Genomic DNA, 72,089 nt, shown 5'->3' with positions numbered 1-72,089 from the left:
CATGCCCACTATCACACATTGGGTGCCAAACCCAGATTCAAAATGCTAATGGGTTGCTTGAGTTAAGTCACTGACAAATGCTTTGAAATTATTTCCAGGTTTCCCTCACTATATTCGGAGACCCCTGCTCCCAACTATATGGTGTATAACAGAGTTTAAAGTAACAAAGGGTATTTGTATAAACCCTTTAGAGAATGATGCATCCACATTTTATTCATAGTTACTCGAGAAAAGATCCTATTAAAATGTTGAATGCATGGTTTAGCAGGCACACAGTGTCATTACAAAAATCATTTGCCCAGTAGGGCTGTGTTGCTTTATTGACTTAAATCATTCCTACTGAGCACAGTGGAGGTTTAGTGTATGAACTATGAATTCTGCTGCCTATAATCTACAGGAGCATTTCTGTGCAGTAGATACAGTATCTTTAGATTAATAATCTGTCACAATCACTATTAACTTGCAGCATTTCGTTCCGTTCAAGCAATATTCACAGCTTTATGCAATTCATACGGCACGGCCCAGGGATCAGCCAGCTTTGACCAGGCAGTTTTATTACTGGCAGTGCAAGGTGATTGACTGCTGGGACGAGGAAAGAGAAATTGCAAAAGATGACTTTGGAAGACTGATAAATACATCCAGCGACAGAAAAATTATTTACCAATTGAGGAACTTGGTGCAATTGCATGGCAAAATGTTGTGCAACTATTGGTATTCAGATAGTGGAATATACTCGACAGAAGTGCAAATGAGGAGAATTAAAACTTGGACTGAGGAAGGATTTTCCACAAAATAACATTATGTGATAGACAGATACCGTTTGACAGCAACACAGTCTTAAACCCAAAACTGAAGGCTGGTAAACTCATTTAGCAACAGAGCTTTGCACGATGAGTTTAATATGAAGGCACGCTGTGAAGACTTCTAACAACAACATAGGTGATGCAGACTGCAGCATTCACCATGTTGCATTATTAAGCTGGTTAAACCTTTATCTTCAGGGGGAAAAAAGTAAGCTGCTAAAAGGTGAAGCTCCCGATAAAAAGAAATGATTTTGTTGCTGTCAGGTCCTTGTGAAATTTATTTTATTTATGGAGTGCAATTTGAAATGAAAGAGCAACAGTACAGAAAAGTACATTTGATTCACGTTTGTAAATAGTAGCTATTACTAGAACAATTGTCTGAGAACAATTTAAAATGTACAAGGGCCTAAGCTTCACCTCAATTTTAAACGTTCTTCTCTGGAAAGCAGGCGATTCATATCTTTAATAAAAGCAGAAAATGCTGCAAACACTCAGCAGGTCAGGCAGCAACTGCAGAGAGAGATAATAGAAATAATGTGTTAATCTGATACTTTACTTCCAATAAGGTACCAGCTAAATCCTGATTAATAATATTCTTATGTGGAAAACCACACAATGTAAGATAATTGAAACAACCACCCTTACATAGCAACGTACAGTGAGAGTGACAGTCACACCATTATATCACTGGGTGAGTTTATTCACATTGCTTAGCTGATCACTTTTCCTCAAAGCAAAAACCTTCTTCAGAACAGTCTTCCAAATACAATATGTGGTTCAGGGCACCGTGACCTCATGCATGATTGTTTCCTGCCTCTAATGCAGCACTATTAACTGAGCTGGCCAAATCCTGACCATCTTATTGTGGCAGATGGAGAGAGAATTAATATGAAGGAAAAACCTATTTGGACTTTCCCTCACTAATCCACTTGCCTCAAAAGCATCTTCCCGTGACAGAATTGGTACCTCAGTGACCACCATCCAGTACTTGTGGAGACCAAGCTTTGTCTTTACACTGAGGACACCCACCATTATCTTGTGTGGTACTACTACAGTGCTAAATGGGATAGATTCAGAATAGATCAACCAGCTCCAAACCAGGCATATGTGAGGTGCTGTGAGCTATCATTATCAGAAGAATTGTATTCCATCACAATCTGTAATCTCTTTTCCCAGCATACCCCTCATGCTAGCATGACCATCAAACTCAGGGATCAACTTTGTTCAATGAGATGTGTAGAAGAGAATGTCAGGAACAGCATCCCTAAAAGTGAGGTGTCAACCTCCTGAAGCTATAACACAGGGCTATATGCATGCTAAATAGTGGAAACAGCATGCTATTGACAGAGCTAAGTGATTCCATAACAAATAGATCAAATCAAAACTCTACAGTCCTGCCACATCCAGCCCTGAATGGTGCAAAACCACTAATAGGAAGAGGAAGCTCCATGAACATCTCCATCCTCAATGATGGCAGAGCCCAGTCTTGTAATATGCCTTTAAGGGGTAGCAGCAGGCCATCACGAGAAGTGGTGTGTCATGTGATCTAGTCTCAGTTTCACTTTTGCCTGCGAGTGGAACACAGCTCTGCTGCTAATGTCCTCAAGCTTTCTATCGATGTATGTATCTCATGTGCTTAGTTTAAATAAATGAACCTATGCATTTACAGAATCCTGTACGAGTGATTGGTGCCTTTATATCATTATCAAAACATGACACCCAGCATGTGTGTGCGACAGTCAAGGCTGAAATATTTGCAGCCATTTTCAGCCAGAAATGCCAAGTGGATGATCCATCTTGGACTCATTTTGAGGTTCCCACCATAACAGAAACCAGTCTTCGACCACTTTAACTCACTTCTATTCACTTCGCTTCGATTCACTCTGTGACATCTAGAAATAGCTGAAGGCACGGATTACATTAAATGTAATTCCTGTGCATCCCTGTGAATCAGCTACGAATATGGGAAAAAATGATGGTCCAAATTATCTGGTCTCCGGATCAGTGGAGACCGGATGCAGATCCAAAGATGCATGACCAGACCCCATGGAAATCCTAACACACTGACCTCCGTGGGAATTGCCAGGAAAGTTTAAACATCCATTGGGCAAATCCCCTGCTCCCCAGGACCTAACTCTGAATTAGAGTCAAAGACTTTGTACAGTTCTACGGTACTTACCCGACAGATTAAAACCTAGTCTCATACCTGTGTAACTACACAACTGATCCCTAATCACTCAACTGTCCCCCCTGACTTCTCCCATGACACCCTGACTACCTCCTGGCCATGACTACCACCCGTGACCACACTCCCCCCACTACTCCCCTGGCCCCCGACTACCAACCTGGCCCCATGACTTTCCCCGCCCCGATCACATGACTGACCCCCTGATCCCAACTAGCCCCGACTCTCTGAACACCACACAACCTGTTCCAACTACCCCACCTAAGCATGCCTGACTAGCCCCCAACCTGCTACCCCTCCAGACCCAATCCAAGTAACCCCAACCCACCTACCACCTCATCCACCTGCCACCATACTCACCAGCCACCCTACCTGCATCCCACCCTACCCACATGTCACCTCACCCACCTTACACTCTTCCCACCTGCCATCTTAACCATCAACCACCTCACCTATCTGCCACCTCACCCACTTACCACCTCACTCACCCCACCTGCCTACTTACCTGTTTACCTCACCCATCTAACGTATTTACCTCACCCACCTACCACTTCACCTGCCTGCCACCTCACCCACCTGTCACCCTACCCATCAGCCACCTCACCCACTCTATCTACCCACTAACCTTACCCACTTACCCACCGTTACCATTCACGCAATCATCTATTTACTCATTCACCCTTTCATTAACAATCACGCTGGACCTTTACACTTATCTTAAGGCAGCTAGTGCCATATAAAGGGGACATGTCCTGTCTTCCCTCGACTGTACTGCAATCTGATGGAGCTCTCCGAGGGATGGGGCACACTGCGTTTTTAGTAAATCCGGGCTTTGAAGACCTGGCAAAAAATAGGGAGCAGCATCGAGGCTGGAGAAAGTTCCAGCGGAGCAGCAATCTGACAATGATTACTGTTCCCTGGAAAATCAGGGCCATTTATTATACACTCCACTGGGTGAAAGCAAATAACTTCCCATAAAATTTAAGAATTACTGTTATAAAACACATGGGCCAGAATTTTTCCGTCGGTGAGTTGGGGGCGGGGCCCGCTCGCCGATGCGAAAATGATGCGGGATGATGTTGGGAGGAACCCCCGACGTCATCCCTCCCCATTTAAATGTTCAGGAAGGTGGGGGGACAGCGCGATCAGCTGTCTGCCCGCCGACCTGTCAATGGTCAATTGAGGTCATTGACAGGATAATTAAGCCAATTAAAGGCCCTGCCCATCCAACCTTAAGGCTGGCGGGCAGGCCAGGAGCCCCAGTGGGCTTCTGAAAAAACATGAAACCTCATCCACTGGCGGGATGAGGTTTCATGTCTGTTTTTAAAAACCTTAATAAAGTTTTCTGTGATATTTATTAACATGTCCCATCTCTGTGACATTGTCACATGAGGGGGACATGTTAATAATTTTTTTATTTTTCTATTTTTGAAGTTTATAAAATTTTCAGCGCTCTCCCTGAGACAGCACTTAGCCTCAGGGAGATGTGCGCTCTTTCGTGCACTTTGACAGTTGGGGAATCCCTCCCGCCCCCCCCCCCCCCCACACAGGAAGTGCATAGCGCTTCCCGTCGGGCAGCCCACCCACTTAAAATGGCGGCGGGGCCTGTTTCGGCGGTGGCGATCAGCTGCCCGCCCGCCGCTGAGCCGGTGGGGCCCACCCACCCATCAAGGGCAAAATTCTGCCCATGAAGTAAAGTAACATATCAAAAATAGTAAGGTGAATTTCTTCCTGTTTCATTGAACAACCAGATGCTGCCAAAGACACCGAAAGGAGACAGTAGTCACGATATTGGAGAAGAAAATAATATAGATAAAGAGAATGTATTTAAAAGGTTGGCAGTACTCAAGAGTAGAAAAGGGATCCAGTCCGGATGGGATGCACCAGATTTCTGAGAGAATTTAAGAGTGGAAATTGTAGAGACTCTGGCCACACTTTTCCATATCTTATGGAGCAAAGGGACTGGACTATTGAAAATGTTACATCCCTGTTCAAAAAAGGGAGAGGGATAAACATGGCAACAGATCAGTCTAACACTGGGGGTGGGGAAACCCTAAGAAACAACAATCTGGAACAAGATTAATCGGCATTTGGAAAAGATTAGGTTCATAAGTGAAAGCCAGCACCAATTTGTTAAAAGCCTATAGTGTTTTACTAACTTGAATGAGTTATTTGATGAAGTAATGGGATGGTTAATGAAGGTAGTGTGATTGATGTTGAATATATAGACTTACAAAAGAGGTTTGGCAAGTCCTATATAATAAACATATTAGCAAAATTAAAACCCAAAGGATTAAAGGTAGAACATCAGGATGGATCGGAGTTTGGTTAAGGACTGAAAACAGAATAATAATAAAACTGCATCAGGAGTATTTTTTAATGTTAAAGAAAGTATTCTAAAATGCTGTCCAATTGCACTGGTTCATGGACAATTTTATGTTTGTGATTATGTAAATGAATTTGACTGGAAATTTGAACCATTAAATCAATCCTGAAAAGCTGCTCAATTTTGAGTGCACTTTGTGCCCAGATTGCTGATTGTGCACAAAGCAGATTTTTAAAAAGGTAAAACACTTGAAGTATGAGACTATTTTTATTCCAGTAATCAGTTAGTTTATTCATTATAACAGTTTGTCTTGCAGTCCTTTTAGTTTTGTGGTTCAGTAATTTTCCTTTTTATTGGCCCGCTTCGTGTTGCTGAGGTGTTTATACACTTTATTTCAAGTTTTGTTTGTTTCCAGATTCCATGGATTTGACCCAAAGATGCAATTCATGGAGATGTTCTAACTCTGCCAGCAGATCCATCTCCTGCCCAGTTCACATCGGCATCCTTGTTCCTTTTGTGAAACAATCTGTTACTAGAATAATACACAACTTCAAATATTTGGTCAAGAGGCCAATGCCTCGTTTCCTGAGGTGTTCGCTTACGACTGTTAAAAATCTCTCATGACTGGTGTGCTAACCTGCAGCTAACTGCAGATCAATATACAATTGGTGCACAATTGATTGACACTAAGTGCCTACGCACAGCAAAAGAGGACACAAAATTTGACGCCCAAGATTAAGATAAAATAAACTTGATCAGCATTATAAGTGACAGTTGCAGAAATAATGTATGAGTCATCAGCAGGTAAGTTTGAAGTTATGACTGGAAGACTTAAAAGGAGGTGCCGGAACAAATGCAGTTAGAATATAAAATACAAGCTCTAACTCATAGATAATAACTCCTTCAGATATGTGAATATTTCAGTTCCTTCATTTCTTCTATGGAACCCCCCGTCTAAACCCTATCCTTGTCCTACTGAGAAAGCAACTCGCTATCAATTGCTTTTGGTTCTCTTGATGCAACTGGTCTGGTCTGGCCAACTCAATTATGGGGGTATCTCTCTCAGCTGAGATTGGCAACTCATGCTTTGGTGAATTTAATGTGAATTGCACATCATGAAGATTCCAGTGCAACACAGAAGTCCATAAAACTCTGCCTCACTGGACCCTCACCGTTGTCTCAGAGAGGATACTTTATATTCTGCTCAGCTAGAAGCTCCAGCATGTCAACACACATGGCATTCCAATAGTGTGGTGGCAGCTTGGTTTACACCTATACCTCATGCACATTATTTCCTTACAGTGTTCCAAAATCAAAGTTCAGGCAATAGAGGAAAATGGAGGAAGGAATGCCCTGGGTCCCTTATACATCTCTTGGCACCAAATTTCAGAACAGCATTGATAAGGGCCTGGAGCAGATCAACACATTCCCTCACTTAGCATGAATGAGGTGCAGTGCATCTTAATGAGAAAGGCAGGTAATAGTTTTGGAAAAAGGAATCCTAACATCTGGGTTTTTCCTCCCCTGCGCTATTTTCAGTCTGGTATAGTAGTACTCAACCGATCATTTCCTACCGTGAATACAGATGCAAAGCATTTGTTTAATGCCTCTTTCATTTCCTTATTCTCCAATATAATTTCACCTGCCTCTGTCTCTAATGAAACATATGCTTTCACTAATCTCTTCCTATTTACATAAGTATAGAAACTTTGGCAAGAGTCATAAAAACAGGTTGCAAATCTACTTTCATGTTGTCTTTTCACTTTCCTTATCAATGTCTTGGTCCTCTATTGCTGAATTCTAAAATCCTTGCAATCCTTAGGCTTACTACACTTTTAGAATCGTTATAAGCCCTTTCCTTTCATCTGATACTATGTTTAACTTCTCTTGTTAGCTAGAGATGGACCACTTTTCCTGAGGTTTTTATTCCTTAAGGTAAGCTATATTTGTTGCAAAGTATGAATCAATTCTTCAAATGATAGATATTCCTTATCTACCCTAATATATTTTAATGCAGTTGCCCAGTCTACCTTAACGAACTCCCCTGCACCCCCTCATTGCTACAGTTTGTTTTATTCAGATTTAAGAACGTAGTTTCTGATTTAAATACAATACTGTGAATCTCAACATAAAATGCTATCGTATTATTATTTCTCTTTTCTACAGTCCCCTTTACTTCAAGGTTATTAATTAACCCTTTCTCATTGCAGAATGCTTGATCTAAAATAACCGGCTCCCAAGTTGGTTCCTCGAGATACTGATCTAGAAAACCACCTTGTGTACATTCCATGAACTCATCTTCCACACTATTCCTGTAAAATGACAGAAAGATATAGAAAAAAAAACTCCTGGAGGCAGTGAAAATGCAGAACTCAATTTAATTTTTTTTTTCCGCTCTGCTCTATTGTGAAAGGAGCTGTCAATAGATTGTGAAATGTTAGAGATTCTCATGCACCTTAAATTGCAGAAGGCAGTTGGCTATTTTTAACCTGGAAGTAATGAGAATGATGTCACATGATCTTGGGTCATATGAGTCACCATTATTTCTAACCATTAAATAATTAATTATACAGATACGATTCTGAACTTGACTGAAGATGAACATCAATAGTCATTAATTAATGGTGCTATGAAGTACACAGCTCTCTCACCCTATGGTTTGATTAGTTACAACCCTCTGGCACTTTTGAATTCTTTTCCGTCTCCAGTCACTCCATGTCAACAATGTTGCAAATGTAAGATGGAATTGTATACTTTAGAAATAGATGTTATTTAGCTTCGTTAGAGAATGCTTCCCCTTTTCACTGCCTCCTTCTGAAAGTCACACTGGAGACAAATAAAAGTGCAAATATTCATGGGGTTTGAATAGCGTTATGAGTGAACACTTTTCCTATCAACAGATGTTTTACACTCATTTAAAATTGTTATCCTTCGATAACCAAATGATTATTTCAGCATTTTCAGTATACACTTTGAACATAATAATGATATTGCCAGCCAATCGGGCCTTGCCTCATGGGCATCAGACGATGGATGTTTTGATAGCACCAACCAATTGCGTTTAATACATAAATATCTTGTGCTCAGTAATCCGTTCAGAAATATGAAATTTGCCTCTAAAAGTGACAGCTGAAGAGGGGAACAATTAATGGCACAAAGCCAATTCTTATGACTTTGACGATGTCAGATCTGTACGGCAAAATAGAAGTGTAAAGTCAGACAGTCAGGAGCACTTGCAGCAAGGAAATCAACACCTCCACAGAAAATGAGTGAATAATTTCTCATTAATAACTAGAGATACTGCAGCTCTTTTGAGGCAGTCAACCATACCACATAACATTTCCAGTCAGTAATTCCTTTGAATGCACATGACTCCTCTGTAATTTCCTCCCTCCTCTTCTTCAAGAGGGTGCTGGCTGGGGTATGGCTCTATTGCTAACAGTCTCCACACCACCATACAAGCCCTATCTGGCCATTCTTCATTTGTGAGTCTATTCAGTCAGCAGACATATTTGAACATGCTGAGTCATTGAAGCTCAGTTCAATTCCACTCTTTCCTGATGTCCATGTCTATAGTACTGGGCAGCCATTAGGAGTGATAATCCCGTTTAGATTGCCTACTGGCAACAAGGTCAATTATTGAATCTCTACCACCGGGAAATCAACACCTACAAGAGCAAGGAAGCCTTCTGAGTTCTACCGAGCTCCACTTCACACAATCTGTTTATTGAATGGGAGAGAGCCACTGTAAGTTTGCATTGTCTGAACTGCTTCTAACTGACCTGGGGTAGGGTCTTCTGTTCGGCACGCGGGGGCGGGCCCCTCATGCTGACATGTGAAATGACGCGCAGTAACATCGGGCGTGCGTCCCAATGTCACCGCGCGTCATTCCGATCTTCAGTTTGGCGGACATGCACCGGAGTCGGTTGTGCGCCCGCCGAACTATCAAAGGCCTGTTAAGGCCATTAATGAACTAACTAAAGTACTTGTCAGGGCTGCCCATCCAACCTCAAGGTTGGCGGGAAGGCGAAGAGCCCAGGCAGCCTTCACATTTTTCATGGAACCTCATCCACAAACAGGATGAGGTTTCATGAAGGGTTTATTAATTAAATTAAATGCTTTATGAAAATTCATAAGCATGTCCCAGCTCATGACAATGTCACATGAGGAGACATGTCTGAGCAATTTTATTTTTTTATTTTTCCCATCTTTATGACTGAACTTAACCTCCCTGAGGCAGCTCCATGCCTCAGAGAGATTTCTGCGCTCTTTCGCGCCCGCCTGCGCCTGCGCCCGCTCCCGACCAGCCCTCCCGACGGGGAGAAAATTCTCCCCCGATGTCGCCCAAAAATTTTAAAAAGCTCCCAAGTTGTTACAAAATAGAGCTTTGCCCAATGTTAATAATCCCCAGACCCGTCAAGCAAACATGATGCATGAATGCTTACCTTCTTAAAGCATCATCTTCATGATGATTCCACATGCTGCAGCCAATTCTGTTCAATGACTCAGTTTAAATGTGATCAATCGTAACACTATTTTCCACAGAACGCTTAATTCTCTATCAGAAGCTGATTGAATAAGTTTAGGTAAGTATGATCAAATTGAACACTAGCTGGACAAAAGGTGCCTTAAAAAAAGGAATTCCACAACTCTATTAAAATAGAATGTTTATATCAATCTCCATTCCCCCTGTTCTCTTATCTTAACAGCTCCCACAGCAAAACACCTCCCTCCATCAATTAAGATCGACGGCAAGTTCTTGGAAAGTGTGGACAATTTCCCTAACTTGGGAGCTTCCTCTCAATGAAGGTAGACAGAGACAATGAAATTCATCATCACCTCCAATGTGCCAGCTGAGCTGACTGAGGAAACGAATATTTGAGGACCAGGGTTTCAAACCCAAGTTTACTGGGCAGCAGTGATCTCCATGCTCCAATATGTTTCAGAGACTTGGACACTTATAGCAGGCACCTCAAAACACTAGAGAAGTACCACTTCCACAAGTTCCTCCAAATCTGATGGCACGAAAGGCAACAGCAGCATCCTCTTCCAAGCTAATCACGCAAAACCAGCTATGCTGGACGGGTCATGTCACTCGTATGCCGACACAGTTGTCTTAACTATACTTGATTATCCCAGCCTTTGTTCTGGGCACATCATAAAAATTGCTATGCTTGGAGCCCACGAACCCATGCCGCAAATCTTTAAACAGGATCTTACATGAATTACACCACTAATAATTGAGCCATTTGACGTATCATGTTTGTCCTTGCTCTTTCTAAGAACAATCCGCTTAATCCTTTTTCTCATCATCTTTCTTAGACGTTTCTATTTCAAATATTTATTTAATTCTCATTTGAAACCTATTGTGAATTCTGCTTATAAAGCTGCTTCCTGTCAGCTCTGACTTCGTTGGTACTCTCACCTCTAAGCCGCAAGGTTGTGGGTTTTAGTCCCACTCCAGAACTTAACTACAAAAATCAAGGCTGATGCTCCAGTGCATTACTGAGGGACTGCTGCACTGTTGGATATACTGTCTTTACAATAAGATGTTAAGCTGAGGCTCCATCTGCTTTCTTAGATGGACATGAAAGATTCCATGGCATTATTTTGAAGCAAAGCAAGGGTCCTGGCCAACACTTATCCCTCAATCAAAATCACAAAAACAGACTCCCTGATCATTATCACATTGTTGTTTGTGGAATTTTACTGTGCACATATTGGCAGATGCATTTCCTACATTACATCAGTGACAAACTTCAATAGTTCTTCACTGGTTGTTAACCACTTTGAGATATACCGATATACTGTGGTCATGAAAAGCACAATATAAATGCGTTTACCTTTTTTTAAGGCATTTCCCATTCTGACTACCCTATACTAATATATCACCCTAACCTCTGCCCTCTGTCTTTAGTGATGATCTTAATGCTTTTGAGTGACTGACCAGTAAAAATGTGTTTTCTCAATCCACCATACCAAAACCCTTCATGATACTGAAGACAGGCAGCACATCTCTTCTTAAGCTTCTTTGCTCTAATAATAGCTTCCCTATTCCATCAGAATTATTCAAAGTCTTTCAGGCCTTCTATCATCTTAGTAAATCTCTTCTGCGTCCTCTCGATGGCCTTGACGTCATTTCTAAGTAAGGCAACCAAAGTTCAATATACAAACAGTGACTGAAACAATAATTTATATAACATTTAGCATTCTCTGTTTGCTTTGATACTGCTATTTCTAAAATAAAGGATTTTGTATGCATTTTTCCTACAGTTTTATCAACTTGTGATCCAGCTTTTGAAATTTGTATATCTGAACCATCAAGTTTATGAACTCCTCTAAATCCTTTAAACGTTTTACCAGTTACCGTAAATCCAGGTTCAGCAACATTATGTTTACCACTGAGTGAAGGAAGTTATGGGTTCATGTCCGACTTTACAGTCTTTAGCACATAATTTAGGTTGGCTGTCCAGTGCAGCATTAAGGGAGTGTTGAGCTGTAACTAATGGATGAAAGTTAAACTAAGCCTCCAGCTGCCTTCTCAGGTGTATATGTAAGATCCCATGGCACTATTTCAAGGAACAGCTTTCTTCTCCTCAATGTAGCTGAAAATTGGATCATCAAGTCATTTGTTTACTTGTTGCTGGTGAGAGCTTGCTGTACACAAATTGATTGCCTCATTTCCTTACATCAAAAGAGTGGCCAACACTGTTGTTAATATACACAATACATTTAATACATAATGGATGGCAGCATCCTGTTAGTGGTGAATACAACTCATGTTGCTACTGTTTCATGCCACTACTACACAGTAGCAACACCAGTTACTACACAGTAGTAACAGCACTAACAGGATGCTGCTGTCAAACCAAAAAGATGTTCTGCCTATCACGCAAATGAGTAATGTCGTGTATGAATTTTAGTGCCAGTGTGATGCTAGGTATGTACGTCATATATCCCAAAGACTGGCGGATCATATCAAACAGCATGTCCCTTCCACTGTTCACAATGGGCAAGGTGCAGTCTGTACCCAACCAGCTCGTGTTTGCAAAACTCAAAATACTGTGTCCAATATTAGATGTAATTCTACGATTGGACAACATTTGCTAAATAATCCTCAGTGTGCTAAGAATTACACTGACAACCAATTTAAGATTGTCAGTCAGGCTCGTAGTGTGGCGCATTTGTGTGTACTGGAAGCTACATATATTAATACACAGGGCCCTGGTCTTTGCAGACAGAAAGAACATAAACACACATTGCGACTGTTTCAACTAAACAAAATAAGTGACAGCCATTCGCTGGTTCATTCCCCAGGACAAGGTCTGGACCAATAAGAGTCAAGCTGCCTGGTTTAATTTAAAACAATGCTTGGCAGTTAACTGTCAGTCACCATCAATGCATGCATTTTCCATGGCAATACTTCGACTAATCAGAGCCCACTTGCCAACTAATCAGCACTCTCTTCTCATGCAGTATAAATATGTTGTTTCCGCTGACGAAGGTAGTACTGTGGGCAGGCAAGCAACCTGCTTCAGGAAGTGTGTTGCACATTTAAATATTTTAATGTGACTGAGTCCCTCAAAGATTTTTCTCTGATTCTGTTTTAACAGTGGCCGGCTGAGTTTCCCTGGCTGCAGGAAACCAGGCAGCTAAAGGGAGGTGAGAATGCTGCTAGGGACAGGTAAGCATTTTGCTAGCACTGCTTGTGGACCAGGAGAAGCAGGAATGCTTCTCCCTGGGTCTCCAAGATAACCTGTTTCCTAGTCCATGCAATTGGACCACCTCCTATGATCAAACACCACGCCTCGTGATGGGACCCCCTTGCCCTCTCCCGGCCCTATAATCCCAATCAACAATCTCTTTCCCCAATCTCTCTCTGACCTAGCTGAAATCACCCCTCAATCCTCCAAATTATGCTGTACCCATACCCATCTTAACATGAAATTACCTGCTCCTGGGTTGTGGTTTCCTCCAATGCTCCCCACTTGACAGGGAGCCAAGTTTTGGGGCTAGAGCTCCTCTTTCCTCTAGCTGACTTGGATATCTCATTTCAGTATATATTAGAGTAGGGGTAACTGCCAGTCTAAGCATTTGTCTGAAATTGGCAGTATCAAAGTGAATTTGTAAATTCCAGCAGAGGTTTAATATGGCAGTGTTTCGAATCGAGGACATTCATTTGGCTAATGATTGGACGGATTTAATGCACTTCAGGAACACAACATATTCCATGGGCAGAATTTTATGTCCAGCGGGTGGGTGCGTGCCTGACCCGATCGGGCGTAAAATAGCACAGCATGAGGTCAGGCGAGCATCCTGACGCCATCGAGTACTTGCGCGATATTTCGGTCGGCGGGCGCGCACGAGAGTTGGCAGCACACCTGCCAACAATTAAGAGGCCTATTAAGGCCATTAAAGTATTAATTAAGGCAGATTTTTCCCTACCCATCCAACCTTACGGTTGGAGGATGGCCGAATTGGCCAGGCAGCCTTTGCATTTTTGAGGAAACCTCATTCACAGGCGGGATGAGTTTTCCGACATTAATTAGAGAAAAAAAAAATGTTTTGACGTAATTTTTATTATGTTTATGTTCATGCGAGTGAGACCTATGTGGGGACACTTTTTTTTTCAGATTTTCAAAACCTTTATTTTTGATTTTAAAATTCTTCAACTCCCTGAGGCAGTTCTCTGCCTTCAGGGAGCTTTCAGTGCACGCTCCCCCCCCTCCCCCTGCTTCAGCTCGGCCCTACTCCCGCCCCCACCCCAGCAGTGCTTAGCTTCTCAGCGCACCTTTCATGTTGGCTGGCCACTAAAATCACGGTCGGGGGCCAATCGCAGGCGGTGGACCGTCTCCCGGCTACTCTCGGGCTCACCCGCCAAGCCTGCTCGACGACACAAAAAACTTGCCCAATGTCATAGTTGGCATAAGCCACACTCAGAACTTGTATTAACGAATGAAGGCCCATGCACTGATAGCCATTTCGTTTTACTTTCTTTTTGAATGTATTCATTTGAACGAGTATATATGTTATACAGATGCATTGTGGAGGCAACATGCTTAAATAATGATGAGGTATGTGCAATGACCTCATATTAACACATCTTCTAGATGCACTCAACACTTCATTGAATTTACTACGCAGTAGGAGACCAACTGGTCCATCAAGTCTGTGCCTATGGAAAAGAAAATGTGAAGAAAAGAATTCCTCTGTTACACCCAGCACAAGACAAGATAGTCTTTGCATGACTGTACTGATAGTAGGGTTCACTGGAGGAAAGGGTGTCACATGCGGCAGAACAATACAGGAAGGGTGAGCAAGCTGCATGGTGTCAGCTCCACTTTACATGCAATTTGGGTTTGAACGACTGGCCTGCAGAGAGAAAAGAACATCTCCTGTTTCATGATCGATGCAAATTTATTCAGACCTTGTCACTTATCCCAGCACCGGCCCAGAATGAATTAGATCCAAGTATGGAGAAGAAAATATCATGAGTTTCTGCAGTGGAAAATCCCTGTCAGTAAGAAACCCTTTGGGTTTCTCTCTGCAGGCTGGTCTTTCAAACTCAAATTGTATGTAGAGTGGAATTTTTCATTATGCTGGCTGCTCACCCTCCTGGGTGTAAATGTAAGAGTTCCTGTATTGTTCAGTCATATGTGACACTCTTTCATCCTGTGGCCCCTGCTGTCAATATATTCAAAAAGAGATTGACTTAAACGAAACAATTCTAAACTGATGGTTTCCACTGGTTGATTACAAGACAACAACACATTGCAATATGTAAATTTTATGTCACCAGGGGCAATCTTTTTCTTTGCTCTTTCACTTGTCAGTTACAAACAAATATTGGCAGTCTGAAATCACATTTAGAGATCGTACAACCCCTGATGCTTATCTTAGCACAGGAGTTAGCAATTACTTACTATATTTCCTAACTGAATTGAAAGGATAAAGTCATGTCGCTGCAAGCAAGCCATCAGTTGAAGGAAATTGTGGTACAAATATCGTGCAGAGTATGTGTGTGTGAGCGTGGGAGATGAGTCAAGGAAGGGATTCTTGATAGATATACCATAAAATACTGCCTGAGGTGTGGAAAACCCATGCCATCTGTCATGTTGGCCTGGCAGATCATTTGTTTTTACACTGGGGTCCCCACAGTTAAGGTGGTGTTGGAGAGGATCCCATAGGGTCCTCCAGTTTGTTGGTGTTTTCTGTCTGCCATTGGATTTCTCTATTTTTGACTTATTAGCATATAATTTCTGCTGCCGTAGGCTAATAGAACCCTTGATTATGTAGTGAAAGTGTTGCTTCTCTTTGTATAGCTTGTATTTCATTTCTATATTTCCAGGGCAAAATAATTGAAAACACAGAGAAGTTAAGGTAAACTTCACAGGAGCGTTATATAAAGAAAAAATGACACCAAACTTCATAAGGAGATATTAGGACAAGTAAAACATAAGTTTTATAGTGCACCTTAAAAGAGGAGAGCAAGGAAGAGAGGAGAGGACTAGGAATGCAGTTCCACATCTTAGGGCCTAGGTAACTACAGGCATGGCTTCCATGGTAATGCGACTTCGCAACTGAATAGAGCTGTTTTAAATTTTGCATAAGGGGTTCAGTTTTTAACTAAGGCGCTGAATATGTAAAAAATTAATTGATTTTCTGTTATGCACTCAGCCTGTTTATCTCAAGCAAGCAGAATAAAGATCAGTTGTAAAACAGTTCTTAGAGGCATTTTTCATTATTTGCTATTTTCACTGCAACTTTGTGTTTTTCTGGGTTTCCCAGTTCTTGCCTTTTTGGCTAAGTTTATTTTATATGGACTTATTTTGGAATCATGTGCCAGGCCTAGCCTGAACACATGTCTTTCTTTAGCTTCTCTCTGTTTCTCCTCATGCCCTCTCTTGTCCATGCAGCCCATCTCTTGCTCCCTTGAGGCAAGCCCACTAAACTGCTGACCACCCAAATTCCCTTCCTGACTCCCTGCTAGCAGATATTTTAAACTGCTCCCTCTCCTCAGGTACTGTCATCTTCTTTTGCAAAACCACCATCATCAACATCACCTCCTCCCTTCAAAGTGACTTCCCTCATCCAGTCTGTCCTTGCAAACTGCTGCGCCATCTCCAACCTCTCTTTCCTTTCCTGAGCCTTTGAACGTATTGTCACATCTTAAATACAAGTGTATCTTCCTCACAGCTCCAATCAAGTTTCCACTCCCACCTCAGCTCTCAACAAGGGCACAACGTACATCCTCTCTAACTGTGGTGCACTATCGCTCCTCATTCTTGTCAACCTCTCTGCACCCTTTGACATGATTCTTCTCCAACCCATCTGCATTGCCCAGCTCAGTGGGACTGCCTTTGCTTTGTCCGGCACTTACATGTCAAATGATAGCCAGAGTATCTATAGCAATAGGTTTTCTTCCCATTTTTATATTGTTACTATTGTATTCTTTGCATCTTTTAATCAATTTTGTAGGCTTATTGCCAATTTAATAGCCCCCCCACCCCCCACCCCCCCGCCATCCCCCAACTATCCACTGCCTCAAATTAAAATTGGCTATATTCAACCTTGGCACCCAATTTCTTTGACCACGCTTTCGGTAACGTCTCCTAATATCTTTCTCTTTGGCTCTGTTTCTGCCTGATCACACTGCTGTGACAGTTTCTGGCCACTTTCTTTCATTTCATCACAAAATATGGGCACTGTTGTCAAGGCTAACATTTATTACCCTTCTCTAATTGCCAGTAACTGAATGGCTTGCTAGGTCATTTCACAGAGCAGTTAGAGGCTATCCGCATTGCCAAGGGTCTGGGGTCACGTTTAGACCAGGCCAGGTAAGGCCAGCAGACTTCCTTTCCGAAAGGACATTTATGAACCAGATGGATTTTTATTACAGTCTGGCAGTTAACATGGTCACAATTGCTGATACTAGCTTTTAAATTCCCCCAGCTGCCATGGTGGGTCTTATCATGCCTTTAGATCATTTGTCCAGCCCTCTGGACTATTGTCCAGTGACATAGCCAGTGCGCTACTGTACCCTGCACTAAACAAGCTTTTCCTGCCGTTTCACAACAGATTTGGAATATTTGTTGCTAAATAAATACCTTGTCCGTAAAAGCACCAGGAAGATAACTGTAATTGAATCATTCACAAGTGTTCAGCAAAAGAAAATGTAATAAAAAAGCATACATGGATAAGGTGATATTAAAATCCAAAATTCAATCCTACTCAGGGCACAACAAACACACATACAGTAGAGTCCTTGCTGGTTAACACAACAATTTCAAATTGTTGATGGGAATTATTTGTAAAGCATTCTGATTGCATTGCTTTCCCAGGTCAAAGAGTAACAATTAAAAATAAAAGACACATTATAAAATCCAAATGGCATCAGAGTCAGTTCCACTGCACCTGGTTAGAATAATAACCTGGTAACATTGAAGACAGCGGGCTCCATAAACTTTGAAACATCAGGGCACACATATGTGAATAACATTGCAGGGGCTAGGCAAAGTCACTTTTACTATCAATCTAACTGGTTGCACCTTCTTCCACGCTAATAAAAAGATCATGTGCAGTCCCTCCATGGTTTCGTTCCTCCAGGTCTGTGCACCCCACCCCCTGCAGGCTTACAACTCTCCAACATCTTAGCACTCCACCAATTCTCGCTGCTTCCCAATTTTTCATCAGTATTGATGGCCATGGTTTCAGCTCCCTAGGCCCCAAGATCTAGAATTCCACCCCTTCCCCCGCCAAACCTTTTTCGACCTCTCATTTCTCCTTTCAGACACTCCTTTAAAACTATCTCTTTGATCAAGCTTTTGGTTGCCTGTCCTAATAAATCCTTATGTGACTTGGTGTCAAATTTTGTTTGATAATGCTCCTGTGAAGCTTCTTGGGTTAATTCAATACAGTAAAGGCACCGTAAATGGACATTATTGTTGTTTCACCCAGTAGGCGGACCACACATCACGGTTATTAAGCAGGTGTTTGATGCATGATTTAGGATAATTAGCTCTTTCATTTGTATTCCCACCATACGCAGCAAGACTTTGAAGTTTCCCATAATGAAATGGTCAATGCGGCCATTTGGTCATTCTAAGCTACTGTTTCCTGATCCTTGTGGAACCACTATTTGCTGCCCCTCACCAGTGCACTGTGTCAACTTTCTCAGCTCAGTGCTGTATCTCTCTGGGATTGAGCAGCAATGTTGTTGCTTTCACCTTTGACTAGAAGATCACAGGTTCTGGAAGGTGCTGTCATGTCCTGGACCATTATAAGTGCTTGTTGCTCCTGCTTTAAGCCTTTGATTGAAGCAAAGGGACAAATGTTAGAAGCCTGCTCCCAAGCCACATCTTCCAACAGAGCCAACATTCCAATATTTTGACAGTGAGATGTTTGTGAGCTCCTATCCATGCTTATATGGGAAGTGAGTTTGAAGAAGAATAAGAAAGAAGAACTGGACTTGTAGGAGCCCCCCACATGAAGGAGATCTGTGACTTTGACTTCACCTCTACAAGACTATCCAGCATGATCTCTTTCGAAGAATTAAAAGATTCTTAATCTCAGTCTTCCACCAATTTGATTCTGGCCCCTGTTATTCCCAAACACCTTGTCAGGCAATCATTGTAGTAATTATGAGGGGTCAGAAGTTAAAGGACACCTGCATAGTGAAAGTCAAATCCAACTTGCAGTTCATCTTGTGTGTCAGTAAGTGACTGAGCATCATGCTGCTCGATTTTGTGATAATGAAGATGTGTATGCCAAGGCTGATTCACAACATGCTGCATATTGAAGTGAAGAAAACCTGCGAGCAAAGGGCAGCTGTGCTTGTGGCCAGGGCCTGCCTTACTGTACCTGTAATAATGCTACTCAGGGTGGATACTGAATTTCATTTCATACTCTTGTTTCACAAATGCAGTGATCTAGCCTGCTGCTTTGCCCTGAAATGAACTAATTGTTGACTGGGCCACTCCCTTAGCTTTTTGGGCACTTTCTGCCACATGTGCAGGCACTGGAGGGTCTGGATGTTTTGCCAATACAATCTGCTTTCCTGTGCCCTGCACAAATTTATGACAACCATTTACTCACATTACCACAGAGCTAATTGAGCCAATGTGAACACTTAAGCTCTGTCTAGTGATCTTTTCTAAGAGCAGAGTAGATAAATTGATCCATGCTCGAACCTTTGGCAGGAACAGTGTAAGAGCCCATGGAAGCAGTGACTGCCCGACTGACCTCTGTCTTGAGAACATTCATTGCACGTGTACCTGAGTTGTCACATGTTCCATGGTAGGCAGCCGTGTTGTGAACTGTAATCAAAGCTGTGCTTATGTGATTAGTCGATCGGTTCATCCAAGTCAACACCTGCAGAATGCTTCGTTGCATAGCTTATGATAACTGGACCAACGTGTGCTGCTCAGAGAGCAATTTTCTATTAAAGTGAGGTCTCGTGAGTTCTTGCCAATCCATTGATGCATGGTATATAATGGTGCTGTGGTCAGCAGGCTCCCTTTTCTCCTTTGCCATCAGGCTCCTGCTTTCTCAAACTGAGTCCGCTAGTGTTCACTGTCTGAATCTCTGGGTGGATGTATCTGAACTGGTGCTTGGAAAAGATAGTGTGAGTGACAGTATATGCTAGAAGAGCTAGTGTGCCTAGATATGTAGGTGCATGACTTGGCTTCCTGTGGCCCATTAAGAGAAAGAGAAGAGGAGGAGAGATTACAGTCTTTGTGAGCAAACTTCATATATAGCTTTCAGTAGGAGGAGTGACTAAGTAAAGTATTTCAGTGTATGCTTCGTTACCAGGAAATGAATTAGAGAATAAGCTGAGAAGAATAATACAAACTCCCCCATGCCTAACACCCTCAATAGCCTGCCTCTCCAGTGAGTTTAGGGTTTTCTTTTCATATGGGGTGAGAAGATGAATGTTAGAGGGTCCTTCTCCTTTAAGTACTCTCTGTTTTTATGGGATATCTTCTCCCGTAACCAGAGTAGAAGAAATGAGAAATTCCAATTGTCAAGGTGACATGCAATAAATAGCAGCAAACTGTCAGCATACAGCCTTAGTGGTTGTGAGGGCTGATATTTGCAATGCTCAGCTACATTAGATGAGAAGTTTATTTATATGGTGAATGCAAACTGTTGCATAATAGACATTAATGGTAAAGATTGACAGCACCTTAAGTGAATGTGGAGGGGTAATTATAAGTATCGTGCAAGTTTAATGTTCAGCATTCGTAGAAGATATTAATAAATTCCCACTGATGGATGATATAAATTATTTTATCGTTGCTTCTTGATGTGCTGAATCATAACTCCCCTTTCTCCCTGGGCTACTCACAATGGAACCATACAACCCTCACTGCCAGAATGCCTCACTGTCCCTTCTCTGCTTCACTTCCTCTATAAGGATTTCAATTGCCCCATCCAAGAAATCTAATCTTTCCAAAGCCATTAGGTAACATGAGAACCTACAAATCATTTGCCTTTAAAACCTATTGCAACATTAGGAATCCCCTCTCTCCCCACTGCACACCCCGCCCCCCCACCCCACCCCCCCACTCCCCTTCCGACAAGGGACAAGTTCCTAATTACATGTGTTTTCCATAGAGGGAGAGTGGTTACATTAGGGAAATGAAGGTGACCTCAAATCACATGTGGGTGGTGCCCTGAAGCTTGAGCTTAAATGTACATCCAGTTGGAAAATCTAAGGCCTAGAGCGGAATTGCCCTAAATTTGCACAAAGTGCAGTAGTGGGAGGGAAAAAGGATGTTTTACCCCCCTGGCCACAATGGCGGCTTTCCACGCCATATCATCCCAATCCCACCTCATTAATTATGCAGCCACAGGAAACATGGCATCTCACTGGCGGGCAGCCTCTGAATCGCCCGCCATGCCATGACCTCACCGTTTCCTCATGCCGGCTGCCATAGCTAAACTGCAACTGCCCACACAGTTCTCAATGCTTGCAGCCCAGGGCTCCTCCAGTGAAGGCATGGCCCTGAAAGCCAAGAAGAGTTCAGTGACCCGTCACTGGAATGCCTTTTGGAGGCTCACCGTGATGTCCCAAATCTTTAATTTTATTAATTAATTTAGTTTAAGGTCATAAACTTTGATAAAGGATAAAACATTTTAAGACATGTCCCCTCATGTGAAACTGTCACATGAGCTGGGACAGGTCTATTAATTTTATTAAAAGTTTTTGCAAGACTTTAAAAACCATCATGAAACCCCATCCCGCCTGTGGATGAGGTTTCGTGATAAATTCGAAAGCTGCCTGGGCTCTTCGCCTGCCCGACAACCTTTAAGGTTGGACAGGCCGCTCAGTTAGTTGCTTCAATTGATAGTTAACTGGCCTTGGTAGGCCTTTGACAGTTCGGTGGGCGCGCAGCCGATTCAAAAGCATGCCCGTCGAACTGAAAATCTGAATGACGTGCAGTGACGTCGGGACGCACGCCCGACATCATCATGCGTCATTTTACGCCTCGGCGAATGGGGGCACCCCGCCCGCTCACAGAGCTGAAGATTCTGCCCATAGAATGATACAGCACAGAAAGAGTCCATTTAGCCAACAGTACCAGTGCTTCCCCTTTGATATATCGATCCAAAATAATTCCCACTCCCCTGATCTTTCCCCATGGTCCTGGAAACATTTTTGATTCAATTAGTTATCCAATTCCCTTTTAAATTTTGTTATTAAAACGCTTCCACCATCCTTTCAGGTGATGCATTCCAGATCACAACTTGCTGTGTGAAAAAAAATCTTCACGTCACCTCCAGTTCTTTTGCCAATCCCCTTAAATCTGTGTCCAACAGCTACCAGCACTTCTGTCACTGGAAGCCGTTTGTTCCTTTGCTAATCTAGCAAAAAACATTCCTAACTTTGAACACCTTTATCAAATCTCCTCTTCACCTTCTTAACTTTGAGGAGAACAACCACAGCTTCTGTAGTCTCTCCACATAACTGAAGTCCTTCACCCATGGTACCATTCCAATAAATCTTGTCTGCAACCTCTCTAAGGCCTTGACATCCTTTCTAAAGTGTGGCACCTGGTAACAGAGCACAATGTTTTGTAAAGGTGCAGCATAACTTCCTTACTTTGATATTCAATTCTTCTACTGATGAAGCCAATGATCCCAAATGTTTTTTTTTAAATCAGCATTTGCAACTTGTCTTGTCACCAACAAAGGCTTGTGCACATATGCCCTCTGATGGGATCATGGTTTCAAAGCTTGTAGGTTTTTTAGACCAACACTAATTGGAAATGGAAACCGAAAATAGAAACTGTGAAAGGAAAGTGACTCCAGCTTCTAAGGAAACCAAAACTGAAACCAAAACTTCTGGGCAAACTGGAACTGGTTGAAACTATATAAAAGGACAGGGGGACATCCGAGTTCAGTTGTTGTAGATGATGAGTCCAGTGGTGCTGTACAGGCTGGCTGAAGAAAACAGGCTAGATCCAGAAGCTGTGGATAAGCAAAGAGACAGTTGCTGCAGCTGTTTCTGTTAGTTGAAGATAACAGTGGTGGATCTATGTCATCCACCCCGAGTTGTGGAAGTTTTGCAGATGTGTGCCATGTTTTGGTGAAGACCATGCCTGTGGATTTCCAATTGGTAGTGCGCTTCCGTCGGCTAGGGATCAGACTAGCTCCAGAAGAAGAGGAGCTAAAACTCATCGTAAGGAAGACAGAGTTTTGAAGGACTTTGTGACTGAGCTTGATAACCTATATGCTCACTCCAGTTCATCAGCTCTGATGAAATGATCATTAAATCCGCAACCCAGTGACTGTGGCCTGAATTTTCATCACATCACAGTGATTCGGGAGCCCTTTAAAAATAGCAGGTGGGTCCTGATTCCCAGATTCCCGATTTCATTTCGGGGCTGATTTTCAGGAGTGCCTTTAAAGGGTGTGGCCTGGTTTCTGCCCATAGAATGATACAGCACAGAAAGAGTCCATTTGGCCTACAGCATTCCTGACCTGGCTGGCTCCATTACAGAGATAGGCATATCCTGCTCCTCTGCAATTTTCATGGAGTTGGGCCAGGTTTTTAAAGAGTCGTGGTTCATGATCCCTCAGAGGAGTCATGAACCCTAGTGTGCATGAGGGATCCTTTCATAAAGTGAGTTCAAATGTCTTCCTCATGTCTTGTATGCCAAGCTATGCCCCCACATACTAATGGCTCCTAATGCCCCCTTGCCAAACACTGCCTTTCCACCTACCCCTACAGCCCCTCATGACCCCCATGCCAAGCTCTGCGCTTACACTCACCCCCCATGGCCCCTCATTCCCCCTATGCCAAGCTATTGCACTTCCATGCCCATTGATCCCTGATACACTGTGCAGAACCAATGGACCCTATGGTGACAGTAGGCTGTGTAAAAAAAACCTTTTAAGAAAAGTAATTCATTTATTAAAATCTACTGTGTGAAGAAAAGTTATTTCGCTTGGAAAGAAATAGAAGTGTGAGTCATCCAGACCCTTTGAAGTATCAATAACAAAAGACCATACACCCTTGGAACCATTTAATATTGTGTAAAGAAACATTGTGAAATTGACAGCACAGGTCAGAGAGCCTGACTTGTCACTCAAACAATGTTTTCTCTGAGGCTCAGGTGTTTCTATACTCTAATAGTGTCTGGGGTCTCAGCCAATTAGCGTACATACTTACCTGGGCTGCTTCAGCCCTCACCTCTGATTAAGTCCCCAGTAGGGTGGAAGTCCCATCCCCGAAAGCTGATAGCGAATCAGAGACCAGTAGCTCTCCAGTACCAGCAGCACCACCGGGACTGGTGGCCACTGCTGGTACTATAATGAAGCCTACCATGAGGATTACCAATGGATCTCCAGATAGAGGTGAGTGTGGGCAGGATGGGGTTTGTGGTGAGGGGGTCATGGTGAAGGGCAGTGGAGGAGGGCATCCTGGGGGACCCCTTCCCAATGCCAGGTCCTTTGATCAGCCACAGAGTTCCCGTGAACAAGAGATACCCCCTCCTTCATTAAGACTACAACAATGCTAGACATGATGCAAAGAAAACTGTGGACCATACCCAATGGAGTGGAGGAAGTTAGAAAAGGGTTCAAAGTTTTGAAAGGATTTGCGAGAGTAAATAGTGAAAGGTTATTATGACTAGTTGGTGGATGTGCAGTATTAATTCAGGATTTTAAGCATTACAGCCCAGTCTTCATAAAAGACTTGAACTGACAGGATTTGAGGAGTATGCTGTTTGTGAGAGATTTGTTTTAAAAGGGGAATTATCTCCAGCAGCTCAATATATTAATGAAAAGAAGATTAAAAGGTAACCACTCAGGACTAACATTGAGGCACCTGTCATGTCACATAGTAGTTCTCTGTGATTTGAGATCATGATTACTGCAATGTAGAGATAGTCTCTTAATAACTTTCATATTAAACATTATGCACAGAGGAGATATATTACATTACCATGTGTATAGAAAACACAAGTTCGTATTTTGCAGATATTATAGTACTTTAAATAGCATTTCAATTATTTGCTTTCTTTGTTGACAATTTTCTCTGCTCTCTTCTCTTTTGAGGCTGTTGCTAAGGTAAAATTTCAGGAGTGGGATTTGAACCTGTAACTTTCTGACTCAGAGGCAAGAGTGCTACCCACTGAATGACAGAATGCTGTACCACAGGAGTAAATTATAATATGCCCAATGTTGGCTGAGCTAAGATAAACTCATTTAACACAGAATGGGAGGTGAAGCTGGTTTGAATGGCTCAACCACATGGGCTTTTAATAAAGAATTTTAATAAGAAGTTTTAAAAACATCATGGACAGTTAGTATCTAAACAATTACCTTTTATTAAAATTTCATGTATACCTCAGATATTTTTTAATATCTTGACAATCTCAATGAAAGTTAATTGTTGGGGCTCCTTTGGTGGTTTAGTGAACTTATCCAACGCGTAGCTGAATCAGGCAGGTTCCATCCCCAGTCTGTGAGCTAATTGCAGCTTGGGCAGTGGAAGGAGCAGGACAAATGTTTTTGATATCTTTGGGTTTGGAAGGAGACAATCCATCGAGGTTCCCTCGACTGGCATTCATCCAATGACTTTTGTGGAAAATACGTGATTGTGAAGGTGGGAATGTAACAAGGCTCGCAATGTCCCCTTTAGTACTGGGTAGCCTGCCATCACTTAGTCATGGTAATGAACACAAATGATATCAAGGAAGTGGGACGCAAGGATATAAATTGAAATTAGTGATAAGCAATTAGCCAATGCTTGAATAAACACCTTTACTGAAAAGAGGGTGAAATTTCTCCATTCAGTAAATGAACTGAGAAAAGTCATTATAATTAGTAAATGGGAACAGTGTGCCCATTGACTTTATCATGACAGTGTTACAGTTTTTGTTGTGAGGCCATTCTTTATAGCGAAAATGCCTTTATCGATTTACTGGTTGAAAGTTCCTGGTTGAATTTTTAAAAAGACTGAAACAATATTCCAATGACTTGAAACAGTAGTTCCTAAGATGGCTGAACATTTGCATTCCTGTACATGACAAATTCCAAATTCTGTTCACTGGAGCCCACCTGTCCACAGGAACTCATCAAAGGTAATCAATTGAGAAGAATGTGAATGAGCCACATCTCCTGAGCCATTTGCAGGACATCCAGCTCAATTGGGTGGGGAACAAGCATTAGACGCAATCACTTCAAACAAAGGAGTCTGGCTCAGGGAGGAATTCACCTAGCCATAATCTAATTAAGTTATAGCTGAAATCAACTAGCCATGACCATATTTGGGTCACTGGTCAGTTGGAGAAAGAGAGATTATGTGACAACCTCGCTAAACCTCTTTTTTTGTTTTAAGAAATGATTTATCCATACCACCGACAGAAGCAAAAAATATGATGAAGTGGCAAGACTCTTGAGCCCTGTCTGTTGTTTGGCTGCCATGTGGCACTGGCAGAGATTTTTAAAAGAATCAGCCCAGCAACTGCTGTCTCTGGAAGCAAAAATAAACCAAATAACAAAATCTTTAAACCACCTCGATGCCGAACCCAGAGGGACTGCCAAGCTCCGCCTGGATTCACCCAAGTCATCAGCCTATGAGATCCAAACAACTTTAATCCTTATTGGACTTTAAAATACATCTTCATCCATCCTCCCGCTTTGTGACATGTTTCGTGTGTGAGCCTGAGTGCATATGTGCGTGAAAGTTGGAGCATTTTTATTATTTTTACTTAAACTGGTTTAAGTACTATCACATTTTTTTTTAAACCCAAGGAGACCCGTCTGTTTGTGTCTTTTACAGTCACAGCATGTAAACAGTTAAACAGTCACTGAATTGGCAAGCATATCCTTTTAAAAAAGACAGATGTGGTCAAACAAGGAGTGGGAAAAAAGGAGAGCCATTCCACCTCTACTCGCCTGATCATAACAGTTTGGGTTATTGGTCTAATCTCAGAGCAAAGTCATAGAGGCAAAGGCATTGACGTTAATCCAGATATAAAGTCAGGCAAGTGGAATTAATGCAATAGAGAGCTGTGCTTCAATGAGCTGACTGTGATTTCCTTATGTCTGACTTTCTTTTAAATTGAATGCTTATGATTCGGTTCACAAATATTGAAAATGAAAGATTATGAGGTAAAAAAATTCAAATTTGGGAGTTAGCTTTGTCCCATAAATCCTGATTTTTGTGAGAAGGATAGGTTCAAGTTTCAAGTGTGTATTTATAAAGCAGACATTATATAGCAGACACAGAAGCCAGGAGTGCACAGGTGCCCTGCCTCCTCAACTGGCTGTGGGCCAGATCTGGGATGTGTGTTTTAGTCTGCTGGTAAAATTGTCTCGGGAAAGAGGTTATATTTAAAACCAGCCTTGTTTACAGACAGGGTCAGTACTTCCAGCTGACTGACTACAAGCCAATCAATATTTCATTTTATATAATTGACACATTCAATTTGACAGCACAATAAGACCATAAGCCTCCTTCTGACTCTGTCGTTGAAAGCAGAAAACAAAACAGCTTCCGCAACAGCAAAAAAAAAAATTGCAGCAAGAAAATTCTGATTTACACAAGATGCTATCCACTGTTTTTTGTAAATTTATTCTTTCACGGGGTGTGGGTGTTGCTGGCTAGGCCAGCATTCATTGCCCTCCCTTAGTTGTCTTTGAGAAGATGGAAGATTGAATTGCTGCAGGCCATGCGGTGTAGGGACACCCACAGTGCTGTTAGGAAGGGAGCTGCAGGATTTTGACCCAGTGACAGTGAAGGAACGGCGATACAGTTCCAAATCAGGATGATGCTTGGCTTGGGGGGGGAACTTGCAGGTCGTGATGTTGCCATGCATCTGCTGCCCTTGTCCTTTGAGGTGGCAGAGGTCACAGGTTTAGAAGGTGTGCTTGGATGGGGTTAATCATCTTTGCCCCAATTCATTGTGGTCTGTTTTCAAAGTTATTTTGCAAATTTGTGGCATGGACCCTTATAAGTACAAGGACAGAGACCTTCTCAGGTTGAGTAATGGCTACATCTTCTGATCATGAGTGTTTTCTTTTGCTGGATGAAGCTTTGCATGGTTCAAAATGGGAGCAATATGCAAGGTGCCTATAAAACAGGTTCACCTCCCCTTAGCTAGATTGCAATATACCACCTGCAGCTACTACAATATTGGAATGAGATGCTCTGAGCAGTGTTTACTCTCTTTATGGGACCCAGAAATAACGGGTTGCCGATACTCAGCGGGAAATGGAGACTGCTGACAATAACACGTCTCCCTCAACCTGGTAAAATTTCATTTCGATTCTTTCAAAGATCAAATCCTCACAATTAATTTAAACACTAGCTACATGCCCCAAACCCACAGCCCTGTAAACAACAGGAAACTTTTTTTACTATTATAAAATGAGGCTTTTTTTTTTGCTGTGTTTTCAGCTGCAATCACAATATATCACTTAACAATTGACAGTAGCACCTAGATTTTCTGTTATTGTGGAGGAGTTGTTGACTATTTGTACTCAAGGGGACTTGAAAATCAAGGGAAGGAAATATTGTACAGGGATGGGGAGACCCCATCTGGAGTACTGTGTTCAGTTCAATAAACTATCCAAAAGGAGCCAATGCTGAACCCTGCATAATGGTATCAAACCTTTTAATCCAATACAACGACGCACAGTGACAGCAGTGTGTACCATCTACAAGATGCACTGCAGGAACTCACCAAGATTCCTTCAACAGAACCTTCCAAACTTGCAACCTCTGCCACCCAGAAGGACATGGGCAGCCCCAGACACATGGGAACACCACCACCTGCAATTTCCCCTCCAAGCCACACATCACCCTGACTTGGAAATATATCACCGTTCCTTCACTGTCGCTGGGTCAAAATCCTGCAACTCCCTCCCAAACAGTACTGTGTATATACCTACACCACATGGGCTGCAGCATTCAAGAAGGCAACTCACTACTTTCTCAAGGGCAATTAGGGATGTGCAATAAAAATGCCAGCCTTGCTAGGTATGCCCATGTCCCAAGAAAGAATAGAGAAAAGACACGTATATATTACAAATGTTTAAAGACATTTTTAAAAGTCATATTTTTAAAGACTGCAAAAGATGGCATCCGTGAATCACCAGGCTTCTCTTGTAGATTGAAACTATTCTGTCTCCAGAGAGAACAGGAGAAGACATTGCCAGCTGTTGTTACTTGTTGAGGGTCAGACCATTAGTTAAATGAAACCCATCAACGCCTCTTTGTTATATCAGATCATGAACACTCTCCTCCATCACCACCCCCTTTCCGATCCCCCTTTTTCCAATAATTTATAATTTTTAAAATATATTTTTCTTTTCCCACCTATTTCCATTATTTTAAAATTTGTTTCCATCCATTGTTTTATCTCCACCTTTTAGCCTATTTTGATCCCTTCCCCCCACCCCACCTCCATTTCTGTCATTTGCTTGTCCTGCTTCCACCCTTAATGTTGCCATCAGCATATTCCTTAGCTAATATCACCACCGTCTACACCCCTTTGTCCTTTTGTCTATGACATCTTTAACAATCTCTTCTTTGCCTCTACCTATCACTGGCCCTCTATCCAGCTCTACCTGTCCCACCCCCCCTCAGCCAGCTTATATTTCACCTCATTTCTATATTTCCTTAGTTCTGATGAAGAGTCATACGGACTCGAAACATTAACTGTGTTCCTCTCCGCAGATGTTGTCTGACCTGCTGAGTTTTTCCAGCTATTTTTGTTTTTGTTTCAGATTTCCAGCATCCGCAGTATTTTACTTTTACCTCTTTGTTATATGATGGTCTGCCATCCAAACACAAAGGCCTTTGGCTTTCTGAAACCAGAGATGTGAAAAGCCACAGTCCAGAATGCTTATCAAATTGACACACCACCTTATCACCACCTTATTTGGACAATAACTCAGCACTTGGTACAAGGTCACATGGTTAAGGTGGCCATCTTTGCTCCCTGCTTTTAAAACATCATGGTACACTTCCAAGAAAATTCCATCAGAGAGTCCATGAAACACCATTAAAAGCCATAGGATGACTGCAGTCAACCAGCAGCCAATGTACCCAACAACAATTCATTGTAAGAAAAAGAAGGACTCTTTTATATCTGTTCCAACTTCAAGTTCACATGAGAGATCAACCTCTTGTCAAATCAACTACAGGAACCTTCACAGCTACTGAGGAATTTCTGTTTATCAAGACCTTTACTCCAGCCAAACATCAACTCAACTAAGAAACACCAGGCCTGCGACAAAAGAGAGACTGAGATTAATTTCATTTTTATATCTACTGTTTTTATCTTCTTCTGCATCTAATTGTGTGTGTGTGAAAGAGAGAGAGATAGTGTGGATAAGTTGAATGAGTGAGATGCCATGATTTTTGTAACCTCCAGGACAAGTGTGTAAGAAATAAAATAACCTTCCTCATTTTCAAATACACAAAGGCTTGCTGCTGAGCTATGAAAAAATGGAATAAATCAGTCCGAGGATAAGAAAACACACACATCTGCCTAAAAACACACTGATCACAGGCAATAAAAAGGAAACACATTTGTCTATGACACTATTTAAAACATTCTATTCATCCTGTTGTTGTATTTTCTTTCCTTCCCTACACTCTGTCTTAAAAAAAAATAAAATTCTGACCAAAGCAAAGATAGAATTTGGGCAGTTAGATAAGGATATTAAAGGTAATGGAACCGAGCTGGGTAGATGGGGTTAAGCTACAGATCAACCGTGAGCTATTTAAATGCTGGGGCAGAATCGAGGCACTGTTCCTGTTCCAATGTTTCTAGTTTTCTGGGGCAAGGGATTCTAAAATGGGGAGAACCTGGCTGTGTCTGGATTCCACTCTTTTTTTTCCCTAGCTCTGACTACTCTTTTCTATAGGTTATAGCCATTTTCAAATCTTCAGCCCACCTCCAGAATCTATCTCTCAGCTCTGAGGAAGAGTCCTATGGACTCGAAATGTTAACACTGTTTCTCTCTCCACAGATGCTGCCAGACCTGCTGAGTTTTTCCAACGTTTTCTGTCTTTATTCCAGAATTATCTGGTATTTCAGGGGGTTTCAGGGGAAGTTTCTAGGCTACTCATGGAATTATGCCCTTGAAAGACCTCAGCAGCAGATCCATTACACACACATTCCTTTGGCTCATGGAGGGCTTCTTGGTTGTGCTTTCTTTCTGTCAGCAGACCTAAAGACCAGGATTTGAAAATTGACTCAGCCACTTTATGAATCAAATAGGTTACAATTATTTATGCATTTCTGAGACTCAAAATAGGCTTTGCTGATGGTCATGTTCTTCAACCACGCAAAGGTTGCAATTTATCATTTATCTCTATTATTATTCTCAGCATCTTCATATCCTCTCCATCACTAAGACTGCCTAGTTTAACCTCCGTCAAACTCTGTCACTGCCTCAGCTCCACTGTGAAACCCTCATCCAGGCCTTTGTTATCCCCAGATTTGTCTATCCTGGTGCTCTCAGGGACCAGCCTCCCATCTTTTACCCTCTGTAAACTGGAGCTCATCCAAAACTCTGCTGCACATGTCCTAACTTACACCAAAGCTTCTTCACCCAGCACCCCTCTGCTCGCTGGACTATGTTGGCTCCATGTCTGTTAATGCCTCAATTTTAAAATGATCATTCTCATGTTCAAATTGATCCATGGCTTCACCTTTCCTTATCTCTAATATTTTCCAGGCCTATAACTCTTTGAGATATCTGTGCCCTTCCAACTCTAGCCTCTTGTACATCACCAATTTTCATTATGCTTTTAGGTGCCCAGTCCCTAAGTTCCCCTACAAGCCACACACCATTCTGACTTAGAACTATATTGTTGTTTCTTTACTGTCTCTAGGTAAAAATCCTGGAACTTCCTTCTTATCAGCACATGGACTGCAACAGTTCATGAAGGCAGCTAAACACCACCTTCTCAAGGGTAATTAGAGCTGGGCACTAAATGCTGGCCTAATCAGTGATGAATAAAAAGAGCTCTGGAATTTCCCCCCTAAACCTTACCACCTCTCTACTTCTCTTTTATCCTATAAGAGACTCCTTTAAAATCCACCTCTTTGATCAAACTTTGGGTCACCGGTGCTAACATCTTTTTAGGTGGCTTGTTGTCAAATTTAGACTTTAAAGCTCTTATGAAGCATCTTGGGATCTTTTAACAACATTAAAAATACTAATTAAATGTAATTGGCTGTTGTCCCAGATTTTGTAAGTGTTTGTACATCATAAACACATATAAGGGTAGGTTTTAGTTATTTGTCCTCTTAGTACTGAGCTCCAGCAGAGCGCAGATTGGGAGTTGGGTATTACTGGGATTTTCTGACCATCCGTTTTAATCTGATTTTTCCCAAAATTATTTCACAAGGGATCCTTATGATTGGCAGAAATGGAAAACTTTTATTCCATCTGTTTGAGCTGAATTTGAATGCATGTTCTAGAAGTTAAACCACAAAGCTGATTTATTGTCCCCCAAACAAGTCTTTTGATGATGAAGAGAAGTCTAGAATGCCAGAGGAATCTCTGATTCTGTGGTAACTGATGGCATCAATGTGTATTTGTGAGGTGGTGAATGGGCCCTAACAATTGCACCTGCAGTCTGGGGAATTAATTTTGGCCTTGAGAACACTGATGGCTTGATGAAATTAGATTGTAGAATGTCAGTAATCAATGAGCATAGTTTATGCACATTAATAGCAACAGAAGATATAAAAGGAAATGAAAAATGGTGCGGCAGCCAGTTCCTCAGTGTAATCACTGTGCCTCAGGTCAAATTGCTCTTCAACACAATGTGGGCAATGGTGGTTGTGCATTTTCTTAACAATGAAGCAAAATATGTTTTACCCATCCATAAGTTTTCTATCTAGTTAAAGGATATAAAAGATTTACTCAGTGTTGGCACTCTTGTCTCCGAGTCAGAAAACTTGAGCAGTACTGAGGGATTTTACCCTGGAGATATATTTATTCCTCAACCAACATCAATGGAACAGATGGTCTGATCATTTATTTGATTCATTTTTATGGGATCTGCCTGCCTACCTATTTGTTTGTTTGTTTTCTTTCTTTCTTTTTTCTCTCTCTTTCTCGCCTTTTACAAAACAGTAGTGGGCAGGTCTGCAGTCAATGTTCCAATCGCAAACATATCAATCTCCGTAGGGTTGTTAAGATGAATGATTTTAACTCCTCCCACGGCACTACAGCTGATTCACAAATGTCCACAAAAGTGACAGGGTGAATCTGGACCTGACAGGAGTTCAGTGTGCAGGTTAGGTATATGAATTAACATGGAGCAAGATTTGATCAGCTAGAGATCAGTCATGATGTGAAACTAAAATGTGTGAGAGTTATGCAGGATGTCAGCGATAATGAATACAACTTGTCAAAGGTGCCAAAGTTTAATGTAGCTATAAATGCAGAATTTATGTTCAAATATCAAAGGGAATACTACATGGAAAAGTGTTGAAGGTTATTATTCCACATAATTCTGGAGTGACAGTTTTTATTCAGAGCCGTAAGTCTCCTTCTCAAGTGGAATAAACAGCGATTGGGCAGCAGGAGAAACCCAATGGCTTCACTGTGAAAACATGCTAGAAATACTCTTTTAAAGGGGGAGAGGCAAACCCAGAAGGTGGAGGGGGTTGAAAGGGGCATGGTGACTGGTAGCAGGTGGGAAGATGTATATGGGACCAGAAGCAGCAATACATTTCCTTTTCATCTTCCATTTCCTTCAAATACAATCAGAGTCAACATGATTTTGTGAAAGGTAAATTGATGTTTATAAAGCTTATTAGAGCTTTTTGAGGGCGTAACAAGCAGGGTAGATAATGCGGAACCAGCAGCTGTAGTGAATTTGGATTTCCAAAAGACATTCAATAAGGTGCCACATTAAAGGTTACTGCAATAGATAGGAGCTCACAGTTCTAGGGGTGATGTATTAGCATGGAGAGAGGATTGGTTAACAGGAAACAGACTCATGATAAATGGATCATTTTCATGTTGGCAAACTGTAACAAGTAGACTCCCACAGGCATCAGTGCTGGAACTTTAGCTATTTACGATCTATGATAATGACTTGGATGAAGGGCTCAACTGTGTTGTAGCCAAATTTGCTGACAATACAAAGATAGGTAGAAAAACAAGTTGTGATGAGGATACAAGATTCTGTAAAGGGATATAGATAGGTTAAGTGAGTGGTAAAAATTAGGCAGATGGAGTATAATGTGGGAAAATGTGAGGTTGTCCATTTTGGCATGCAGTGGGGTAACTGATTAGGGTGGACACGTGTTAATAACTTCAGAAAGACAAATGTTGTATTAGAGCTCCTTCTAAGCATGGTGGGAAATATAGCCAACACTTAGGCATGATGGGTATGGCACTGTGGGAACCCAACTAACAATCACAAGCCATAAAACTTAATAACCTTCACAGGGTGGATAAACAAATATTAGGGCAATAAGAGCACAGGCTGGGCGAGCGTTAGAACTGAAGCATTTCCCAGCCTCCCAGTGAAATAACAGAGATATCTGCAGCCTGGATAATTCTGCTCATTAGGTAAGTAACCAAAAGTTGTACTGGGTAGTATAGTGAAATGTGATAATCATAAGATATAAGTGTGCTACGGGCCTTTGTTTCAGAGAGATACACTGTAGAACCAGGCTGTGTCCTCCAGCATGTGCTTGGATAAAGCCTTTGCTTACTGGAAACTCACAGACTTGAGTGGTCGCATCCTTTTACCACAACAGGCAGGAAGAATAGAAAAGCAGAATATTATTTAAATGGATAGAAGCTACAAAACTTTGTGGTAGAGAGGGACCTGGGTGGCCATGGTTGTTATCACAAAGCGTTAGCTTGCAGGTGCAGCAAGTAATTAGGCAGGCAAATAGAATGTTGGCTCTTATTGTCAGAGGGATGGAGTATAAAAGTAGGAGAAGTTTGCTACCGCTGTACAGAGCATTGGGTGGGACCTTACCTGGAGTACTGCGTACAGTTTGGGTCTCCTTACTTAAGGAAGGTTATACTTGCAATGGATGCAGTTCAAAGAAGGAGGCTGATTCCTGGGATGACAGGGCTGTCTTGTGAGGAAAGGTTGAGCAGGTTGGGTCTACACTCATTGGAGTTCAGAAGAATGAGAGGTGATCGTATTGAAACATATAAGAATCTGAGAGAACTCGACAGGGAGGATGCTGAGAGGATGTTTCCGCTCGGGAGGAAATCTAAAACTAATGCGCAGAGTTTAAAAATAAGGAGTCTCCCATTTGAGACGGAAATGAAGAGCAATTTCTTCTCTTAGAGGGTCATTAATCTTGGGATTCTCTTCCACAGAGTGCAGTGGAGGCTGGGCCATTGGCTATGTTCAAGGCTAAGTTAGATTTTTAAAACAAAAACAAAAATACCTGGGAAAACTCAGCAGGTTTGACAACATCTGCGGAGAGGAATACAGTTAACCTTTTGAATCCAGAGGGAGGGGTCCAGGTGAAGGGAGAATATTGAGTTAGATTTTTGTTTGAAAGGGGAGTGAAGGGTTATGGGGGGCAGACAGGAAAGTGGAGTTAAAGCCACAATCAGATCAGCCATGATCTTATTGAATGCTGCAACAGGCTTGAAGGGCTGTATGGCCTTCTCCTGCTCCTATTTTTTTATGAAATTATAATCTCCAATTAATGTTGGCTAGTTTCAGCATCTATTTTATTAATGGAAAATCATATCAAATATGTCTTCAATTATGTGCAAGATTGGTTATTATTACCAAAACCTTCTAGGGCAAATAGATGCTCAAAACATGAGAGAATCTGCACATCCTCCAGAAAGCTCAGTCTCACGTTTAATCAGCAGTGTTATTACCTTAAGAAAGTCTCTTTGGTCAACTTCAAGGTTCAACATGAGGTCAACCAATGTCAGAATTCCGGCCTCTATCTGATTCATAGCTCCTGCAACTCTTCGTCAGAACTAAGGAAAAATAGAAAAGAGGTGAAATATAAGCTGGTTTAAAGGGGGTTGGACAGGTAGAGCTGGATAGAGGGCCAATGATAGGTGGAGATTGCCAAAAGATGTTATAGACAAAAACGACAAAGAGGTGTTGACGGTGGTGATATTAGTTAAGAAATATGCTAATTAAAGGTGACATTAAGGGTAGAAAGCAGGACGAGCAAGGTACAGAAAGCCCTAGTGGGGGTGGGGTGAAGGGATCGAAATAGGCTAAAAGGTAGAGATAAAACAATGGATGGAAATACATTTAAAAATAATGGAAATAGGTGGGAAAAGAAGTATATATATAAATTATTGGAAAAGGGGGGATCGGAAAGGGGGTGGGGAAGGAGGAGAGAGTTCATGATCTAAAGTTGTTGAACTCAATATTCAGTCCGGAAGGCTGTAAAGTGCCTAGTCGGAAGATGAGGTGCTGTTCCTCCAGTTTGCATTGAGCTTCACTGGAACATTGCAATAGGCCAAGGACGGACATGTGGGCGTGAGAGCAGGGTGGTGTGTTGAAATGGCAAGCGACAGGGTGGTCTGGGTCATGATTGCGGACAGACCGAAGGTGTTCTGCAAAGCAGTCACCCAGTCTGTGTTTGGTCTCTCCAGTGTAGAGGAAACTGCATTGGGAGCAGCCAATGCAGTAGACTAAATTGAGGGAAGTGCAAGTGAAATGCTGCTTCACTTGAAAGGAGTGTTTAGGCCGTTGGACAGTGAGGAGGGGGGAAGTTAAGGGGCAGGTGTTGTGCCTTCTGCGGTTGCATGGGAAGGTGATGTGGGAGGGGATTGAGGTGTAGGGGGTGATGGAGGAGTGGACCAGGGTGTCCTGGAGGGAACGATCCCTACGGAATGCCGCCAGGGGGGGTGAAGGGAAGATGTGTTTGGTGGTGGCATCATGCTGGAGTTGGCGGAAATGGCAGAGGATGATCCTTTGAATGCGGAGGCTGGTGGGGTGATAAGTGAGGACAAGGGGGTCCCTATCATGGTTCTTGGAGGGAGAGGAAGGTGTGAGGGCGGATGCGCGGGAGATGGGCCGGACACGGTTGAGGGTCTTGTTAACCACCGTGGGTGGAAAACCTCAGATAAGGAAGAAGGAAGACATGTCAGAGGAACTGTTTTTGAAAGTGGCATCATCAGAACAGATGCGACGGAGGCGAAGGAACTGAGAGAATGGGATGGAGTCCTTACAGGAAGCGGGGTGTGAGGAGCTGTAGTCGAGGTAGCTGTGGGAGTCGGTAGGCTTGTAATGAATATTGGTGGACAGTCTATCACCAGAAATTGAGATAGAGAGGTCAAGGAAGGGAAGGAAAATGTTAGAGATGGACCATGTGAAAATGATGGAGGGGTGGAAATCGGAAGCAAAATTAATAAATTTTTCCAGGTCCAGACGAGAGCATGAAGCAGCACCGAAGCAGTCATCGATGTACCGGAGAAAGAGTTGTGGGAGGGGGCCGGAGTAGGACTGGAACAAGGAATGTTCCACATACCTCATAAAGAGACCGGCATAACTGGGGCCCATGCGGGTACCCATAGCCACACCTTTTATTTGGAGGAAGTGAGAGGAGTTTAAGGAGAAATTGTTCAGTGAGAGAACAAGTTCAGCCAGATGGAGGAGAGTGGTGGTGGATGGGGATTGTTCGGGCCTCTGTTCGAGGAAGAAGAGGAAAGCCCTCAGACCATCCCGGTGGGGGATAGAGGTGTAGACGGATTGGATGTCTATGGTGAAGAGGAGGCGGTTGGCGCCAGGGAACTGGAAATTGTTGATATGATGTAGGGTGTCAGAGGAATCGCGGATGTAGGTGGGAAGAGACTGGACAAGGGGATAGAGAATGGAGTCAAGATAGTAAGAAATGAGTTCCGTGGGGCAGGAACAGGCTGACACAAATCGGTCTGCCGGGACAGTCCTGTTTGTGGATTTTGGGTAGGAGGTAGAAGCGGGCCGTCCGAGGTTGGGAGACTATGAGGTTGGAAGCTCTGGAAGGAAGATCTCCGGAGGAGATGAGGTCAGTGACAGTCCTAGAAACAATGGCTTGATGTTCAGTGGTGGGGTCATGGTACAGGGGGAGGTAGGAGGAAGCGTCTGCGAGTTGTCGCTCAGCCTCTGCGAGGTAGAGGTCAGTGCGCCAGGCAACAACAGCACCACCCTTGTCAGCAGGTTTGATGACAATGTCAGGGTTGGACCTGAGAGAACGGAGTGCAGCAAGTTCAGAGAGAGACAGGTTAGAGTGGGTGAGAGGAGCAGAGAAATTGAGACAACTGATGTCACACCGACAGTTCTCAATGAATAGATCAAGAGCAGGTAAGAATCCAGAGGGAGGGGTTCAGGTGGAGGGAGAATATTGAGTTAGATTTTTGTTTGAAAAGGGAGTGAAGGGTTATGGGGGGCAGACAGGAATGTGGAGTTAAAGCCACAATCAGATCAGCCATGATCTTATTGAATGCTGGAGCAGGCTTGAAGGGCTGTATGGCCTTCTCCTGCTCCTATTTTTTTCTGAAATTATAATCTCCAAATAATGTGGGCTAGTTTCAGCATCCATTTTATTAATGGAAAATCATACCAAATATGTCTTCAATTATGTGTAAGATTGGTTATTATTACCAAAACCTTCTAGGGCAAATAGATGCTCAAAACATGAGAGAATCTGCACGTCCTCCAGAAAGCTCAGTCTCACGTCTTATCAGCAGTGTTATCACCTTAAGAAAGACTCTTTGGTCAACTTCAAGGTTCAACATGAGGTAAACCCATGTCAGAATTCTGGCCTCTATCTGATTTATAGCTCCTGCAACTTTCCATCCATCTAGATTAATGAATAGAAATTAGTGCAGTTCCCAAATCGACGCTCACCTAAATTCCAGATCTGTGCTCTCATTGCAGGAAGCCTCCTTCAGTTAAGAGTTGGCCTTTTAAAGTGGTTGCTTGAGCTGCCTGCCCTCTACAGGAATGTAACTGGCACTGCAGCAGTTGTTGGCACTGAAACCAGGCCCTCTGTGATTATGCTGCTGCATACCTCGGTGTTTTTAAGCAACTGCCAAACACATTCTGGACTAGCAGCAGCAGCAAAAACTTCATAAAGTACTTTGCCTGGCTGTGAAGATCTTTTGTTATCTGGAAAGTTATTACCAAATGCAGCAGCCTGGATGTACAATTAATCATCATTTATTGAACCATGGTTGCTGCAACTTGTAGTAAACATTGGGAAACTTGTGGTTTGGTCTCTCAATAGTGATATATAGGACCCAGCTTACTCTATCATAGTTAGTACAATTCCAAGCTCCTTTTTTCTTTCAACTAGGCTGTGGGGAATCTGTTTCTGCTTCTGAGTCACTCCAGGACAAAGGGGTATATAAGTATATAACAGATCAAATAAATAATTTAGATGGAATTTCTTTTCACGTGCTGAGAATGTAGAACTTGCTATCACATTGAGTGGATGAAGCAGATGGTATTGATACATTTAGGAGGTTTGATGTGCACAGGAGTGGGAGGGGAATATTGTGGGTTGGGAAGCAGCAGGTTAGAAAGAGTCAATTAGACTGGGTGTAGGCTTGTGTAGATTAAACCCCACCGGAGGTCTTTTGGGTTGAATGACCTGTTTCTGTATTGCAGATGTAATGTAACATTCTGTAATATGTAACTTCTTTGTCCTTGGTTTCCAACTGCACCATTTTCTTACAAAGAATCAGGCTATGGGCCCTGACAGTATTCCGGCAGACTTGTGCTCCAGAACTTGCCGCACCCCTAGCCAAGCTGTTCCAGTACAGGTACAACACTGGCATCTACCTGGCTGTGTGGAAAATGGAAGCGGTCATCAACAGTACTATCAAGCTGCACTTGCTTAGCAATAATCTGCTCACTGACGCCCAGTTTGGGTTCCGCCAGGGCCACTCAGCTCCTGACCTCATTACAGCCTTAGTACAAACATGGACAAAAGAGCTGAATTCTCGAGGTGAGGTGAGAGTGACTGCCCTTGACATTAAGGCCGCATTTGACCGAGTGTGGCATCAAGGAGCCCTAGCAAAACTGGAGTCAATGGGAATCAGGGAGAAAACTCTCCACTGGTTGGAGTCATACCAAGCAGAAAGGAAAATGATTGTAGTTGTTGAAGGTCAGTCATCTCAGCTCCAAGACATCACTGCAGGAGTTCCTCAGGGTAGTGTCCTAGGCCCAACCATCTTCAACTGTTTCATCACTGACCTTCCTTCAATCATAAGGTCAGAAGTAGGGATGTTCGCAAATGATTGCACCATGATCAGCACCATTCACGACTCCTCAGATACTGGAGCAGTTCAAGTCCAAATGCAGCAAGACCTGGACAATATTCAGGCTTGGGCTGATGACTGGCAAGTAACATTCACACCACACAAGTGTCAGGCAATGACCATCTCCAACAAGAGAGAATCCAACTATCGCCCTTTGATGTTCAGTGGCATTACCATCACTGAATCCCCCACTATTTACATCTTTGGGGTTACCATTGACCAGAAACTGAACTGGACTAGCCATGTAGACACTGTGGCTACAAGAGCAGGTCAGAGGCTAGGAATCGTGCGACAAGTAATTCAGCTCCTGACTCCCCAAAGCCTGTCCACCATCTACAAGGCACAAGTCAGGATGGAATACTCCCTACTTGCCTGGATGAGTGCAGCTCCAACACTCAAGAAGCTTGACACCATCCAGGACAAAGCAGCCCGCTTGATTGGCACCGCATCTGCAAACATTCATTCCCTCCACCACTGATGCACAGTATCAGCAATATGTACCATCTACACGATGCACTGCGGGAATTCACCAAGGCTCCTTCGACAGCACCTTCCATATCAATGACCACTACCATCTCGAAGGACAAGGGCAGCAGATACGTGGGAACACCACCACCTGGAATTGCCCCTCCAAGCCACTCACTATCTTGACTTGGAAATATATCACCGTTTCTTCACTGTTGCTGGGAACTCATTCCCTAACAGTATTGTGGGTGTACCCACACCATATGGACTGTAGCAGTTCAAGAAGGCAGCTCACCGCCACCTTTTCAAGGGCAACTAGGAATGGGCAATAAATGCTGGCCCAGCCAGCGAAGCCCACATTCCATGAATGGAAAGAAAAATAACCTCATAGGAAGAAGCCGTGTTGTTTTCTCCCCGACTCTTTGTTTCCCTCATAGGCATTTGTCTCTCTAGTTTTTCTCTTCATTTCTCACTCTGTCTCACTGTTCACTTCATTTTCAGTTAAATTTCCCCATTTCTTCTTCTTTTTGCCTTTGTTTCAATTATTACCTCCATATTTTGGTCCTATTATTTTCTTGCTGACTTGGGGCTACAATATCTAGAGGAAGGTCAAAGGAGATTTTAACATCACTCTGCAATGAGCTCGTTTGAAACACCATCTGAATATTTAACAGTCTCTTTCCAACACAGACAATAGTTTCGGGTGGGTGAAAATTGATGGCAGCATACTTAAATTAATAATGATATGCAGGTGGCCCAGGGAATTCTTTTTAATAAGTAGACTATCACAAAAACTTATAGTTTTGAATATCGGTAGAATTTATAATTTGCCTTTGATGTCTAATTTGTGGCTTGGCTATTTTTATGCAAATAATGTTGCTGCATAGCTAAAGGGCAGACAGAGGATACAAGAGAGAGATTAAGAGTGAAAGGGAGGGAAAGAGGAATAAAGGCACAAAAAAATAAAGAAAGATCAATGCATTTCTATACTATCGTCCGTCACTGCTGCGAGTCCCAAAGCGCTTTATAGCCAATGAAGTACTTTTGTAATGTAGTGCGCACAGTGAGATCCCACAAACAACAATGCGAAAATGACCATTTAATTTTTAATGATGTTGGTTGAGGGCTGAACATCTACCAGGAGACGGGGAGAACATGGATTTTTATATGTCTACCCGAGAGAAAATCAATGCCTCACTTTAGTGTCTCATTCAAAAGACGGAACCTCCAGCAATGTAGTACTCGATGCACTGAATCATCAAGGTGGATTTTGTGTTCAAGTCTCTAGAGTGGGGCTTGGAGCCACAAGCTCCTGACTCAGAGGTGAGTGCGCTGCCACAGAGCCAATGCTGACACTATGTTAGATATGTACCTCAACAAAATCACTGCTTAACCTTCTCTTTTGAATATTACTCATACACTTCCCTATTTTTTCTTTAAACTTCACCTGCTTTACACTTTGTTTCTCTCTTCCCCACTTTCTGCAATAAACGTATGTCCTGTTTTGAAGTTCATTTTGTAAACAGTGGTCTGGAGTCACTCATTTGCCCTCTAATTTGCCATTTTCTGGCTATTTGTAAGAGTTCTTTTGGAGGGCTTTGCACCTGGGCTATGTCAACTCTGACCCACTATGGTGGAAACAATCCCATCAATCAAGGAATCTATCCTAACAATCTAAGTGTGGAATGACCGGCGCATTATAGAGCATAACCTGTGCTGATTTATACCTTGCAATGCTGGCTGTGTGTTCTGGAATTCAATTTGCTTCTTAATTCCTTCTCCATATACCATGACATTAAATCTTCCTGTGCTAATTTTTTTCTGCCTCCTTGTTACTGTGTTTTTCATTCAATGTAATCATTTACTGTAGCTATGAAATTTATGTTGCCATTTCAACATCCAATTGCATAACTGATCCTCCAACTCCATTTGCAATTTTTCAATTGCAACCCCTGCCCACACTGCTCATTCTATTGGAATTCTGTCTGTAAATTTAATAAGATTACAGGCTCATTTCTTCACCCAAATTGTTTAATGTAGATAATAAACCACAAGGGGAAAGTGTTGCGATATTCCTCGCAATGCATCCCCTGGTCCGACCTTTGACCTCACAAGAATATTCTTTTAATTCCTGTTTTTATACACACATGCTTTTACTTTCTCTTATGTTTTGAGAAGCAGTCCCATCTAAATCATGGGCACGGAGCTAATATTATACCAGCCTCTGACACAGAATATTAATGCTTTTACACACTATGTCTTTAGACAGCTTGCATATTTACCAGTTAAATGATTCAGTGGAAAAATATAAATCTTTTTAACTGTTAGTAAAGTGTTTTATAACTTCTAATTCCTAAATAGACATTATTACACCAATGACGGAGTTAAATTAGATTTATGAATCTCTCACTCAAGGCAATGTTGGAAAATCAGCCTTCTGGGTTTCCTTTATCTCTATAATTAAATTCTTCATGTACCTCAGCTTAATCTAGTCTTCAGACTGTAGAGTTTCTCAAATCTTTCCTTGTGGTTTATCCCCTTTGCAATTATCTATGAATCATGGAGTAGATCTTTGTCTTCACTATCTGGGCAGTAATCTGTTGGGGTGAAACACTTGCCCCTTATGGAGCCTGCCTGATTTTCTTTCTATTACATTGAAATCAATGGATTGAAAATCAGGATGATGATATGAAGGGCGATCGATCCACTGTTAGATTACTGCCAAGGTGGTGAAAATGAAATTATACCTTCGTATGTCATAAAAACAGCTTTTTAACAAACCTGGATCTCAGTTGTAGCACAGATCAAGTGCAGGAAAAAGCTCCTCAACTCTACTTAAATGTTCTGCCTTTCTTACTGATTTAGAGTACATTTGTGTTGTGGATCCATGTCATCGAGAAACCTGGCTGACATTGCCTAAAGCCATTCACAACAGGTGGAGAAGAGGGGTTGGATCATAATGTGGAGTATAGAATTGCAAGGACAATGGGATATTTTCCTAAGGCACTATACGGCCCTGAAAAATGCCAGCTTGCGTGTACAGCAAGATCAGTCTGGTGAAAGAACATGTACCCTAAGTGGAAATACCCTTTAAATATTAGCTCTGAGTGTGAGGTCTGGCTCAGTTGTTAGCACTCTTGCATCTGAGTCAAAAGTACCAGGCTCAAGACTCTCTCCAGGGCAAGAAGACAGTACTGAGAGAGTGTTGCATTGTCGGACACTTTGTCTTTCTGATGACACATTGAATCAAGGCCTCATTTGCCTATTCAGGTGGATGAGAAAAGATCCCATGGCACTATTTTGAGAAACAGCAGTAACTCCTCACTTAAAGTTGTGGTTGCGTTCCTGAAAATTGTGACTTTTAGTGAAACAACTTTAAGGACAGAAACTTTCACTTGGCGGGTGCACGTCCAACCTGCTCAAGCGTGAGATGACGCTCATTGACATCGGCCAAGCGTGCCGACGTCAATGCGCAGTCCAGCGATAGTTCGATCTGCGGGCACGCGCTGAAGCCAACAGCGGGTTCACCGACAATGAAAAGGCCTGTTAAGGCCATTAAGTTATCAATTAACATAAATTTTTCACTGCCCGAACAACCTAACAGTTGGCGAAAAGGCCAAGCGGCCTTGGAATTTTTTTGGAAACCTCATCCACAGGTGGGATGAGGTTGCCAAAAGCAAATAAAAATAAAATAAAAATTATGGTTTTTCATTCACAACATGTGACAGAGTCACATGAAGGGGGACATGTTTTATAACATTTTTATTTTCTTTATATATCTCTTCATCTCCCTAAGGCAGCTCCGTGCCTCAGTGAGATCATGCAGCACTCGCTCACACTCATGCGCGAAGCTCGCCAGCTCGTTCTCTCCCCCACCCTCCCGCACAGGCAGCGCTGAGCGTTGCCGCCCGCATTTCACACCGGGCGGGCCTTAATTGGCCCACCAGTGTGAAATCGCAGTGCGGTGCCAATTGTGGGTGGAGGTCGGCTTCCTGACCTCCCCCGCCCTCCCCTGGCCGAGCCCACCCACCAAGGGCAAAATTCTGCCCTAAGTGAACCACGGGTTCCCATAGGAATCAATGTTAAAGCCAGAGTTAAGCTCCTTCGGACATTTCTTGCCCAGAAAAACCAATGTACAAGTTGAAATACTGTTCCATACATATGCAGCACTGTGCATTCCTAACTGAGATAAATTTCAAAGTAAGATAAATCACTGAATATAACAGACATATAAATTGTATAAATTCAAATTAGATAACACTAAGTCACTCAAATAAGCCCTCAGTAACTCCGCTCCTCTGTCTCACCCACAGCACCCTTGAAACTCAGCTGAACTTTTTGCTTGCTTTCCTTTCACACTCTGTCTCTCTCCTTTTCCACCCTGTCTCTATCTCTCTCCTTTGCCACTCTGTCTCACCCCCATTTCCCTTCTCTCTCATCCTCACCCCTACCCCAGCCCAGGGCAGTGATTCAATAACCCAAGGCTCTAGCCATCACCCTGCCTGAGGCTTCACCTCGGCCTGGAGCCTGGACCTCTTATTGACAGTCTTTAGGGGGTCGAACCCCTGTCCTGAGCCATGGATTGAGCTGGTTGGGGGAGAGGGGGGCCACAGATTGAGCTGGGGGCCCCCACTCCCTTTCCCACACCCTCCAGGTTACTCATACTGCACCGCCCAAACAGCGGTCAACAACCTCCCAACCCGAGCCGTGATGGCACTACTCCGAGTGGTGGTGACTGTCCCAGTCAAGCCTCTGCATCAGGCTCCCTGCCCTGGACCTCAGGACCTCAGGCTTTGCTCTCTTTCCATAGCCTTGGCCTTTGGTGACGGTGACAGTTCTGGCATCAGAACATGACAGCAGCTGGCCCAGAGTGCAGCGTGGTGGTAGCGAGGCCTCAGTATAGATGATGTAAAAAATATGGCGATGCAAATCAGAAAACAGGCCCTAAAGAATAAACAATGTTAAAACAAAATGATGTTAAGCAGGGTGACTTAAGCTGAGGATTTACTGCATCAATAGCAATGTCTTAATTAACAGAACTAAAAAAAAACATTATTTAGTCATTATTAAATTGCTGTTTGTGAGAGATTGCTGTGTGAATATTGGCTGTCACGTTCCCTATAATACAACAGTGACTGCACTTAAAAAAGTACTTCATTGGCTGTAAAGCACTGCTATGACCCAGTAGGGATAAATACCATGACTGCCCTTTCTTTCCCACTTCTCCATGGATTGTAACAGTGTTTTTTGAAATTTAAGGATGAATGTGTCCATTCAGGGTCTGTACTTAACCATTTACATGATGACAGTCTTCCTTGAGTGTAAACAAAAGGATTAGTTTTATTGAGCTAAAAACCCACCCAACTGAAGATATAAAAAAATTTTACAAAGTAAACACATGCCCCGACATTTGTACACATACACATATGCAAGCATGCAAACAATAAGTGTTACAGTTGAAGAGGTTAACTTTTGGCCACATTAAGGTTCAGTGATAAAAGGCAAAAAAAAAATGTCACTGTTTATGAGTCCTTCACTGTTATTTGCAGTTGAGATGCTTTTTTATGGTCGCTGTGTTTTTTTCTCTGAAAACGCTACTTTGGAATTTTGAAGCGTTGCTTAGAAATTCTCTGTCCCCAGTTTGACAGAAGCAGGCAGAGTTCCTTTTGATTTAATGTTTCTATTTCTATGATGTATTCCAAAAAGTAATAGGGCTCTAAACTAAAGACAGCAGGGAAAGAGATGATGTTACTGCTCAATTTGCAGACCACTTCCCCTGTACAATAATTCACAGACAAGCTTAATATCATAGTTTGTCACAAGGGATTTTTGATCATGTGACAGCAACCTTTGGTACATAATGAAGGGTGATCCACATTAGTGAAATGAGCTTTAGTGAAATGAGCTTTGATCTCCCATTGTCAAAGCTATCAAGATGCCATCGAAACAGATAGGGGTCCTCAGCATCCTCTTGGCAGAGCTTTGCTGGTTCTCCATTGTTTTTGGTAGTTTCTATAGTCAGAAAGTCTAGTTGTCTATTGTTCTTATGCTTTGTAGTGAATGCAGACAATGGCAGTATGAAGTCCATCAGAGGAATTGCCGGTAGCTGTGTCTCCTGGCAAATCCCCATTCAAAAGTTTACAATTTGGCCAATTTATAGGTCAGTTGACTTCTGCAGCCATTTTAAAGTCAGTGCCTTTGCTTGGCAAAATTCCTTTTAAAGAAGCTCAATATATATCTGGACAGCCAATGAAATTAAAGATTAAAAGTTCCACATTGCACATGACACAGTGGGCAGAATCGTCCCAGATTTGCACTAAGTGCAATTGTGGGCGGCCACAATGGCGGCACTTCACACCCAATCCCGCCTCATTAATCATGCATTCCCAGGATATACGCTGTTTCAATAGTGGGCAGGCTCTCATTTGCCTGCCACACTCTCACCTCGCCGTTTCCTCACGTCGGGCACCATATTTAAAGTGCACCCATACGCACACCTCAGTGCTTCCAGCCCAGGACTGCTGAACAGAAGACATGGCCCCGAAAGGCAAGAAGACTGCAGCCCTCAATTCAGTGACACATCCCTGGAATGCATTTTGAATGCCATGGAAGCCTGCTGTGATGTCCTCTACCCCTGCACTGGCTGCAGGATGCCCAGCAATCTCACTAATTCGGCTTGGTAGGCAATGGCAGTGGTGATCAGTGCTGATGCAGCACAGGAGAGGTTGGTCATCCAATGCAGAATGAAAATGAATGATCTCATTCGTGATGCCAGGGTATGGCAACCATCTCATCACTCTGAACTCATACTCAAGCTCATCACACATTCACTGGCATCTCACTTACTGCCAGCTCAAGGGACATCATTAATCACTCTCACACACACACTCACATATCCATCTGGCCTCATCTCCTCTGGAGACTGCCTCCTCAGCCCTCACCATCTTGAGGCTACTTGCACAGGTCTACTTGTGCCCCCACATACACCCTGGGATGCCCCCCTTCCCCGGTATAGCCCTCGCCCTGCAGCCTCTTCCCTTGCCAGAGGCAACTTCTCCCCCTTCCCCAAGCAAGCCCTAGCCCTGCAGCCATTGAAAAGCCACCTCGGCCTTATGGCTGGTCTGGTAGGTAGAGACCTGCCCATGAGCACCCCAGGTCCTGCCTGCGAAGCCTGGTGCTGATGACCACGAGTGCTGACCGAAGCAAGGTAGACAAACAAACCTCAAAGTTCTGAGTGAATTGCAGCCCCCAGGTGCTTGTCGCTTATGCACAGTTGTGAAACACGTCGGTGGGACGTGCTTAGATGATTCAGCTTGTGGGGGTTGATTCTGGCGAGCTGGCTTATGCAGATGTATAACAATGAAGTTCCTGATGTCTGATGGTGGAAAATACGGCTCACCATTGATGGCCAGAGCGGATGAATGCAAGCTGGTTTCACGATACCATGAAACCAATTTTTGGCCTTCTTGCCATATTGTTCACTCTTGCTGCCAAACATGCTCTCCCGTTGTCATGACAACAAATTGAGACATCCAGTGGTCATGAAAAATGCTTTATTAATACAAGTCTTTCTTTCCTATCTTTTTAGAATAACACAAAGAGTCAAGGATTCAGATACAACAATCTCTAGACATTGGAGCTTAAATAGAAATAGCTATAAAAAGGCAATAGGATTCGGTTTTTTCGTACATGGACGGCATTGAATATAAAATCATCGATAGTATGTTGAACTTCTAGAAGACGTTCGTTAGGCCAAAGTTGAAGTACTATGTGCAACTCTGAACAGTCATTTTTGGAAGGGTGCCTGAACCATGAAAAAGTTACAGTATTTATCCACAAGGAGCAAGAGGCATTATCACTATAACAAAAGATTTGAAAATTGGGTCTTGATTTATTGAAGCAGAGAAGGTTAAGGAGGGTCAGATATTTTCAAAACTATGATTTTGAGCAGGTAAATACAATGAGATAAGACATATACTGGGAGCGCTAGTGGAAAAATAAAGAGACAGATTAGAAAAATCGTATCACAGATGGTTGGAGGAGCATCTTATGAGAAGTAGTGTTGAGCCAGAGACTATAATGTCACATAAAAAGAACAACTGGGTGAGTATTTGCAAAGGAAGAGTATAAAAACAGACAGAGAGGGCAAAGAATTGGGATTAGGACAGATATGACTCTAAGACCATCAGAAATTTTAGGGGCAAAGTAACAATTACAAAGGCTGGAAATTTGAAATAAAAACGGAGAACAATAAAAATACAAAGCACTTATATTAGCACCTTAAGAGAGGTTGACATGTCACGATTCTTCAGAACCATTTGTTTGTCTTTGTGTTGAGTACAACCTGCCTGGTGTAAGTGCTATTTAACGTGCTTCACTCAAACTAGCCAAGGATGTGGAACAGTATCAAGCATCTTGCTTCATGTTACTGTATTGACAGTGGCATTTGAGTGATACGTAAAATAATATAAAAGGATGGAATATGGGCTAAACATAGAGCAAATGAAGAGCACTATTACTAACTGTCATAAAACAGAGTATATTCCATTCATCAGACAAAATATGTTGAATTTTAAATGAGGCACCTCAGATTTAAATAGATTTATGTTTGAATGTTTTTGCCATCTTTTCATATTAAGACTTGCGTGAATGCAGCAATAGATTGAACAGCAAACCTCTCTGTAGAAAGCCATGTTGTAAAAATAGAGGTGAACTTATAAACACATTAGGTGGAATCGTCCCAGATTTGCATTGAGTGCGGTAGCGGGCGGGAAAAATGACGTTTTACCCACCAGCTGCATTGGCAACTTTTCATGCCCTATTGTCCCAAACCTGCTGCATTAATTAAGCATTCCCGGGATACACCATTTTGATGGCGAGTGGGCTCCAATTTGCCTGTCACATGGTCACCTCACTGTTCATCGTGCCAGGCAGCACATTTAAAGTACAGCCGCGCTCAGTTCTTCCAGCCCAGGGCTGCAGCAAAGAAGACATAGCTCCGAAAGACAAGAAGACTGCAGCCCTTGAGCACCTTTGGATGTCGTGGAGGCCCCCCTGTGATGCCCTCTACCACTGCTTTGGCAGCAGGAGGGCAGAAACATTGCCATTCGAGCTTGGTAGGTGATGGCAGTGGTGATCAGTGCCAATGCTGCACATAAGAGGTTGGCCATCCAATGCAGATAGAGGATGAATGATCCATCTGTGTAGCCAGGGTAAGGCAACCATCTCATCACTCCAAACTCACGCATTCAAGCACATCATACATTCCCTGGAATCTCACTCACTGCCAGCTCAAGGGACATCACCACCTATTCTCACACACATACACTCACATGTCCATCTGGCCTCATCTCCTCTGGAGGCTGCCTCCTCAGCCTTCACCATCTTGAGGCCACTTACACAGATCAACATGTGCCCGCTCATACACCCTGGGATACACACCTTCCCCAGTATAGCCCTCGTCCTGCAGCCTCTTCCTCTGCCTGAGGCCACTTTTCCCCCTTCCCCAAGCAAGCCAAGCATTGAAAAGCCACCCACGTACAGCTGATCTGGCAGGTAGAGACCTGCCCGTGAGCCCCCCTAAAAGTGATGTGGTGCTGTCTGTGAAGCCTGGCGCTGATGCCTGTGAGTGCTGCCCGAAGCAAGGTAGACAAACAAACCTTGGAGTCCCGAGTGACGTGCATCCCGTCAAGTGCATGCCTTAGGAATGTTGTGAAAACACATCGGCGTGGTTTCCCGCCGATGTGGGCGGATGATCCAGCGGCAGGGTAGCCTTACAATGACATGCTGATATATTACAATGAGGTTCCCGACGCCTGATGGCGGGAAACGCAGCCCGCCATCGATGGACTGAGCGGACAATCGCAAACTGTCGTGAAACCAATTTTTGGCCTTCGCGCCATATTGTCCGCTCACGCCACCGAACACGCCCGATGCCAGCAAGCACGGGAAAATCCCAGCCATTGTCTTTTAAGCTCATGCCACAACTAGAACATTTTCAGAAGGATATGATAAGTTCAAATGTTGTTGTCTATTGCACTGTAAGATTGTTACCTACTTGCCTGTGAAGTCGCAATGATGCTGCAATCTGCTGCCCCCAGCTCTAAATGGCCTTAGATTAGTTTCAACTGGAAATCACCGGAACGACCGGGAGGGGAGATCCCTCTAGGCATTGTGGTTTGTTTAAATCCTAGGATTAATTAACATATCAATCTGCAAACCTTTTTAAATTCAAAACATTTAACTAAAGAATTAGATTTTTGTTTCTATTTGACAAGTTGTGCAAAACAAATAACCATCCAATAATTTCATCCTATAAATGCTACCAGAATACATTATTGTAGTGTTTTCTGCCATTTATATTCAGACCTTTTCTCCCTTACCTCTGATGCAAACTGGAGATGAAATTGGTCTTGGGTGTTATGATAAAATGGGAAATAGTGAACCAATCGCCCGTTTTAAACTCAGTCCAGTCTGGGCTGTTTCCCAGGATAAATGTCATATCCATAATCCCCAACAAGGGAAAAAAGTTATAGGCATCCAACTCTCTCCCAAATCTTTGTCAATGCAGCCATGAATCAGCTAACACTGGTACGCGAGTGTGGAGCTGCTTTTTGCTCTATTTCAGTTGGGAAGTTGCTATGTTCAACTGCCATCAGCCCCTCAGTGCCCCGCCTGAGTACAATAACTCAATGCAAAAGATGGCAAATGTAGACCCGCATCCAACAATCCTTAAACAGCATGTTTGTGCCACCTGATGATTCAGGGAAGTCTCCTTCACGTAAAAATTATAACGATTAGGGGCTCAAGACTGAAAATTGTTGCAACTTAGACTTGAGGTAAATATATTGTAACAGAGATATCAGCTATTGACAAACTGGAGCCAGGATTGATCATATTCTTGAGGCCTTTCTCTGAGACCATGCATATAGACATATATCAAATGTTTCTTCATCCCACTTACAAATCTAATAAGACGTTTGTTGTGATTGAATTTGTGGTTTCAAACCTTGTAATTTTGAGAAAGACCCTAACTGGAACTGAATCAGAAACCTCAGCTAACTAAAAGGGACTGAACTTTAAAAACAAAAATGGAAACTTCAGGTTTCTGGGGAAACTGACACTGGGTGAAACTGGTAGAATAACACAGAGCCATTCAAGCTCAAATCTCAATGATGTAGTACAGGCAGGCTGAAGAAGATGGCAGCTGGACCCAGAGGCTGAGAATAGACAAGCACATTTTCTGCAGCTGTTCTGTTACATGAAGATAATATTGTTGGATTCACGCCATCAAGATTATCAAGAACAGAGTTGAGGAGGTTCTGTAAACGTGTACTATTTTGGTGAAGAATGTGCTCCTGGAATTCAAGTTGGTCGAGCGCAGCTGTTGGCTGGGGATCGGGATAAATCCTTCAAGAAAAGGAGCAGGAATTCTACTGGAGAATGTTCAGGGCTCTGAAGGATCTAGTGGCTGAAATTAGTGTATATATGCTGAATGGACTGCTGAGCAAATCAATGAGATCTATCTGTAGGCTATTCCTACCATCTGGTTTTGGAGCTTTACTCTGGATATCAATGACCCAAAACTTGAGACTTTACCCAAAACAACAGCACTTTATTATTTGATTCCTGTTGCAGACAGTTCAATAATACTTATACCAGTGACTACTCACCCTGTGTTTTAGTTGCTTGGTTTGCCCAAGAAACAGACAGGATTGAGTGGTTGATCCATCCTTGTCCATTCTCTGTTCAGATAGCTGACCAGGCTATCCCCCTTCCTTGTCTGGCTGCAGCAATGGCCTCAAGCTTAATGAACACCGCATTTAAATTGGCCTCTGCTTCCCACCCTACCATGCACACACTTTCTGATTGGCTCCTTTCTCTGATAGCAACAGTCCATGATTGGCTCCTTTCTCTGATAGCAACAGTCCATGATTGGCTCATTTTCACCTCTGGCAACCCTCCCTAGACCAGGAAGGTCCCGACAGCAAGTTGGGCCTAGATTGGCTTGCGTCAGCACCTCCCCCATCTGTCCCCGGTTCAATCAAGCAACCATTGCATGAGGGTGATTACAAACTGCCGAATTTCTACTTATTCAATGATATTCTGAACAAACAGCAATCATGAGTTGCATTACATTAAGAAATTACATTTTGACCTTACTTTGAGTTTAAAGCAAACAACTTTAAACAATATGTGTAATCAAAAAGTCACAAACTGGGAATAAAACAATTGTTGCCTTGTCTTTAACCAGTTGTTGCCTGGCCTTTAACCAATCACCTTCCTAATATTAGCACAAAACCATAAACACAGCATAAAGATTTGCTGTTAACTCATTTGCAGAAGTTAGCTTATGTTAGCCTTATAAATAATGTTAAATTGTAATAATAATCTTAAATAGTAACTGTAAGCTTAGCTTTTCCCTGTATCCATAAAAAGCTTCCACAATGTAATGACTCTTTTAGTATATTTGAAAAGCAGCAGCTGCCCAGATATCTTTGTTGTATCTACTATTTCATGTGTATTTTATAGTTTATGTTGACTACAATTTGCTTGTTAATTTATGTTTAATTTATGCTGATTCTTGTTTAATTGGTAAAGTTATAAAAACGAGATCTTGTCCTTTTTTTTCATTGGGGTCAATTGGTAAGTTTCTTTCTTTTGGTTTGTTAGTCTCCACGGAGATCATAACACAACGGAAAGGAAATTTGGTTTGGGTGTATAACAGACATTGACACAATGCCACAAGTTTTATTCCCCACTGAACAACAGCACCTTTAACATACTAAATTGTCCCAAGGTGCTTCAAAGGAACATTATAAAGCAAATTTTGACGCTCAACCTCAAAATAGATATTAGGGCAGATGATCAAAAATCTGACCTAGATACCCAGGGCCAGGGAGAGAAATCATGGGCCCTGATGCGTCTCCTGTTCCTGATCTCCATATTCATCTGTGCCTCTAACCCTCTCCCTCAATCATGTTATCCCTTTCAAGATTCACCAATCAATTCACGAATCACAGGACGTTCAGAGTAAAATGATAATGCCCATTGTTGGCATCTAGTTACAAATATTGTTCAATTATATATGCAGTGTGGTGCATTAATATTTCGAGCAGCAATGATATAATGCAGTGTTTGATTTTGTGAGTTTCACAGGTGATCCCACCATGACTATTAAACAAACCTGGAAGCACATCCTGACATCATCCAGTGTCATTTTCCTGTTGGCGAGTGGGCCCCGCCCCCAAATCGCCATTTGGAAAATTCAGGCCTTTGTCTTTCTTTTATTGCATTTGCATACAGTAGGTAGGATGACTGCAGCAATGGTGAATTTGGAGGCCTAATGCTGATAATCTAAGGATAGTTAATCACAGAACAAGCAAATGATGTTAGCAAAGTGGATACAAATAAATCACTACATTTAGAAAACAATCAACTCAGTAGCTAATACAGCCTTACCATTCTGACTTCTTTGGCACCAATCCACAATATATATAAATGGCATCTGTTCTTTTACACTAATTACATCATACTCAGGATTTGTCAATCAGACATCTACCAGCAGCTCAGGGAAAATGTAGCTTGAATTGTTCTGAATTTTTCAGAGAAGAATGATACATGGTACATAAATTCATACAGCCTTAACTCAAAGCCTGGGTTGTTTCCCCTTCCCCCAGAACTGTCAGACAAATTGTGTTGTACACTGTGCATTTACAGTCTAGCTGGGACGAACCTAACATAGGGTAGAGATTTGTAAAATCTTTCTTTAAACAATCTTCTAGTGACAAATAAGGGTTTCATTCCCAGACTTTGCAAGACTAATACAATGTGTGAAATTGAGTCAACACCATGCTTTGCATCATTCCCTTTTTAAAATTTTCTTACTTTTATTTTGATAAGGCTCAAGATTCTCAAGCCACTGGCACATCAAAACAGTATGTCAGCAGAATCGTGTCTACTTTAGAGTATAATGAAAATTTAGACTTCTGTTTATATGCTGGTTTAAATTTTAAAATGGATTTCTATAAGTGTACAGTGATTACTTTTGTGGTACTAAGCCTTAAAAGTGACCCTCCCAACAACCCCACCCCTGCCAACACTCCCTTCTAAACCACCAATCCCCATCCCCGCTCTATCCCCGACCCCATTACCCTACCTCTCACCCCTTCCCCTCACCCTAGATTCCACGTTCCCACCCCTCCCCCAAACCCCCACCTGCACCCCACCACCCCCCTAAGCCCAGCTCCTCATCCTCACCCCACTACTCCCTCACCTCATCCCCTCACCCTACCATGCTCCACTCTCCAACCCCATCCACCCTGCTCCTCATCACATATCTACCCCCATCCAAACCCCCACCTTCCAACCCCACAGCATCCAATTAGTTCTCAAATGATTACAGGGACTGAACATTTTTTAAGCAGATATTCAACTGACAGCTGCTGTAAAGTTGATGCTGACCTTCGTGGTTTTCTGGTAGGCTTTAAAAAATATATAATTGGAACCACAAAACTGCCTGAAGGTCAGAAGCAGCAGTGCAGCTACTGTCAGTGAAACTGAGCTGAAAGACCGGCTTTTAAAAAATCATAACTGTCAGGCTGAGGTTCCAACTCTTTTTTTAAAGCTGATCTTTCGGGTCTGCTGTTCAGTCTGGATGCCGTTTCAAAGAGCGATCCCAGGCCCCTTCTAGCCGCAGTGGTTAGCACCGTCTGCAACCCCTCTCCCAGACCCTGCAGATATCTGGCGGGATATCTACTCCCTCACCTCATCCCCTCACCCTACCATGCCCCACACCCCAACCTCATCCACCCTGCTCCCCATCACACATCTACCCCCATTCAAACTCCCACCCTCCAACCCCACAGCATCCAATTAGCTCTCAAATGAATACAGGGACTTAACAATTTTTAAGTAGATATTCAACCGACAGCTTCTGCACAGTTGAGTAGATTACAAAGGTGGAGATCGGCATGGATATGCAGGGATTGAAAACAAGAATGAGAATTTTAAAATCAAAGCATTGCTTAACTCAGAGCCATTGTAGGTCAACAAGCACAAGGGTGATAGGTAAATCGAACCTGGCACAAAGACACGCGCAGTGAAATTTTGAAAGTTCTTCCATCCTCTTTTACCTTTCTCATCCCTTTGTCTTTCTTCATCTATTGATGTGCTTGGCCTCAAGATCTGCCACATCTCCTCCATTGCTAAGGTTACCTCAGGGTACACTAGTGACATCTTTCATGTCAACCACCTCTATAGTCCTGAAAAGCTCTAATATTCTATGTAACCTGTCTATTCAGGTTTGAATAATTCCCCCTATCTGACTTGGTTGTTCCAGCACCTCTCATATTTCTTGTGGACATGATGCAGCAAAGAGTTTGGTGTCCAATCGCAATCCCTCTCTCAGCTCGAACCTTCAACCTGTCTTTCCAAAACTGTTTTCCTTGCTTTTCTTCACATTAACACTGCTCTTATGGTCAGTTTTGCTAAACTCTCCTCTTGTAAGAGGTAAATCATAAACTGAATAATATGGTTAATGCTATCAGCTCAACATTCTGCTCCGAGTTCTTCCTTACAACTGATCAACAAAGGCTCATAAGAAGTGAGCTGCTTCGTGTTGTACGGTTCATCAACCGTTCCATATTGTGACTCCTGTGATTTGCAAGCTCTGCCTTGAAAGATAAGTGCAGTGTTGAGGCAGAGTTAATTGACATTTTAGAAATTCCTTCTTGCAGTACATTATTTTTGAAAAAAAGAGACATTTTTGTTGAAGCTTTTCATCTTGTACTCATCAGGACAATTCACAAGAATACCAATGTAAGGGAAACAACACATCTATACTGTATGATTGGTTGGCAAGTGGACTCTGATTGATAGAGGTGTTGCCATGGCAAATGCACCAGTTGATGGTGACTGTCAGTGAACTTCCAAGCATTGTTTGAAATTTAAACCAGGCAGTTTGACTCTGATTGGTCAAGGCATTTCCCTGAGGAAAGAGCTAGTGAATGACTGTCACTTATCTTGTTTAGCTGAAACAGGCACAACATGTGTACATGTTCTTTCTGTCGAGAAAGTACAGGGCCCTGTGTATTAATATATGTAGCTTCCAATATAAGCAAATGCACCACACTGCAAGCTTGACTGACAATATTAAATTGGTTGTCAGCATAATTCTTAGCACACTGAGGATTATTTGGCAAATGTCCAACTTACTAAATAATCACATCTAAATGTTGGACACTGTGTTTTGAGTTTTGCAAGCATGGGCTGGTTGGGTACCTTGCCTATTGCAAAAAGTGGAAGGGACATGCTATTTGATACAATCTGCCAATCTTTGGGGCGTACAGGCTATATACCTAGCATCCCATGGGCACTGAAATTCACATACCACCTTACTCATTTGTGTGATAGGCAGAATGTTTTTTTGGCTTAATGCAGCATCCTGTTACTAGTGAATACCACTTGTGTTACTGCTGCATAGTAGCAGCTAACTTCACCTGTTTCTCAAATTTTTGAGATAACTGTTCTTCCAGGGTAACCTGAGGCAGCCATTATCTGAGCCATTTGCTCACCATGTCAGCTTGATGCTGAAATAGGGTGCACCAAAGGCATCCCAACAGGACAATGGCTACCCTGATCAGATCATTTCATGCTGTAGTTCACGTAAACTGTTGAATGGGCCTTAGGCCATCATTCTTGGCCCTGAAAAGTGCCCAGTCTACCTCAGATTACAAAAATGTCTCTTTTTTCAGCAATCCTACCAAACGACTATTTACATTGTTTACCTTTTCTTTGGCATTTGTGTTTTTTTCCAATGTAACTTTTTCAATTCCACTTTCTCAATTGGCTTATTCAAATTCCACTAGTCAGAGTTGTGTATTTTATATATCTCAGAGCAATGTTAGATGACACTAGCTTCTAAGTATGCAACAGGTTTATTTATGCATTTTAAAATATCTCTGCAATCACAAAGTATTTGCACTCTAAGTCCACACACAGCCTTAATCAATCAATCAAAATGAGCATAGATCAGTTATCAGACTCACATAATGAAACACAGGATAATTGAACAATTGAACATTGCTGTCAAGTAATCAGATGTATCAACTCTGTGTTGAGTTTATCTATGTCTTCCTGCCACACTGCCAATTCTTTTATGACTTTGGAATTATTCCCCCCCATCATTCAGGTTACTGCATGGCAGTAGTTACCAGTGCATTTAGGTCTGTAAATCAAGGTTTTCCAACTTGTTTGCAAGGCCATTTTGCTTATTAAAATTACATGCTTCACAGTCCTTTATGACACTTATAACAATTAATTATCTGTTTGCTGCTTGGTTTTGCAAGGTGTTTTGACAGAGGACGGTCAGCATTCATTTATCATTACACCTCTGAAACTAACTGCAACTTCAGGATTTAGCACACAGACAGCTTAACATGGAAATACTGAAGTTACTGCCTGTCACTAACTGCTCCACTATAGGCTGTGCTGTGTACCAGCCCCCTTCCCCATTGACCCTATAGAGCCAGTAATCATTGGAATATTGTTGTTAGAAACCGTATGAAAATTGTCCATTCAGGTATAATTGAGTTTTTAAACAGCAATCGGAGTAATAACCTTTGCTGAACAATAGACTTGATCCTGAAAAGATATTAATTTGTGGAGTGTTGTGAAATGTCTCCATTATGTTGAATTACCAGCTCTTAAAAATTATTTTAGAAATAGTATTTTTTCAAAAGCTTTTTTATGATATTCCAACTTCATGAGCATGGGCCAATCTTAATTTCACTTTCTGTGAAATGTTTTGAAAAGTGATTTGATTTTAGTGCTTTCCAATTCCTGGTTGGCTGTTGGTGAAGATTCTTTAAAGTGATTGGCTGCTTGGACAGCTCAATGACATCCTGTCAGCTCCACATTGGGAATCCCCATTATAGAATGTTACCATCAGTTGCTCAGCAAGAGAGGTAAAGTTTTCACCACAGGCATTGCTAGGAGGTGAGTCGTTCTTCAAGGTTAGTGGCATACGACCTTGCTTCATTGCTGGCTGCAAACTCTAGGCCATTATTATAGGTAGGATTGTGATTCACTGATTTTCTTTCTCGCATTTGCTAACACAATTACATTCACAGGACCAGTAAATTTTCAAAGCCCAGGTTATTATGAACTCATTAGCAGTTTCAATTAAAAATCTGTATTCAACAAAAAACAAAATTAATAGTACAGCTGCTGGCTAAATACTGATTGTTTAAATAATAACAATCTGACTGAGCAGAAGCAGGCCCTTCAACACAGCCGGGGCTTTGTTTTTGTTTTGTTGCATCTACTGCACAGTGAGACCCGAAGCCCTACCAGCCAAAGTCATAATCCAGACATTTATTTATGCAGTGAGATGACAGCAAAATCTTTTTAGAACCTAGGATTTTGTGTGAAACTTGCTCCGTAAGCAATCACACATAAATGGTTTGTGCTATCATGGAAAGGTAGATGCTTCAGGATATAATGGTGTTACATCTTTATTGCAGCCTGCCATAATTTGCTGGGCTGCTAGGCTTACCTAAACCAAGATAAGTTGATTATCATAGACCGACACACCATAGCGGTCAATGGTGATCACTTGATTCACACCCATTTAATATCACAGTCACTTAGGCTGAAAAATAATGGTGCAGGTGGCCTGGTAGTGACATGACTTCTGACCCTCACATCACTCACAGCCTAGGAGGCAAACGATCTGGGTCTATTGAAGCTGCTGGACCTCACTCCTGCAGTGTGGAAATAGTCCTCAGAATGACTTTCAAATTCTTTCCGTTTGGCAGTCTTTCCTTGCCGGAATTCCCATCCAGAATCCTGTTAGCATCTAAAGCATTTAGGTTTCAAGACCTTCACTCCTTTCTAAGCATTAAGGCAGTGAACGCATTGCAGTGGCCTATCTAAAATGCCCAAGGAACCAGAGGAGCCTAGTTCAAGAAGGATTACCATCACTTTCTCAGGGAAAAACTAGGGATCGGCAGTAAGTAAATGGTGGCTCTGACAGTAACGCCCTGAAAATAAACTTACCAAAGAAAATAAAATGGCATCACATATATTTCTTAATTGCCTTGTCTTCCTTCCCACTTCTTCAAAGGTTGAAGCCCACACTTAGTCCTTGGCCCTTCATTTAGATTTGCAGTACAGTGAACTCAGCATTTGCTGATAGTAGACTATTTAAGCATAACTAAGATGCATTGCATAGAAATAAAACAATAACTATATTAAAGCCTTGTCAGCCACTCAGCTCATGGAATTCATGAAATTGGGAAGTCTATGTTTTTTATGTTTAACAGTTTTGCTTTGTCTGGTGAACACTAGCTGCCCCCTTGATATTAACACCTTAGTTGGTGCTTGAAACAATACAGGCAGAGAGACCGATTAACTGAACAAACACCGGCGGTTTATTGGAACTAAGAACAGCGCACTAACACCATGTGTACTTCTTCAATCACCCCCAGCTCGAGACTTACAGTTTCCCAAGAAGCCCAATGTTATGTGGTGATTGGTCAATACACTCACATGGCCAACTAACTACATTCTCTTAAAGGTACATAGCACTCCACTTTACCACAATATCCAAAGTGTTTATTTACCCTTGTAAAATAGATCTAGATCAATATCGGTTGAAATATTGCATTGTAGCCTAAGAAGTACTTTTGGTATTTCAGAAATACTGTCTTGAAACATGTTTCCACTTTGCTTTTTTAGCAAATACATCTCACCCTTTAATCCAATTTAAGTAACACATTTAACTCTTATACAATTTGAAGAATTACCTCAATTTCAAAATGCAGACATTTTAGGCTGAATATTTTGGTCCTAGTAGGGGTGGGCAAGGAGGCAGGCAGGCACAGAATTTCCCACCACCATTGAGTGTGCCAGTTCCCCATCTCCAGCCCAGCCCCGGTCTATTTTCCCAGAGGTAGGATGAGAGAATCAGCAAGGATACCTGCCCAAAAGCAGTGGGTAACTGATTCAACTAATGAAAAGGCTTAAGGCTTATCATTGGGGGCAACAGGGAACAGGTCAGCTGCCTGGAGGTGTCAGACCGGAGTCTTTGATATGACATAATTCTGCAGTTCTCAATGTTAGAGCATGTAATGGGAAAGCTAACATGAAAAGGTAGTACCAAATAGGAGGTTTCATAAAGTAATCCCAGGAGTAAATGTTAAGAGATAATTCATATTCATAGCTTTTACAGGACTTTTAGCTTATATACCTACCTCAGTTGCAAAAATGAGAGAATATACACCTCTTCACTAACTCTATTAATAACACTAAACCTACATTAGCAGCTGTAGCATGATGTTTACATATGGGGATACATGGTGTGACACTTCAAAATGCACAAAGTGCAATGCGGAGCAATAGGAATGCTGTCTATGGTGTATAACTCATCATGTTTATCAAATTAATGTGTTGGTTATGTGAAGGTTACTCAGAAGTGAGATACCAAGTCATTTCCAGTATAAATAAATTGGATCCTAGAGCATGTAACCTAAAGATAGGGAGCCACAATGTTATGGGGACCAGGAGCAACTCTACATGGCATAGCTTCAGTCAGAAATTAAAACAATCATTTATTGGTAAGAAAGCAGGGCAAGATTTCATGAAAGACATGAGTCAAATAGATCTGCCTGACACCAGTCAGAACCAAACACAATGGGCGGAATCATCCCAGATTTGCACAAACTGCAGTAGCGGATGTGAAAAAAGATGTTTTATCCACCGGCCACAATGGCAGCTTTTCGTGCCATATCATCCTCTTCCTAGTGTGTCCCACCTCATTAATAATGCGTTCAGGGGAAACACGCCGGATCACCGGCAGGCGGGCTCGGATTCGCCCACCACACTGTGACATCAGCGTTTCCTCGCTCCGGGCGCCATCTTTAAAACGCACCAGGGCGCAAGGTACTTCATGTCTATACACCACAGCTGCTTCAGGCGGCCGATGGCCCCAAAATCAAAGGTAACGGCAGGCCCCAAATTTAGCACCTCTTTGGGGTGCCTGCTGGACACAGTGGAAGGCCTCCAAGCCTCCGACCCCCTCAAACTCATCCTCTGTCACCGCAGAGGGAGCAGTTGGCCCACAGGACAGCCAAAACAAGCTGGGGCCCTCAAGGCCTCGGCTCTGCAGAGACACACGCCAAAGTCATCAGAGGCAACGGGGTCAACCATTGCACAGGCTGTCTGCACCCCTTTTACAGATGTCAGGGCAGAAGAAGTGGTAGGCCTAGAAAAGTTAAGACTTTCTGATCACAGGTGATTGCACGGGTGAACACAATTTGTCATTTTATTCAGTGAAAGTGAATATATTTTCAGATTATGATGTGCAATGTTGTCTTTCAGCTTCATTTACAGGCTTCATGAGTCCTCGCCCTGCACCCGCCCCACACCACCTCCCCAATCCCACTAACAGTTCAACTGCACACAGCCGGACTACGAGTTCCTCTGGAGGGAGAGGTGTATGTGTGTGTGGCAGGGCCTTTCAGAGCCTTGTGCAAGCAGCACTCTCCCACACATGCAAAGCCTTCATCCATCACACTGTCCTGAACATTTTCTATGTTGCCTGATGGGGTCTCCTTCAGTTTTCCATCTGAGCTGACCTGCATCTCCACCCACCCACTGATCACACTCCCATGCAGCACCTGTGCCCGTCCAACACGAGGCTCCGCTCACTTTCAATTTGTACAATGTGGTAGTTGTTTAGTTTTTGATTAGCTCCCTCATCCTTTCCCCTCCCCTAGTCACCCATGTCATTTCCCCCATCACAGCCCACCCTCACCCTCCCCTGTCATCACCTTCCACCTCCCCACCATTATCCCACAGCCCAAACCTTTGTTATTCCAGGATGTCCAGGTAAACATGCCCTATCTTCCTGAAAATCCTCCTCCATCCATCCACATTAACTTCCCCGACAACATCCTTCCCACCCCCATGTTCCATGTTTCCCTCCGTGTCCCCACCAACCACCCTTGCTGCCCCTTCTACCGGTACCGATACACCCTCACCCTCCCACTCTATGGCTCTCTTCCCCCTTTCACACTCACCCTTGCCTCCTACCACGGCCACCCTGAGTTCACTCCCCAGGCGGCATTCATTGACTCCACAGGCCCCTCCCTTGCACATTCACCTGGACATTCCACCTCCCTTCCTCCTTCCTCCACCCTTATTCCTCCCTCCCCCCCCAGACACATTCTTCCCTCTGCACTCCTTCCTCCCCTCAGACACCTTCCCCCCTCTGACCTCCCTCCTTCCCCCGGACACCGTTCCCCCCTCCAAACTCCCTCCCTTACACCTTCCTCCCCCCTTTCACCTACTTCCCCACTTGTTGCATTCTCCCCCGTTACACCCTCCTCTCCCAGTACTCTCTCCACCACCCGTATTCCCTCCTCACTCTGGACACCCTCCTTCCCCCTCCTAACCTCACTCCTCCAACACCTTTGTTGCCCCCCCCTCCCAACCTCACCACCCTGACACCTTTCTCCCTCTCCGCCTTCCGACCTCAACATCGGTACACCTCCCTCTCCCATCCACACCTAGACCTTACTTTCCTCAACCCCATCACATCGTTGATCACTGTACAAGCCCACGGTGAAGTCCGTGAAGTTCCGAAGCAGGCCCGAAGCATCAATGGAGACTATGGAAGATGGTGTGAGCCCACGACGATGTCCGAAGCCTCAGCGAAGTCGAAGCTGCTTTGGGGTGGAGCCATGTGCATGAGGATCCACCCAGCATGTGTTCTTCCAGGGTCTGGTAGCTGCAGGCCTCCAGCATCTTCTTATCCTCGATCGGAGCGAGACCCTAACGGTAAGTCCTGGCTTCTGCAGTCACGCTTGTCCAGACATATTCTGGGCCGGCGTGTTTTCCCGCCGGCGTAATGATAAATATAGCGTGAGGGTACAACTCCGGTCGGCCCTTACTTTGCACCCCATTACCGAGATATAAATCAGGTTCACGCCCACCTCCACGGGATTTGCGATCTCCCATGGTGAACACCATCGGATGATCCCACTTCAATTACACGCTGGCATGAAACCGATTTCTGCCCTTCCCGCCGAATTCTGCCCACCACCCCCCTCCCCGCCCACCATGATGCCCGCCACCAACAGGAGCGGACAATTCCAGCCAAGAATGGATACTGCCCCTACATGAATCGCCTAACATCAAAATCCTATTTATTCCAACATACTTCACATTACGTAAATTGTTCCAATGTCATGTGTTTTGCATAGTAAATTGAGTATTCGGACTGACTTGGGCAGTTATGCGATTTCTGACTGTTATTGTACTTGGTTTGTAATGTATCAGTATTACAAATCGCTGGTGAAATGCTTCCATTTGTATTTTAATGACTTTCACTTCACAAGCCTTTTTTTGCTCTTCAGTTCTGCGCTTCTTTTTCAAACCACTACTTCTCAATATTTAGTCCTGCCTGTTTCCAGCAATAGTCCAAGACTAAGACAGGAGAGAAAAGCTTCCTGCCGAGAAATTGTTCAAGTCATACTGACTTAACTACAAAATCCTGAGATGGAAAGAATGACTATCCCTTCAATTGCTCCTAGGGCAGAATTTTGCCCCCCGCCCCCCCCCTCCCCCCCCGCCACCGAAGTTTTAAGACTGGGCGCACAGAGGCACGCCTCTGATCGACACCCCCAATTGGGGGTGCGCCGCCATTTTACGTGGGCGGGTCAATTAAGGCCCACCCAATGTGACGTCCACACGAAAGCGCTATGCGCTCCCTGTGCAGACAGGGGAGAGGGGATTCCCTGAGCCGAGAATGCGCTCTTTTGCGCATGCGCATGATAGAGTGCACTCATCTCCCTGAAGCTAAGTGCTGCCTCAGGGAGATTGGCTCCACAACAAAAAATCTGAAAAATAGAGGAAAAAAAATCCTTGGCTTATCCCCTCATGTGACACTGTCACATGAGTTGGGACAAAACTTTTAAATACACTTTAAATACATTTTTAAAAACCTACATGAAACCTCACCCCGCCCGTGGATGAGGTTTCACGCTTTTTCTAATGCCCGCTAGGGCTCCCGGCCTGCCTGCCAACCTTAAGGTTGGTCGGGAAGGTCCATTAACTAGGTCCTCAATTGGCCATTGACAGGTTGGTGGGTGCACAGCTGATTCTGCTGAGCCCCTGCCTTCCTGAAAATTTAAATAGGGCGGGGTGACATTGGGAGTTCCGCCCGGCGTCATTCCGCATCAGTTTATGTGTTGGCGAGTGGGCCCCCCTGCCCACCCCTGCTTGCCGACAGGAAAATCCTGGCCCTAGTTTTTTTGTGAAAATCCCAGAGCTTCACTTCCTATTGGCACTAATGAATATCAAAACTTTCTGCATTCCACACCACTTGTACTGCCACGATGCTGCTCTACTCTTGTCAGCGTAGCAGTTGCACAATGTAAAACACCTCATTGTCACTTTTATGCCATTTCAATTTTCCTACACTTCAAGGGACATGAAAAGGCTCCTAGAATGGAGTTTCTTCAAACTATTAATTCTGAAAATCATTTGTGATTGTCACAGTTTATTGACTGCTTTCAGCTCTCCCCAGTCTCCAGAGGAAAACGCAAGTCACACATGAAAGGAGAAGACATGAAGATAACACAATAATAGCAACAATATAACAGCCTTGAGGTGTCAGCCATTTTCCTGATTTCCCTGTTCATGCTTTTTCTGCAGTGCATTCACATGTAAATCTTTACATCTGTTCAGCTTCCCATTTATCCTATCAATTTGTAATCTAATTAAAGTCTTCACAACATTAGAACAAATAACACTGGTCCTCACTGCAAGAGTTCACTTGTTTCCATGTCACGTTATGGCAAAATGGTTCACCTAGATATAAAAGCAAAAAACTGCCGATGCTGGAAATGTCTGGTTCACCTAAAGGGAAAAGCCGCTTCATACCATATCGAAAGGATATTGTGTACTTGTCAACTTCTGATTATTTCTTAACTATTGTTAATGGTGAGGATTTGCAGATCGAGATTAGGAATGGGGCCACCTGCGAACAGGGCATTCATTCTGCACTGAGGGGTGTAAATCATAATATTAGTAATGAACTTCTTTCATCTCCATTTTTAACCAAGGTTTCCATACCAATAAGTTGATTGTTGAAAAATGAGTTAGGCTTTGGCATAGGAATGTGATAATCCAGAGCCTGACATCAGCCAGATGACCACATGTGATAGAATCAAGAACTGCAAATACAGCTACATAAAGGAGAAAGAGGGGGTACTGGTGGGCGTGGTGGGGTGGTGTGTGGAGGAACATCAGAAACAATACCAGGGTTTGGAATGAAGCAAGAAGGAAGCTTGATGCAAACTTAAAGCATTTGGATTGCTTCCCTTATTCTATTTGTTTCCTGTTTCCTGCTTCAGAAGATGGAAGAGACAGCTCATCCTATTCAGTCACAACAACATGACTTATCCCTAAGGTCAAAAGACCACACTCAGGTCAGCATGTACCACATAGAGTTCTGTAAAGATGATGTTACTAAACCAATAATCTGGAGAGTATAAATTCAAATCCTGCCATGGTAGTTGAAATTTCGCATTCAGTTTTTAAATAGGGAAATTCTAATACAATCTGGAGAGAAACCCTCAATGGTGGGTGGTCCAGGGGTAGGTGGATAGTTAGAATAACTGGTTTTTGGAGTCTGCCTGCAACCCAGCTCCAATAGATCCACTTCTGGTTTTAACAGAGGCACAATTAGATATTTGAGAGTAACCTACTCGCCACAGTCAGGACCTTAATTAGAGCAGGATAATTATCAGAATGATTAACATCCAAAAGACATTAATTGAATACCATTGAGCTATAAATTTCGCCTCTCCAGATCATGTTTCCCAGGGTTTAGGAAAGCCAGCAGCTGAAGGGAGGTGGGAATGTCTGGTCGGAGCAGTTAAATGTTTCTCCAGAAATGCTTGCAGCAAGGAGAAGCAGGAGTGCTTCCCTTCAGCCACCATCCAGCTGCATCCCCCCACTCTACCCTGCAAGCTACCCTGTAACCTAGCCCGCAGTCAAAACTCCCCTGCACTTGAGTCTCCAATATCCTTCTCACTGCCAAACCTCAATGCCCAACTTAGCTCCCTGGGTTGCTGGTGGGGGGGGGTCCCTCATTCAAAGGCACGCACTGCCTGATCAAGAGACCTGGCACGGGAAAAGGAACCCACTGATAACCAGACCCCTGCCCTTTCTGCCAAGCCCCGACTCTCCCACAACCCCCAACCCATGACCCTCCCCATCGCCCCACCCCACAATCGCTCACATCTGGCTTGGGATCCACAGTCTGGTGGTGACATGGGCTTTGTTCGCTTTGATTAAATGTACCATGCAACATGACTGTTACAATTAAAAATAGAAAAACAATCCTCAGCCTTGTGCGGGTGCCATTCCAGCAGCAGCCACCACCTTCCCACTGGTGCTGCTGTTCAATAGAGCTGCCAGCCTTTGATTGGCCGGCAGCTTTTGTGGGAGGGACTTCTGCCCCCAGGGTCCTTAATCCTGGGGGAACATCCCCTGCTGGCTTGTCAGGTGCCTGAATGAAACAAGATGTGGCAGGCCTTCCCTAAAAAGATGCAACATGGTGCTCTTGCCAGTTATCCAGTCAATGACCGAGACATGTGTAGCCTCCATAAGATTCAACCCAAAATCTACACTAGTCTGGGGCTACTGTTTTTTATTTCATGCAGTCTGCTTGAATTTAATTTGATAAAAGCTCAGCAAATTGGTGTACCTTCCCCAAGATTATTTTTATAGTTTTCTGGAATCTTCTCTTACATGCAATATTCTTTAAACTTTCCATGTGTAAGGTGCTCAGACAAAAATTAGATACTTTTGTCCATAATTTTTCATGGTATATTTTTCCCTCACCTTCTTACATATGAGACTAAAATGAAGCTCATTAACCAACTCATTCATGTTTAACCAACAATAACTACAGCTTTCATTTCTATAGCGCAATTAAGTTAGAGGAACACCCCAAGGCAATTGATGTAAACAAAATCAGACCAAAATGGATGCTGAGTGAAGGGGAGGGGCAACCAGAATTTGGTCAAGGAGGTTGATTTTAAGGAGGGTGTTCAGGGAGAATGGGAGGTCTCGTGGCTCAGTGGTAGCGTTCCAACCTCTGGGCCAGAATCTCCACATTCGAGACCCACTCCGGGATTTGATGGCCATGGAAGGTGCATTCATAATGTGGCCAAATATGTTGAGTATTTGCCTGTAAATCCTTCAAACATGCCTGTTGGCAGACGGAAAGAGCAGGAGAGTTTCCTGGTCAGACATAATGCAGAAGCGATGGCAAACCACCACAGTACTTAGCCAAGCATGTTCATGGACCAATCCAATGTCCTCTTAGGACATGGTACCTGAAGGAGGAGGAGGTTCAGGGAGAAGAAGAAGATGGAGAGGAAGAAAGGCTGGTGAAGAAAATTCCAAAGGTTAGGTCCTTGATTAATGAAGAAGGCACTGATGCCAATGGTGGGACAAAGTAAGGCGTGAAGAGAATTCCAGGGCTCTGGGGTTTGTGGATCACTGGGGAAACAAGGTAGGAATTTAACAAAGAGCATTCAACAATTTTTAAATGAGAGATCCAGGATTATGATCAAGGTAATGGATGAACAAGACATAGCACAGGGTGAACTGAAGTTTATGGATAGGAGACAGGCAAAGAAATAGTCAAAACTAAAGATGACAAAGCTTCAGCACCAGATGGGCTGAAGGGGGTTTGGAGGCAAATGATCTTATAAAGGGAAGTGAACAGTCTTTATGAAAGGGAGGATGCAAATTCAGGAGCTGAAGTCCAAGTTGAATAAGAATGCTGATATTGTGGAAAGTCTGGCTCAGTCAGCAAATGTGGTTGTGATTGAATATGTGACGAGGGTACAGAGTTTCTACTAGGGGCCGAATATGATGGTCTCGGTTTTCCTAAAGTCCAATTGGTGGAAATTGCTGGACATTTAAGAATGAGGCCGAGATTCTTCTGGAATCATAAAAACTCTGGGAATCTTTAAAAATGGCAGACAGGACATGGATCTGCAGGTTCCATGCCCATTTTTGACAGATCCTATTTTTGCTGGGGGTTGGGGTGAATTGTTGGGGGAGGAGCACGGTGGTGAGATGTGACTCGTATATGTGGGAAAACCAAACTCAACAGGACCATTTCAGCTCACTGCTCAGTTCAAACAGACCTCGTTCGATCGCAGAAGTAAGGGTCTTATCCTGCAGAGTGTGAGTTACCAATTTTTAGAGTAGATGTAAATGCTTGTGAAGGGTGGATGAGGTCTATAGAACTGTCAAGGCGTCAAATTAATTAAATAGCCTGCCCTTTAAAAATTGAAAAAATAAACTGCCTGCTGTGAGTTAAAAATATCTGTACTAGCAGTTTCAATAGCAATTTGTTGATATATCCTTAAGCGCTATAATTATCACATTATTACTGTTTGACTGTTTTCCACAGCCTATCATTATCATAGTGGGGGCTTTAATTTCAGTTTGATTGACAGATCAATGAGCTTATTAAAGGATTGATTAGCTGTCTTTGAGGTGGGGTTATGTATACAAGTGTTTGTTTCTATAAGGGGTTAAGCAGTTGAATGGATTTAAATAGGCTTTCATGAATGAGTGTTTTTTTTAAAATAATAAAAATTTGTAATAGATATTTAGAATTTCCTTTTATTTCATCTCAGTATGTCTCCTGAGGTCTGCCCAGGGTGGATGCTGGGTGGGTTGGCATGAAGCATGTAAGGGCAAAGGATGGTGGGTGGGCAGACAAGAGTTGGCATTATGTTGACATAGGGGCTATAAGGTGCCAGGGGCATGGGGGGTCATGAATTGGCATAATTGGCAATAAGCTGGCTTAAGCGACATAAAAAGCAGTCATGGGGATTGGTGGGATGGCATAGGTTAACATGGAGGGTATGAGAGGACATTGGGCGTTGGGAGGGTAAAGTGGTAGGCTTAAGATGACATGGACAGTATGAGAGTTCATTGGGGGAGGTTTGCGGTCATGTGTTGGCATGTATAGGCATGGGGATTAGGTGGAGGGTGAAAGGGTGAGATGGGTAAAGGCTAGAGGGCCTAATGCTTAAGGAAACAATTGGGATGAAGTCCCAGAGTACCAAAGCTGGCCTTTTAACCAATCTGCCTCAGCACTCAGCAGCCCCTGTTGCCGCCTCTGATTTATGTCTGTGGATGAGGTCCCGAATCTGTCCTGCAATCCCCTCCCCCTTAGCCCCTGTCCCTCCCCCGAATGAGATCCCGCTACTTTAAGCACTTTTTCATGAGGCTGTGTAGCGAGTAGGGAATCTCCCAATTCTGCACATCCGCCTTGGGAGTGAAAATCCCAAGTCAGACACTGGTTTAATAGCGCAAACAATAATACTTGGGTCATGCATCTCAAGGCAAGGATGAGTTATTCAATTAATGTAATTTTTTTTTGTATTCATTTTTGACTGACACAATTTTTGACAACTGTGTAAACTCACTTTGTCCCAGTAATTTAAAAAATATTTCTCAATATGTTTTTAACAATGAACTACTCTGTCTGAAACCATCAGAGAGAGGCAGATAAGCCAGAAATAGTATTTACAGAAGGTCAAAATAATTGTTACACAAGGTTAGTCCTTCCATTATTGTTTAGTGCAGCAGATGCAATTGAAGATAATATGATATTGGGCACTGGAATAATAGGCTGAATTGTTTCCTCCTATACCTGGATCTTGCTATGATCCAATGTTATTCTTCTACTTATTCAGGGTGAGATGCTAACATTTATAATGACTGTAAAATCTACAGTGTACTGCTTGCACTTCTCACTGTTTAATAAACCTGTTTGGCAGTTATAACCTAAGCCACGGTTTAGTGAAGTATTGCTTCTGATTCTGTCTGAAGACAAGACAAATCATGCGAGGACATGTGATGTAACCAATAAGTTAAAATAAAATATTGAGAGATTTCTATGCAATCCCTGGACACATTACAGGTTAGCTGGATGCTGGGTATGCAAAGGCATGCTCCAGAGATAAGGAGCACATACAGCCATAATAGAACACATCGAAGTCTAGAAATATTTTGAGTGAAAACTCAGAATCAGAGGAGGTGTCTTATATGGTATCAGGTGAAACTTACAATTTTACCTTACTCCCCAAAATGGAACCATATTACAGAGATTTTCAGACCATTGCAATCATACCAGCTACTAACATAAGTCTTGTTAGAGCAAAATGCAATATGAGTGTACGGTGGTTCGGGGGTGAGTGCAGTACTGGTGCCAATGAGTTTACACAGACTTTAGCTTTGATTTGCACATTACCTTGAGTTAGCTGACCTTGGCTATTGTCATAGTGATGGTGTTATAGTTGGTCTGAATATCTTCAGAGAATGAGGGGAGAAATCATTTAAGATACTGCACTAATTTACTATCTAGTGACTCTTAACACGTGGACATCAGGTGGGAACAGGACTGCATTTCCACCTGGAAGGGTAGTGTTGCAGGGTGGCTGAGTTGTACTATTAGTGATAAAGTTGATCTGCAGACACTTCTTATGTGGAAACATTAAGTTTATTTACAGTATACTCAGAAGCAACTACACGTGTGCTTTCAACTCCAACTCTGTGCTGTCTGCAGGGGTAGCCCGTGCTACTCTCCTATTGGTTACTACAGATCATGTGATCTTCCTTAACAAGTATTATTCTTAAAGGTACATAACACACTAAATAAAACCATAATTACTACATCCCCCCGCCCCTTTAACTTGGCTATACATATTATATTTGGAAGTACATATTTTTCAAGACAACATAATATTTACACTGGGTAAGGAAATTACAAGCTCAGTCTTTCAGCTAGTTTCCTGATAGGTCGCAGCTCCACAACTTCAGATTCTTTGTCAGGAGCCTTCTTTTCCAGAGTTGCCTGAACATCAGGTGCTTCGGTGGGCGCTTGTAATTCTGTACCCTCAACTCTTACAGGAACATCGGACATGTCAGTCCTGGGTTGAATATCCACAACAGGAAACGCAGATCTGGTCATGATCATTGGTGGAACCATAACTTGATGATTTGTCTTTCTCTTTCTTAAATGGTCTACATGTTTACGGACGATCCGGCCTTCCACTTCCACGTGGTAAAATAGAGGTCCAGTCACCGCACTTATTTCACCTGGTAACCAATTTGGTCCTTCCCTGAAGTTTCTCACATCACCCAGCTCTCCCGTCATAAATTTCCTCTCGCGACTATGCCAGTCATGTCTAGTTTTCTGGCTTCGCTAGCTCCTTTTCAGCTTCCCTTCTAAACTCAGCATTATTAAGCTCAATCTCGTCCTGAGACGGCGTTTCAACAATAACTCCGCAGGTGTGATACCTGTTGTTGTGTGAGGGGTAGTCCTGCAATGAAAAAGAAAGTGTGCTAGCTTGGTTGCCAAGGAATCACCAGTTAGCTTTATCATGCCTGCATTGAAAGTTTGAACTGTTCTTTCAGCCAGTCCATTTGAGGAAAGGTGGTACAGTGCAGATTTCACATT

This window comes from Cetorhinus maximus, chromosome 2, assembly GCF_964194155.1.
Source record: "Cetorhinus maximus chromosome 2, sCetMax3.hap1.1, whole genome shotgun sequence".
Lineage (NCBI taxonomy): Eukaryota > Metazoa > Chordata > Chondrichthyes > Lamniformes > Cetorhinidae > Cetorhinus > Cetorhinus maximus.
Note: the sequence above shows the minus strand (reverse complement) of the source record.